At 36.6% G+C, this 52,143-nt stretch overlaps 2 protein-coding genes across 4 annotated transcripts; both read left to right on the plus strand.

The window, feature by feature from the left end:
• Window positions 1-315: 315 nt before the first annotated feature.
• On the plus strand, window positions 316-27,692 carry LOC145669027 (arylalkylamine N-acetyltransferase-like 2). 3 transcript variants are annotated; one of them, XM_081737372.1, is made up of 2 exons: window positions 316-532; window positions 25,609-27,692. In XM_081737372.1, exon 2 carries the CDS (start codon window positions 25,619-25,621, stop codon window positions 26,279-26,281), a length of 663 nt encoding a protein of 220 aa, XP_081593498.1. In that variant the 5' UTR covers window positions 316-532; window positions 25,609-25,618; the 3' UTR covers window positions 26,282-27,692. The 3 variants fall into 3 exon arrangements, with proteins under 3 accessions (XP_081593498.1, XP_081593497.1, XP_081593499.1); XM_081737371.1 differs by lacking the exon at window positions 25,609-27,692 and adding an exon at window positions 17,847-18,614; XM_081737373.1 differs by lacking the exon at window positions 25,609-27,692 and adding an exon at window positions 6,330-9,018.
• A 7,227-nt stretch (window positions 27,693-34,919) lies between these two features.
• LOC145669028 (arylalkylamine N-acetyltransferase-like 2) lies at window positions 34,920-48,623 on the plus strand. The gene is made up of 2 exons (XM_081737374.1): window positions 34,920-35,146; window positions 47,751-48,623. Exon 2 carries the CDS (start codon window positions 47,762-47,764, stop codon window positions 48,446-48,448), a length of 687 nt encoding a protein of 228 aa, XP_081593500.1. The 5' UTR covers window positions 34,920-35,146; window positions 47,751-47,761; the 3' UTR covers window positions 48,449-48,623.
• The last annotated feature ends 3,520 nt before the right edge of the window (window positions 48,624-52,143 follow it).

The following is a 52,143-nucleotide window of genomic DNA, read 5'->3' on the forward strand; positions in this document are numbered from 1 at the left end:
AAACACAGCGGTCAAAGGTAACACTACGCTATGCAAACAAAAGTAACCATACATCCTAGAAATGTTAAAGACTACAAGGCAATACAATAATGTTATAGTTGCAATTGTGAATTTGTTAATAAATAAATAAATAATCAAAAATAGAAGTGAGAAAACGTAATTTGAATTATCCCATATTCCCGTGCGATTGCTAAGAGACGATTGGAGGGTTTGTGAAAAGTGCAGCGAATTTCCCTCAACCAATTACGTAACAGCTGCAACAAGTGGCAACACAGCAAACAGCTTCTCAAATGGTGGCGATCTAATCAATGCAGTACGATGTGAGGAAGCACTGCGTTGTGCGTTCTGTAGTTTCTAGGTCACCAGTGCCACCACAAACCGTTGTAATTCAACGACGTTATCTCAATATTTATGATAGATTTGTTATAACTTAGATAACGGCTTTCTGTTATCATGTTATATGTGTTATGTAATAATTGTGTACTTCTTTTGTGCTTTTTTTAAATAATAGTAGCGTTTTTCTGTGAAAGCGGTAAGTATTGTAATGACTAGTTTTTAAGCTGTTTTGTACAGTAGTAAGTTAAACTAATATATATTACGTTTTAAAGTAATACGTTTTAAATAATGTCTTAAAATACAGTGAAACCTGTCAATGTTGACCACCATCGGTTCCATTGAAAAGTGGCCAACTTACTGAAAATAACTGTGATTAGTGTATTTTTAGAAAAGGATTTCTAATACAGTACCTTTCGAAAAATAGCGAATCAGTTATTAATCACAAATGTATTCATGGTAGTTAATTCTATACGTATTTGTTTTATTCTTTTTGACACATGCACATTCTAATTTTGTAGTTAACTACCTCTTGTTAATGAGCTACAAGTGTTTCCCTCGGAGCGAAAGGTGCTTTAAGAAAATCTTAAGGGAATTCATATCTTAAAACCTCCGCTACATACTTGACAATTGAGATGATTAGCTTTAGTCCCCGGCTATTTGTAGCGCTTGCAAACCGTTTTTATTGCTCATGCGTACGCTTAGAATACGCTGACTACGTATTTAAATGTGGATGGCTAATCACAAACGCGAAAGCAATACAAACGCGGAGAAAACGTCAGCTTGAGCGTATTTGGTGCGTTTCGGAACAATAGACACTCTGCTGTTTAAAAGATGTCAAAAGGAAGGAAAAAAGGAAAGACATGTTGCCAGGCAAGGAGATTTTAGCAAGAAGCAGCTGCTTTGAAGATGCTTTGTGCAGAGTACTGGAACTCTGCATTTATAGACCTGGACGTGGCAAAAAAAAAAGACCTGAAAACCCTGACTGGCTCTCAGTATGATTTATATTTGTAGAAAAGTAAAGTTACCAAATAGCCACCTTGGTCGCGTTCGCTCTAAAGGGTTTCGCTTCGAAAACACATTCCCAAATAGCCACAGACTTAACCTTGAGAATTATCCGGAATTAGTAAAGCTCCCCACTGATGAAAGGAGGCGATATACCTAATGGTTTTACGAAAACAGACAGGGTAAACAAATACGTACAAGAATTTCCTGAATTCCTGTAAGTGTTTTTTTCTTATTCACATATTTCTTCATCACCCTCTTATCAGGTTAGTGTTCTAGCCCTTTCTGACTGTGTGATTCCATTTGGGTTAAGAAAAATAACAAAACGGTATTTTGCGAGGCCAAGATACGCAGGTAAATTTATCATTATCATCATAGGGTAAATATTGTTTCGATGCGACCAACTTACAGAGTACTGAGTAACGAATGTCTTATGGGAAAATGCAAGTTCAAGACGAACCAGGCCAAGATGAGCAGGTGGCTAACTTAGAGAGGTGGCCAAGTTGACAGGTTTTACTGTAATACATTTCTTATATACAGGGTGTTGCAAAAATTTGTCAATATATTTGGGAACAGATTTCTCATATCAAAATAAGAAAAAAAGTTCACATGTACCTGTGCTCAAAAGTGTATAGTTCCGGAGTTACAGGGTGCCGAAAACGTGAAACAAATTAACTAAAAGTTCCTAAGTTCACTACTATGAGACCTACCGTAGTCGGGTCAAGACATCACTGAGGAACTAATATGTGAACTATTTAAATATCCATGTTTAAGAATGCTTCAGTCTTGCACACCAATTTTTAGAGGTAGATGGAGAGTGATCAAGTACTCCCAAACAGATTCTCTTAATATGATTACGCAAGTACCGGAGATTCTGAAAGATGGATATTTGGATAGTTCATATATTAGTTTGTCAGTGATGTCTCGATCCGACTACAATTGCTCATATAGTAGTGGAATTATGTATCTTTAAAGTTCATTTATGACGTTTTCTGCACCGTATAACTCCTAAACTATCCACTTTTGAGCACAGGTTCTTCTGAACTTTTTTCTTAGTTTGATGTGAGCAATCTAACACCATGTATGTTTGAGGGTAACAATGCTATATATATATATAGATAGATATAGATATATAGATAGATAGATAGATATAATAAACAGAAATCGCCGTATTTTAACTTTGACATAAGAAGTATTCTCTGAAAAATATATGATTAGAAGAGTAAAATATATGATTATAGATAGAGAAGAGATACAGATATTCACATCCAATGCAACTCTGAAAATGTTGATTGTAAATCATACATATTTCTATCCTTCCACATTTGTACGAGGAACATTTGATATTTATCATTTTCTGAGAATGCCATTTCTATGAACTGAATGCAAAATGAAACCACAGTTTTTGAATCATCTTTTTATGTTTCCGTCTGGCTTTGCTTTAAAGTAGAAACGAGAAGGTGCTGATCAACTTCTAAACAACATTTTCCAATTTGTGATAATATTGTGAAAATCAAAAAGCATCTAAAAATTTCTCTGCCTAAGTACTTAGAGTACTTAAAAAATTATTTAGTCGATATTTTACGTTTTAGTTTGGATTTTTTCTTACTAACAAGTAACAGTGTGACGTGTACACTGGTTTGTTTTGCATAATATTTTCTCAAGTATTATTGAAACCAGAAGTTGTATTAAATTTGTATCACTTCCGGTTCCAGTAAAGAGTTGATGCAGATTTACTATACGGATCCATAGATTTGTAATAAAAGAAATTTGCAATAATATTTTAATAGAGTATTGTGTAAATAGTAGAAATATGGTGTGCACTTACCTCTGAGATGCGTATTTACCTGGAAATATAGAAATCAAAGTCGAAAGTGGTATCCATGTATTCTTTTATAAGGTAATTACAGATAAATGTGTAATTTGTGAAATATTTATGATAAAGTACAACTACTATTTTATTAAAGTAGTTTTTAAGCAATCGAAGTAGTTTGTAGTTGTACGTTCTACACGAATTGCTACCTAAATAAACTGAAAATGAAATGTAACATTTTACACAAGCATTCACGTTCAGGCAGCCATTATGAACTGATTGAAAGTGAATCAGAGTATACGAAAGTGAAGAATTAAGAAGCGGAACCATTGAAATCTTGCTGATGTAGTGCGTATATAACTGGAAAATTATTAATTGTGTCCATTCGGAATTGTAAGTAATGGCGGTAATGAGTAATATAGGACATAAGTATCAAGTGCAAATTGAGGAGAAAAGTGAAACTGCGTGATATTTGGAGAGATGAAACGTTGTCTTTATTGAGATAAAGGCAGGAAACAACCGAGCCTCGTGGGGTTTCAAAACCCTCTCGCTCGCTCGGATATATTTTCTGAAGGTAAGATTCTTGCTTTTTAGTGGCCATCTTGTTTTGTGTAAATTGTGATAAAGGTAGGAAACAACGAGCCCTGCGGGGCTCTAACCCCCTTACTCGCTGTCGTTCGCTCGGCTATGTTTTGTTAAAATAGCATTCGTGCTTTTTAGTGACCATTTAGCATAGGTAGTTGCTGTTTTTTGCAGAATACCTTTTAAAGTGAATCTGCAGTGGATAATCCAAGTAGATACCTCGAAAGTGATTGGGACAGGAAGGTACAGAAAGTAAATGCAAAGAGAAAGAAGCATTTTTATATGGATCCGTATAGTGAACCTGCACAAAAGTGTTTACAGAGGAGATAGAAAAATACTCTTGGAACGCTTAATTGATTGCAGAAGGCTGTTTCTCAAATTTTGTTACAATTTTTAATGTTTGGTGCTCAATGTTAAAACAGCAAGTGGTTGATTTTTGCCACCTCCGGCGTGACTAGAGGGTTAAGAGAGGAAATGGAACCTATTCTTAGAATAATAAACCGATTTCGGAAAAGCACTGTCGTATCGTTTTTACTCTATGTAGATCAATATTAAAGACCTACAAAGATCAATATCAAATTTTAGCAGATTTCTATCACTTCCGATTTAGTAGAAAGTTAAGGATGGCGAAACCTCTTGTCGCTATCTATTACCGTTTTAGTTATAAAGTGATCAACGTCACAACCGCCAATGGTTGATTTCTCTCAGTTCATGTGAACTAACTCAATTCCTAACTTTTGGGCTATGGGGGCGCGGTGGCTCAGTGGTAGAGCGTTCACCTCCCGTGCTTGGGGTCCCTGGTTCGATCCCAGCTCGCGCCGTGTGGACTTTGTGGTGCACAAACACCGTGCTCGTGGGTTTTCTCGGGGTTCTCTCGTTTCCTCCCAGTTTCTTCATTTCACCATTTCCCTCATCTCTTATCATCACCGTCTCCTTTAGCCTAACCGGCATAACCGTGGGACGTAAAGCTTCAAGATTTCATTTCATTTTTCCTAATTTTGGGCTTTCTACATTCTGATCAAAATTGATGGTTCCATCTGGTGCACACATGAGAATCTACACATACGTACAATTTTCAGTCGCGTAAATATACAGTGTACTCTGAAATGTTAAATCTATAGAAAACTGTGAGATTATTCACTCAAGAATACATAAATGAGTATAATATTTTTTTGATATGTTTCTAGTATTTTCAAGAGTATGAAGAGGAACATGTGTCGCTTTTCACAATTGCGGAAAAAACTGTGTATAATATGGCTCATAGGCTCTTCGATTTCATACTAATACAAACTAATTTCTAACTTTCTCAGACGAAATTTGTCTTTATAAGGTTTGTTACATACCATTTCTGATGAACAATACTCGACTTGCTTTCATGCCCCAACCCTAGTAGTTTGTCCGTCGTACACTAAGTGCTCATTGAATTACGACCACCTCTCCACACAAAAAGTGTGGCAAGCATCCGAGCTGATTAGATGACCACCCCGATAGGTAATATTGCAGAGAAAGAGCATACTCGAGGCTATATGTTGGCAGACAGCAGACTGTTATAATGGAAGATGGGCAGGATTTATCCGCATTCCGATAGTGCATGATTGCAGGTATTAGATCAATAGGTGCGCCAATAGCCCAAATAACAATACTTGTCGGATTCGCACGTTCCTGTGTAGTGAAGGTGCACAAGAAGTGGGAAGAAAATGGGGTAATTGTTTCCAAGAGACGGAACTGCAAGGGTGTACGAAAGTTCAAAACGTGAGATGAGCGTAGCATCAAGCGGCTCGTGACAGCCAAACGAACCATCAATGTCTGAGAATTACGTGACCAATACAATATGCAACTGTATAGCGTACACTGGCACGCATGAAGTTCCATAGCAGACGAGCCACTCATCACCCACTCCTTACAACTCGTAACCGCCGACTTCGTCGCACTTGGGCACAGGAACACGCTAATTAGACCGTAGATAATTGGAAAAGAGTATTTTGGCCCGATAAATCACAGTTTGTGCTACTCCTCTCGGACAAGCATGTGCATGTTTGCGCCAACAACACAAAGCTATAGACCCCTTGTACTTTATGCGTACTGTACAGACAGGTTGCGGCGGATGTATGGTCTGGGTATACTTCTTTTAGTATGAACTGAAACCATTGGTGTGTATTGACCACAGCGAGACATCCATTGTATACCTGCATGTGTTAGAGGTTCACGTACGCTCTACAATGCAACACTCCTACCCACACGAAGACAGCATTTTCCAAGGCGACAACGGACAGTGTCACCAAACCAGGACTGAACTTGCTTGCTTAAGGAACATTCCACGGCCCCCTAACTGGCCGGATCTTAATCCTATATAATATTTATGGGATGTTGTGGAATGGGCTCTTCGCACCATTACTCTTGCGCCGACATGGTGTCAGATCCCCGTTGAAAGATACCAACTACTAGAATCCATGCCATGTCATGTCCAGGCCGTCCTCTGAGCAAAAGGTGTAGCAACAAAGTATTAGATAGATGGTCGTAATTCAGTGAACACTCAGTGTATTACGAAGCAAATCCTTGTCATCAGTTGATATTATCATTGTAACATTAATTTCAGCCTTCGTCTGCAATGTCACTTGAGAAGCGAGTCTGGAGAATCTTGAATGGAGTCAGAATTGAAGACCTGCCTCTTCAAAAGGAGGATGAAGCCCTGCAGTTCGTTAGAGAAAACTTCTATCCAAATGCTGTAGTTGCGAGTTCAGTTGGAATGGACAAAGACCCAGAGTCAATGGCGATGATCGAACCCACGTTATCCAAGTGTATCAGAGAAAATCTTTGTGTAGCAGCTATAGATGAATCCACAAATGAAATTGTGGGGACAGGTTTTCTGTGTTTAGAGAAGAAAGACTCTGCACAAGACAACAGGAAGATGCCGATCCCTTATGAGAAAGCATCAAAGGTTATAGGAGCCGCAAAACAAAAAGTGAACTTGTTTGAAGAATACCAAGTGGATATACTTGTGAATATTACAAGGCTATGCGTGAAGAAGACCCATGCAGGGCGTAAGGTGGGATTGAACCTAGTTGAAGTAGCCATTGAAAAAGCTAAACTGTTGGGAATTCCTTTGGTGCAGGTCGTGTCAGACTGCAACGCTTCAAGAAGGATTGCTGAGCAAGTTGGTATGAAGCAGTGGGCAGAGCTTAAGTTCTCGGATTTCAAATTAAATGGAGAGACTGTGGTTTCGAGTCCTGGTTCCAACACTTCCGTAGTCATTATGGCAATGAGAATATAACATATTCATAGTAAGGGAAGTGAAGTTAAAGCGTATATTTTAACATTTGGCTTTTTGATGCTAATGTTAGCATTCTAAATAGTTTTGAAAAATTATCTCTAGTTACTATGGCTACAACCTTTATTATATTTATCACTAAATAAATTTATTGTGGAAGTTTATCGATTCAGGTCACCATTCCTAAGGAATTGTGAGTAATTGATATTTTTTGTAATGTTATATATCTTCCTAATTATTCTTTTGGTTTTAGAACGGATGAAATAATGCAAGCAGTTTTCACATGTAGTCGATATTTGCGGAAGAACAGCTAATCCTTTGGATCAGATTTCTTTTAAGTACGAAGCCATGCTGAAAAGCAATGTCTCCTATTTTTTAATATGTAAAAAAAGTTGAAGTTATTGGTATTAGAACAAGTAAATGTACATGATTTTTGAACTTTAATCTACAAGACAAAACAATTATTTTTGCACATAATCGCCATGACGATTAACATATTTCTGCCAACGTTTCATCAGTTTCACAACACACGTCATTATAAAATTGTTGGTCTTGATGACGGAAGCATAGCCTCATTTAATAATTCACTGCATCGTTAGCGTGAAAATGAACTCTTCTAAAATGTTCCTTAAATTTTTGAAAAAATATAAAATAAAATTTTGACGGAGGCAATCTGGACTGCATCCAGGATAAGATTTGACAGTGAAACCAAGGCGCTGAATCATCTCAGTTGTCATCGCACGAGTGTGAGCGAAAGCAATGTACTAAATGAAGGGCTTTATTTGTGGAGAAACTCTTCAAATCCATGCTTTAAGTTTTGTGAGAGTGTTACAATATTGATTTAAATTGATGGTAGCGGCCTTAGGCAGCAATTCCATATACACTATACCATGAACGTCAGACAGGAGACTCAGCATGACAACTTTACAAACAACCTTATTTTTGTTGTTGTAGGCGATCCTTTGTAACGATACTCCATGGAGGTGCTCTTATTTGAAGAGTCGAAATGGTCGAGAGTATCCATATTTAATCACCTGTGACAATGTTGTTCAAAAACTCATCACCTTCACATTCATTGCTCTAAAACAACTGGTCCATTCTCTCCTGTTTTATATCAGAAGTCAGCATTTCAGCATAATGTGTAGAAATATTCCATCCTAGATCTGTGATTATCGCCTGCACTCGATCCAGTAATACGTTACAGTTTATACACGCTCTGCCCATGTGCAAGCTCTGCCTCAAATCAGTTCGTAAACACTGTTGCGATGTGGTTCATCCATTATAATGCATTTACTTCCACTTTGTTGTTGTTCAGTTAGGCGAGGCTCGTTCCCGTGTGTTTTTTGGAGAACATAAAACCCAATGTCTTACAGTAGTAATGTCTACTTTACTCAGTGCTTCCCATAAGCAATCGTCATTTTAGGGTGCATATCAATGGGTCACCTGAGAAGTGAGAAATTGGATCACCGCAAGTTGCTCTGCCGGACCAACATAATGTTGTTACATGCCGGCATGTTCTTGCTATAGTTCTTGAGCCCAGTCCTAACCGGTTTCAAACCTGCAACATATCAAAAGAAAACTGTTATTATTGCAATGCAATGAAACTCACAATCAAATATTTATTTATATCCTGGAAAACAAATAGAAGGTATTAGTTTTCAGCGTGGCTCCGTGTACATAATTTTGATGCCAGTAGGTCCGATTTCGGTTCCCCATAAATATTATGTTGATTTTGTGAAAGAAAGTTTTCAATTTTTACTGTAACATTAAATAATTAGTATATATACTACTAAGAAAGTGTGTAGGGATGGAAGTTTGAAAACGTATCTCGGCCGTTTTCTGTGAATAGTCGGTATATGAAATCTCTTATAGCTATGAATGAAAATAAAATGGAAAGTGTTATTGTCGTAGAAGTTATTAAATGTTGTTTTTAGACTAGCTGTTTTCTTTTTGTATTTTTAATAGAAACATATTCAGTAAAAAAGAATATAATCATAATAAACAGCGAAGTGCTATATTTATGTTTTCAGTTTATTTATTTCAATATTTCCCTTAAATTGATTAAAGAGGTAAGCGATAGACACACATATATTTGTTGAATGTCTTTTGCCGCTATTCACTCCCAAGTACTTATAATATCTTCGAACATAGACGTTTTCAGTTTCATGTAATCTTAATATCCTACGAATGGAGTTGGAATTTAAACTAAAAGATATCAAAAGCTTTTTAAGATCAGGTCGCTCTCCTTTCGGGGCAGGCCACGAAGGCCCAAGTGTGCACTGTGATAGGTAAATGGTCCACACCTTCTTGACTTCCGTGCTGATGGAGGTGATTGTAGTCACTGTCACGTTCCGATCTCCTTTACTTCCCCAGTTTCCCCAGGCTAGAGGTCTGCACGAGCTGGCCCGTAAATTTACAATGTTAGACTCGATCCGAGTCCGAAATATGTTTTAGCATTTAGATCCGAACACGGCCCAAACTCGTGTGATAATCAAATAAGCTCGAATTACAGAACGAGAAACTGCATTTTTATTTACAACAATTAGAGATTTAATCTAGCAGTCGTACTTTAAAAGTTCTCCACAAAGAACGGTGCAATATACATCGTTGTACAGTATTAACAAAGTTAGGCCCGAAAACGCCCGAGAAATATTATTGTATATTTAAAAAATTACGGCCCGAGACCGAAGTGATATATACTTTGTAGGCCCGAGCCCGTTAAGACCTCTACCCCAGGCATCCATTCTAAAGATTCTTTGAACTTGAGTCACATCGGAACGGGAATAAAACAAAAAAGATCCCGTCGCCGTTAGGAGTTGAATGTTGATGTCAATACGGTAGGAGATGATATGAAGATAATAGAAAGGCATGCAGGAACATGTTTTTAGAAGTAAATGCAGAAAAAATAAATACATGGAAGCTATTTAATTATTATGATCTAATTACTTAATGCAAAGTAATACTTTTGACAAAGTGGATTCTTTCAACTATCAAGGATCAACATTAATAGGCCCAAACCATATCCACGAAGTAATTAAATATTAACTGAGAGCAGGTAATTCGTTTTATTATTCTGTCCAAACTCTTTTGCCATCACAAATTCTGTCGAGGACTTTGAGCTTAAAATACAAACAATGATAATTATGCATGTTGTGCTATATGGTTGCAAAATATAGTCACTTACTTTGAGAGAACAATAGAGACTGAAAGCATCTCAGAATAGAATCCTGAGGCAAATATTCAGAACCAAATGGGATCGGAATGTAAAATGGCGGAAATTTCATAACATGGAAATGCATAATTTCTACTGTTTACCTAACATCGTTAGTGTCATTAAGTCTAGGAGGCTCAGATGGCCAGGCCATATAGCCACAATGAAAGGAAATAGGACCGCTCAAACTTTTAGTTGGAAACCCAATCGGAAAAGACCATTAGGAAGACCTACGCGTAGATTTAAAAAAAAAAATATTAAGATGGATCTCGCAGAAATAGTAATACAGTATAGGAACTAGATCCAGTTGGCTCAGAACATAAGTTGTTAATAGAGAGGTTTTCTGAATGAGGCAATAAACCTTCAGGTTCCATAGGTCATAAAGTTAGTTTAGTTATTAGGATTCGAATCGAGGACGCCCAGCTGGCAAGCAGATTTCTAAAGAAGGAAATAAATTTATATATATAGCCCCACCCCCCTTTGACGCTTAGGTATACACTGGATAAAATGGGCTTCAATCCTGCTTTACACAGGATAAAACGGCAAAATATGGTTTAGCCCCTCCCTTGATCATATTCTGGATCCGCCATTGTGTATATATATATATAGTTTTCTTAAAGTTAGAAACCTCTTATCACAGACCTAAGTAGGTCGATCTGTTGACCACAGTAACCAGTGGTAGGTTGGACCATGATGGTACGGTTGGATTTGAGTTTACAATCTCTTTCAGCAGCAGGGCTAGGCCTATATGAGACATGAACCTACGTCCGTTAGTGATCGCCAAACTTATGAAGTTTCTGAGCTACCGTGCCGTTTTTAAATCCTACTGTGAGCTACCAGCCAAAACAACTACCAACTTAAAAAACTCTTACATTTGTTTATTGCCTATAAACTTGTATTTCGAGGTTAGCCAACCGGAGCGTTAACGAGATCTACCGCAAATATTCCCGCGAGCTATCAGCAGTGTTTCTATCAGACATGTTTTTTTTCGGTGGAACTGCCCCCCCCCCCCCCCGAAGGTCTGAGAGTGCCCCCTGGACGAGACCAAAATAATACGTCTATAATATAATAATAAATAAAATAGTACCAGCAGTGCCTTCCCCCGGAATACTATGTGCTTCCCGGAACACTTTTTTTTCTGAAAGAACGACTGGCTACTAGTAGCTTGCGATCGACGGTTTGGAAATTACTGACCTACATCTTAACGTGGAATCGAAACCACATGAGCTCCCACTGGGAATCGAACCGGCATCTTGACAGAAGTATAATAATAATAATAATAATAATAATAATAATAATAATAATAATAATAATAATAATAATAATAATAATAATAATACAATTTATAAGTGCTTTCAGATGCAGATTAGTTTAAATTCCTTTTTACGCCACTGCCTTGAAGACTGTTTATTCATATTAAAACATAATAAAAATAATACATATTAGTCTGGCAATGCCATAGATTAAATTCGACGTTTTCCTCTTATTGAAAAGTTAAATAAATCTACCAAAAATGTAATGTTTTAGAAATGTAGACCCTTCAGAAAAATTCGTATTTTTCTCTATAGAGAGATGAAACAGTGAAAGTTTATGAAAGAATCGTCCATAGGATGACTTTTTCCTTTATTCTTTTCCTTGGCTATTGCTTGTCAGTCAAGGTAAAATATGAATGTAAGAAATTAATCTCCTACCTCATTATCTGCACGTAGAAAATTAATTGTTTGCACTTTAGTATTCCCTTACAACTCTATTGTGTAAATGATAAAAGAAAGTTACAATAGTAATAAATCTTTTGTTTTATAACTTAAGAACAACAACGGACAAAAAAGTCAACAAACTAGCAACTAAGCACAATGTAATCACTACAAAATTGTAATATTTAGTGTTACTCTTCTCAAGGACATGGCACTGAGCGACATTGAAGACGTGTCTGGAAGAGTATGCCTGGTATTAGGATCGAAGACCTGGCTCCTGTGAGAACAACAGAAGCCCTACGTTTTGTCAAAGAGTATTTCTTTCCAATCGCTATAATTCCTCGTGCAATGGGAGAAGATAAAGACCCCAAAGCCCTGGCGATAATTGAACCCGGTCTTACCAGGTCCATTAACAACAATCTTGCCTTATCAGCTATTGACGAATCAGCAACAGACAAAATTGTAGGAACAACATTTTTATTGGTGGAAAGGAAAGACAAAATTCAGGGAATTCCTTTACAGGGAAACTCCAACAAAACTCATTCTTGGGTTACGCTCTGTAATTTTTATAAGGCTAGTATGGAATAAAAAGCCCTAACATGATTTGAAGAAGTAATTAAAAGAAATTGAGGATTTGTGTAATGTTGCAAGTAATACTTATATAATTAACCAAGATGTATATTTTCTTTTGTTATGAGAAAAACGAAATAAAGTGAAGTATATGTCTACAAATATCTAGTGTACGAAAAATAGGTCTTTTTATAGCAGCATCATTATTTATGTCAGACATTGTAACAGTTTTTTTTAAAGAATCATACTAATGGTATATTATTCCAGTGGTGCCCACCCCCCCTTATGTCTATGACGCACCCCCCAATTGTCTATCCGTAGGTGTTCTCCCATGAAAAAAATCTTCTTTTCGATTAATTTTACCCCCCCTCCATCAAACATATTTATATAGATTTTTAACCCCCCCCCAAATATTTCAATGACGCAGTTTGCGTCATAGCCCTCCCCCTTGTGGGCACCCCTGATTATTCTTAGATTCTATACTATACTAAATACTAACCTTTCTGCTTCGTTTTCAAAACCATTGTGAGGAATATAGGGCCCGGAAAATTTTCGGAGTAAAGAAATTATGTTAAGCTGATTTAGAAAAAGGAAACAATCAAATAAGTTTTTCCTTCCATTTATTCTTTTATTTATATTTTGATTCACTCCAATTTCCTGCACCCGGAAATCTAGTTTACCATTAGATCAATTTAGTAAAAGGAAACGATTGTTAATTGAATTCAGAAGAAAGAAATGAAGATTTTTTGAAACATTATCCTCAAAATGGCGGACGCGTCATTACTCATTACTTTCGACAGTAGTCTCATCTTTACAAGAACTATATGAATACTTGAATTCTCCGTAATCACTGTCCAAATACGATACTTGTTGATATGGGTCCTAATATAGAAGTCCTAAAATGTGTTGAAAGTAAAATGCATTAGTCCTAATCCTAAACTACTTAAGTCCTAAAAATAAACTAGATGTACATTCCATAATTGCATAAATTCTAAACTGGACAAGTCCTAAAAATCGTCTAGGTGCACAAACCCCAAACCAAGGAAATCCTAAAAATTATTTAGATGTGTTAATCCTAAAGTATATGGTCCTGAAAATCTCCTGTGGAACTTAAATCGCATGTAAAGCAAGTACCCTAAAGCAAGTGGATTGTGGAGGTATCTAGAAATTGAAAGTGCAGGTTGACACTCAAATGAAGTATCGAAATTAAATTAATTTTTTTATGGCAGGTTATGTACAAAACGAAGAATTTATTTTTGTGATACAGAAATGCGTCTTTCTGTATCATAGTCCATTGATAAATAAATTGCACTTATGAAAATCTATCCCCATTGGTGAGGGTTTTACTACTTCTTTACGAAGTCAGTAAAGATACTGACGGAACTTACATTGTAAATAATCTGCAAGTAGAAAAAATATATTAATCATTATGATCATAGATATCCTGCCACTATTGGCAAATCACTTGCTCAGAAGCTTCCATGCTCCACAGTCTTCAGCTAACCTCTTTGTCTTCACGTACGATTTATCTGTTTTGATATCGTCTATTAATTGTAGTCTTATTCGCCCTTTCTCTCTTTTTCCTGCCACCAAATCCTCTAGCACGTATCTTATGATACAGTTCCTACTTAACCAATGTTCCAACCGGTTTCTATTCCCCTTTTCATTTACTTCTAAAATTGTTCTTTTCTCCGTCACCATTTCTTTCACCCTCTGATTCGTTTTCCGCTCGACTCAGCTCATTCTCTCGATTCTTCTCCACAACGTGCATTTCGAAAGCTCCAGTTCTTTCTCATCACATTTGTCTAATGTCAATGTTTCTGTCCTATACAGTACAATTCTCCACACGAAGCATTTCATGAGACTTTTTATTCTCAACTCTTTATTCAAAATCCCACAAAATAGTCTTCTTTTCTTCCTGACGGTTTCTTTCGCCATTCCTATCCTTGCTTTCTTTTTTCACGTTTGCACTTCATACCATCACTAATAATACAATCACCATGGCTTTTGTCTTTCTAACATTTATTTTCATCCCATATTCTTTACATCCCTTCCTCAAGTTTTCTAACATCTATTTGTTTTTCTTTTCAGATTCCGCAACAAGTGCCATACCATCTGCAGATCGTATACAGCTAATTATTCTACCTCTTACTGATATGTCGTTTTCATTATGTAGTCTCTTTTTAACCATTTCTTCTAGATAGGTATTAAATAATGATGGCGAGAAACAACATTCCTGTCGAACTTCCCTTCGAATGACACTCTCCTCTGTCATGAGCCTGTTGTATTCTTCTTTAAATAAATAAAAACTAGATAACATACGTACAGTTACCACCTTTAACACTATCAAAAACGGAAATGGCTGAAATTTAGTAGTACTTCTAGTTTCAATACTAATTTCCATAGAACGAAAACGTTTCTAAGGAATTTCGAAAAGCGGTTTTTTGACACATATTCAGCGCCCTAAGAATGAGTTTTGTCTCGAGTTTTAAGTTTTTGTTCAAACCAGAATTGGTGAAAATTTACGATTTCTGGTTACAACACTGATCGGATAATGGATAAAAGGGTAATAGATAGCGACAAACAGGTTTTTGATATGGATTCTGTACCAAGAATATGTTTCAGCTTTGATTTTATCCTTCTTTTGCAACCGGAAGTGATACACGCTAATTAGATCTTCCGGTTTCAATTTGTATCTCAATAGAGCAAAACAGTATGCAATGTCTTTTTCATGAGGATTCAGCATTAACAAGATCCATCTTTCATCTTTTTTGCCAGTTGCCACCAGTAGTTACAAGCAGATGTTCTACTTCAAGTTAAGGCCGCGGTGGCTCAGTGGTACAGCGTTCACCTCTCGTGCTTGGGGTCCCGCGTTCGATCCCAGCTCCCGCCAAGTGAACTTTGTGCTGGACAAACACCGTGTGTGGGGGTTTCCTCGGTGTTCTCCCACTTTCTTCATTCCACCATTTCATTCATTACTCATCATCACCGTCTCCTTTAGCCTAACCAGCATAACCGTAGGACGTAAAACTCAAAGATTTAATTTTTTTCTACTTCAAGTTTGAGTACTGAATTCACATAGTTTGGGAATCTATCGTAGTTCAACTCTGTGAAACGAAATCCTATTATTATTATTATTATTATTATTATTATTATTATTATTATTATTATTATTATTATTATTAATAATAATAATAATAATAATAATAATATAAATAGCATAATAATAAATATCCATAAATATAATAGCATATTATTAATTCAGATGTAGGCAATAAGCCTGAATTGTTACTCTACTGTCTTGGAGACGGTCTGTTTTATGTTCATTGTTATACTCTTTAATAAATAATATAATACGAGGGGGAGTCCTAAAATAAGTTTCCCCTTTCGTTTTTCCAAGAAAAGCGAACAGCAGTTTGAGAAACAAGACAGCGGTTGCACGCGCAACACACCCAGACACAAGTGGGTGTCGTTCGCTTGCGATCCCGCAGATGGCGCCGTCACAGCGCCTGCACAAAGAGGAGACAAGTCTCTCAGTCTGAGCCTGGTAACTATGAAAACACGGCGCGTTTTGACGTTGTGGTTAAAGGAGGAAGTGCGAGTGGTTGTCCGCTATGAATGGGCACGTGGCGTATTGGGAGCAGAAATCCATAACCGCCTCTTCTAAGTCTATAGGCCTGATGTGGTGTCGAAACTAATGATGCGGAGAGGGTGTCGCCAATTCAGTGAGGGGACCTGTTCATGAGTCATACAGTCCTGATGTCGCACCCAGTGACTGCTATCTGTTTCCGGCTTTGAAGAAGACTCTCGTGGGCATTCGCTTTGGTAGCAATGCTCAAGTCACAGAGGCTATTCAATGCTTGTTCCGTATGCAGAGCGCTGAAATTTTCCTGCAAGGGTTTTTGAAGCTTATGAACTGATATGACAAATGTGTCAATGTAGTGGTACTTATGTGGAAAATAAAAATAAAGGTACGACCGGTCTTTAATGTCACATGCTATTTTTCGTCTTGAATCCCCATTTCTGTTCACAGTCGCCTGGCGAAACTTTTTTTTGGGACTGTCCTTCGTACTCAAGAAAGCAAATAAATAACTATCGTGATCCAAGTAAAAATAATATAATAGCAACAGCCTGGCAATCATAGGTCATCTTATTGGAAAATTACACTTGTCAACGATAATGCTTTAGAAATGCACAGAAAAATTCGTATTTTGCTTTCTAATAGAGAATTATAACAATGAATTTTCATGGAAAGAATGTTCATAACATGACGTTTTACTTTTTTTTAATTATTTCTATAGCTATTGTTCGTCACTTGTGTAAATTTTGTATGTTAACAGTAAACTAAATACTGTATTATCTACACACAGCAAATGTTTTGAACTTTAGCATTCCTTTATAGCTCTATTGTGTAAGCTTAAAAAATAATAACAATGATAAAAAGCCTTCAGTTTTATGATTTAACAACAGAGAAAAAAATGTCAAGCAATATTTGAAAAACTAAGTCAGGGGTGTAGTCACTGAAGCGAGGGAGAGGAGAAATGGAGGCAGGCCCACAAATGGCGTTTATCCGTTATGTGCTTATTAAACTTGTGTAAAATTTACAGCAAATGAATTATGTGTAAATAGAAGATGAAATAGAAATATTAAAAAAAATAAAATAAACTGTGTCAACGTTTTAAAATAATTAAAACAACTGAAATTAACCATTCTCTCTATTACTTTCATTTATCTAACTGGATGTGCACAGTTGCGAATTTATTAATATTGTATAACTATCTGAGTTTCAACTTACTTTCAATTCGAGTTTTTCTTTTCTTTTACCATTTATGTCCATTTAAACGCGACGTCAAACAAATTGATTTCCAGGAGGTATGGTGGCTTAGTAGCAGAGACCTCACCTCTGATGCTAGGGGCCATAGTTCAATTCTAAGTCAAGTGAGGTTGTGGTCGATAACGTGTCCAAGGGTTTCCTCGGAATTCACTCTTTTGCTCTCACATTTTCATTCCAAAAATTACTTCATTATCATTCACCTCATCAATCATCCGTCTCTTTTAGCCTAGAACACATAATTGTGGGACGTAAAAGCAAAAATTTCATTTGAAATGCATTTCGATGAACATAGTATATTTTATTAGTATTATTCATACAATTTCACGTATTATCATGACTGGTGCTTCAATAAAATAGGAAATTAAAATTATTATTTTTAGAAAAAAGGAATTTACTTTCCAATTAGAATGTGGAAAGGTCGCTCACCGAAAGAATTCTGACTCCACCTCCCTACAGCAACTCGCTGACTACACGCCTGAATTAGGCACAATATAATCACTGCAGGAGATGTAATATATTGCGTTACTCTTCTCAAGGACATGGCACAGAGCGACACTCGACGAGTCTGGAAGACTTTGGGTGGTATCAGAATCGAAGACCTGGCTTCAGAAAGAACAACAGAGGCCTTACAATTTATCAGAGAGAACTTCTATCCATTTGCTGTAATTGGTCATGCAGTTGGTGAGGATAAAGACCCTGAAGCCATGGCGATGAATGAACCAAGTCTCATCAAGTCCATTAAAAACAATCTTGCCTTGTCAGCCATTGACGAATCAACAGGCAAAATCGTAGGAACAACAATTTTATTGGTGGAGAAGAAAGAGGAAACTGCTTCACCAAGAACCTCCAAAGTACCTGAATCATTCAAAAAGGCAAGAATGATTTTGGACGCTGTGGAATACAAAGTGGATTTATTCCGTGAATACCAAGTTGATACAATAGTTAATTTCTCCAAAGTCTGTGTTCATAAGGATTTTACTGGTCGAAAATTAGCTCTTAATTTAGTTAAAGTAGCAGCTGAAAAGGCTAAAATGTTAGGTATTCCTGTTGCAAAAATGGTGGCTATTAACAATGCAATCCAGGCTATAGGACGAAATCTTGGTATGAAAACATGGGCCGAAATAAATTACTCTGAGTTCGTTGTAAATGGAAAGTTGCTTGTTCCCGATTCTGGCCCTAATCGTTCTGTAGCTCTTATGGCTGTTCAATTATAAAACAGAATGTTTAAATAATTTTGTACGTAAACGAAGATCAAATTATTTTGTCCTTTATCTGTACAATAAAATGTAAAACTTAATTTCTGATATCTTCGTCTTCTTTGCTATTTATTATCTTTTATGTGTATCGTCTCATTCTCCTTTCTGTGAGACTCCATTTTATTCCTATAATTCCTTAGATTAACTACAAATAACAAGCAAGTATGTCAATTCAATTACCAGAAAGTATATTGAAAGGCTGGGAAAACTAACTCCCCGATACCATTTATAGACAATGTTAGAAAATAGATTTGTGTTATTTAAGGCTACCCGATGTCTGATTTACTCGTAACAGTTCTTTTCTTTTTCTCAGTCTGTGTCCGGACTTTATTTCAACTGAAATTATTTCGCCAAAATATCCTTTTTCTTTTTTTATTCACTCAGCTATTTTATTTTACACAATTATTGTTTCCTCCTTACAAACAGGGGGTAAAAGTGAGGAGGAACGCAGGGGGACGCAGTCCTCCCACCTCGAAAAATATATACGGCGTCCACCCAATTCCTTACAAAAATCAGCGGGTAAAGATAGGCAGAGGGACGGAGAGACGTCGTGTCGCTTCCTAGCGTCCCCCTACTTTTTCAGATCCACTTTTACCCCTGCTTACAAACTGTGTAAAGTTTATTGCAAACACGTCTAATTTAAATAATTGCAAATGTACACAGTAAAAAATGGTTGTATTAATTCAACTCAATTTTAACACAGGGCAGTGGTTCCAGCGTGACTACCACTATGCAATGTTAGTTCAACACACACCCCGCGGTGTTGGCGTTTAACATAGGAGGTGTGTTACATCTTTAACACACAACCGGTGTTGAGCCGTGCCGTAGGCGTTAATGAACCACAACATTACTCCCCCAAAGTATGTTAAATCGCCTATATGCGTAATGTGTTTACATTATGCTGAGTCTAAAAAAGCACTTTAAACAAGTAAAAAAAAATGTACGTCACTGGCGGGGGAGACACGAACCACCAACCTTTCAATTACTAACCGCGTGCTCTTCCGACTTGGCCACGGAGGCGATGAAGAAAACGTCGCTTGTAGAGGGATAAATTGTTGAGATCTTTTGAATTTGGCTAATCAGAGTGCTCCTTTAATTCGCGTATATTCGACGATAACCGTTCGGGATAAGATTCTGCTCGCCATGTAGAACTAATTTTATAACAAAATGACGAGTGTCTATTTACTTTATTTTATAGTTCTTCCATATTCACTTTCAAATGATCGGCGACAGTTGCCATCTAATAAAGTTGATGCATTTGTTGCTTCTAGTACACATTCACTTAGAAAAAGAAGCAATAAACGCATCAAATGTGGGAGATGAATTTAGAACACCTAAATGACACATGCCTAGCACATCTTGTGCTGTTAGGGTTTCTTCAGAAACATTATGTAAAACAATTGAAAACATATCGCGCGGTTTGCATTTTGAAATTTTGCGTATACCTGGATTTATTTAAGTATTTCTTTCTACTATGTTTCTCTGTCGCTTCAATTCATAAGCCTTTATAATTAGATGCCCAACATATTTGGCAATCACGCAGAAAACAACACCGAAGATTCTACACTTGAGTTAATTTAACACACAGGCAATGGGTCATTTCAACTACCGGCATTTGACACACAACTCCAAATGGAGAGTGAGTTGTTCTAACCACTTGTTTGTGTTATATTTTAACACAATCGTGTTAACACATAGGCATGTCATTGAAATAACACAACCATTTTTTACAGTGTACGAGTATATTCTATCAAAAGCATTAACATTTTTAAACAGAAATATTAATGATTTAGGATAGAATATAATCGTATTTTTAAACGGAAATAAAATAACTGCTCTCTGGTGATGGTAAGAGAAGCTAGACTAAGATAAACTAAACTAGAAAATAAGTCTGTTGTTTATTTTTGTGTTACAATAATATTTTTGGGAGTTTAATAAAAAGAAAATGAAAACAACAGTTTAGTTCGCAGTACATGTCGCGATTTTTTAAAAATTTATGTATTTATTTATTTATTTAGTTTCGTGAGTAAGCCTATTGCTGGTGTGGTGATTTGGTGATTGTTGTCAAGCATGGAAGAAAGAGAATTTAAGCATAAAATATTGCCGTAATTCATTCCTCAGTTGTGTTGAGACTTTGTTTTGTAGTCACTGTAGTTTCTGTTCTCTGATGTCTTTTGGTGAAGTTTGTTTTTGTGCCAGCATGCCCACATAAAATAGCTTGTAGTTTCACTGGAGGCGCCACCGCAGTAGCGTAGGGGAGGGGGAGGCCAGAGGGGCCGGGCCCCCTCAAAGAGGTCCGACAATCTAATTTGGTACTTTGATGTATGTAATTTTTTATATCTTTTTATTTTTATATATTTTTTGTTTGTAATTTTTCTATGGGTACCTATAACAGCACTTGCTCCCCCCCCCCCCAAACACACATCCTGGCTACGCTACTGCGCCACCGGAACGTAATAGATATGATTATTCATAATTAAAACATACATACATATTACAAGGTATATGAAATGTAATATATAGTTGAAAATTTCATAAAAATATCCCGATTCCACGCTTCGAAAATACGGTAGCCTTATTGTGTTGCAAGCAATAATGATATTAGTAAGCAAGGTTTTAGTTGCTGTTTTTATTTAAATAACCAAATAAATATCTCCAAATAACATGTGTAGACAAATTGGTTCTCTTATAGTAGTGTCTTGAGTTGTCTGAAATCGTAACCATTTTTTCAGGGTCATACTATATGATTCTGAAATTCTGTACTATGCTATACTAAATACAAACCTTTCTGTTTCGTTTCGTTTTCAAAGACATTTCGAGAAATCTGAAGTGTAGAAAATTTCGAAGTAAAAAAAATTTGTTAAGCTAATTTATAAACAACGATGCAAGCCAAGAAATTCTTCATTCCATTCACTCCTTCATGGTACCTTGATTCAGTCCAATTTTTCGCATCTAGGTATCTGATTTATGAGCGATAGCAATCACCGTATTAATTGAGGATTGAGAAGACTGAAATGAAGATATTTTTAAAAACCTCATCCCAGAAATGGCGGACATATCAGTATTCATTACTTATTGTTCTTTCACACTAGTTCCATGTGTGCGAAAACTATATTAAAAACTTGAATTCCAGGAACGATTCTCATTAATTGAGGTTGACACTCTTCTTGATTTTGGAGAAAATGACTCGTGTACCGACGTGGCTCTGCCTGAATTTTAAGATGTCCCAACTTTTTACATTTATTGACGAAGTTGATTAAAAAATAAAAAGTAAAATAGTAACTATTATTATTATTATTATTATTATTATTATTATTATTATTATTATTATTATTATTATTATTATTATTATTGGAACTTAGTTTTGACTATTATTTAGAGCCTTCAAAATAGTGTTTCTTCCAGATACGTTTTTGGGGGTGCACTGCTCCCCCCGAGCTCTGAGAGTGTCCCCCGGACGAGACCAAAATAATACGTCTATAATATAATAATAAATAAAATAGTACCAGCAGTGCACCCCCGGAATACTACGTGTGCCCCCCCGGAACATTTTTACTGAAAGAATGAGTGCTTGACAACAGAAAGTCTACGCTTATTTTGCAAGCAGTTGCGGAGGATTAACTTCTCGAGGGAGCAGCAAGTAACCAGAAATATACATTTAAATGGGAGTAGGAGCACCAGTAGACCTTGGAGTGTCAGCAGGTGAAGCAATAACAAAAACAAACGGTACTGTTTCTACAACAAAAATTATATTAAAGTGTTAGGATAGTTATCTATTTCTATTTTTTTACTTTGTATGTGTTTAGGCACGTAACATATAGGCCTACCTATACATAGGCTACATTCTATTCAAATTGGTCATATTTTAATTATAGGTCTAGAAGATATTTTTAGCATTTAAATTTATATGATTTCATTTAAAAAGTATTTCAGCAAGATTTACTGCTAATATTTTCTATGACAGAGCGGAGAGTTTCTTTTTCTAATAAAGACGCGAGAATTTGTGAATATACAGTCTATTGAAAAATAAATTCGCTTTATGAAATCGACGAGGCTTTGACTACCTCTTTACGAAGTCACTGAAGATAATGATGGAAATTATACTGGACTAACAAGTATCGCATATGTCAAGATCACATTGTAATCATTTTCCATACTCATTGAGGAATCCACCACCCGAAATTGGTTCCTCTCATATAATTAAAACTATATTACCTCCAGATATCCATTTCTTGACGGAAATCTTACAAGCACAATAGACTTATGTGACCGAGATACTTAATTATGCCCTAAATGGTCAGAAATGAATGATCTCATACCAAACTTTGCCAAAATATAGTTACAATAGTAGAAAGGTAAATGTGAGTACTATATCTTCTAATAACCAGTACGATGGTTGAACGCTGAGGGAAACCCAATTGGGTTGAGAAGACAACATTCACCAAGACTCATGTGAGAACAAATGGAGAGGTACCTGAAAGAAAGACGTAGAAGGCTTTAATCAAGAGGACCACCAACAACGGCGATGGTTATAGTTAATCACTAGAGACCGGAAGTTTAGGCACTAACAACCTGGAAAATAGGCAGGCAAATAGGCACTTAAAATGTAAAAAATAGGCAGTAAAAAGGCACAAAAAGTAACAGGAAATAACTGAAATAAATAGTCAGTACGATTAAAAAATAGATTAAAGTCACAGATAATGTTCAAAGAATATAGAAACATATCTGTTTGTTAATGTCTTCTTTTACTTTACGGTATATATATTCTAACGTACCACGTGTTTGTGTTTACAAACACCTTATATATATATATATATATATATATATATATATATATATATATATATATATATATATGTGTGTGTGTGTGTGTGTGTGTGTGTGTGTGTTATTGATATCGTATAAGTTATATATCTTCCTAATGAAGGCTTATTTTGAAGAAAATGTATAGAATATGCAACATTAGACACTAAAACAATTTTTTAGGCAGTAACGGGTGAAATAGGCAAAATAGGCAAAATAAAATTGGCTTAAATCATAACTATAACCCCCTCATATAAACTTTAAAATGTTATTTTTGATCATATCTTTAATATCAAGGAATAGGCAGTTTGCCTAACATCCGGTCTCTACTAATCACACATCGCCAATTGTCGGCGTAAGTCGTTTGTGCGATGGGAGTTTAGCTTATTCATAACATGAAGACAAATCATCAAAACGCTGGTAATTTCACTGAAAAAGTTATATTGAAGCTGAACTAATAAAGGTGTTTTGCGTCGCAGATATGAACTATTCAAGTAATGATCATTCGATAATACTTTCTAGTTATGTATAGGGTGGCTCAAAACTAGGTATACAGTACCATATTGATCAGCTCGTTAATTTTTATATCATTTCTTATTGTTATCCATCAGGTAGACTTAGTTCCTTTATTATTTGTTCTTAATGTGTTTTTACTTATATCTTAAGTTCGGAAGAGCCGAAGCAAATAAATCCATAAACTAGAATGTTATACTTGATCAATGCAGGGGTGTATACCTACTTTTGGGCCACCTTGTATAGACACTGATCAAACAATTAGGGGATCAGATGAAATATCACACAAGACGCTTGTATAACGTTTGGTTAACTTTGTATTTGACTCAGATACAACATACAGGAGAAATGATGTAAGATACGGTAAAAAAAAAATCGTTTACACATTTGTGTTGGAGCTCCAAAATAATTCTTCACATGAGTCGGGAAACCAAAGGGTAATGTGTGTACCTCTCAAACTGCTCACAAACAGCCGGCCAATAACAATAATTGTTCCCTAGTATGGTGTATGATCACCTCGAACAGCCAACACTGCCTGGCATGGATTCGAAGAGATTGTCGATGAGTTCTTGCGGGTATTATACAGTAGCTTCGATTTCAAAGAATAAATTCTCGTTTTGGAATTATTTACCCTTGCGATAAATCGTACCTTATCCCTCCTTTCTCCGTGATACCCTATCATTTGCTTTTCAGAATCAAAAACGTATAGTTTGTGTCATTAGTTCATCACCCATCCAGGCTCATTACCTTATTTTCCAACTACTTATCCTGAACAAATTATACAGTAAATATCCTCTGTTATTTTTATCATATTACTTTTCTTTTATATGTCTTTCTCAAGACATAATAATGGGGGAATAACTATGGTAGTTTTCTTTGCTTGCTACATCTAAGTTAAGCCACTCTCGCCGTACCTGAGACCGCAGTTACTATTTCATTCGGTGCCAGTACTACATGAAACGATTTCTTTACCGAACTTCATTTTCCACCATATAATCATCTCCTATGCCTTTGAGATACACATAATTTCATGGTTCGCGTTTAGGCATTGACAGCATTCTTAACCCTTGTAGTCAATGTTGTGCTACAGTCAAATACTGTCACCTCGCCAAATTTCCCTTCTTACCAGATGCCCCTTCGATCGATTTGGATCGGCTATGACTTTCAGATAGTAGTATCATGAAATGAATATTCGCGTATTGGAGTAAACAAAATTCGTTTGTGGTCAATGTTTACTTTTTTTCGGTATCAAACCATCAAATTTTCCTTTCTACCGTATGCCCATTTTCCAGTTTTTATATATATATAAGCCAAGACCTTCAGATACGTATTAGCTTGACGGCTACAGCGAACCTTGGAGTTTGGGCGTAGACAAAGTTATCTACCTTTGGGTTAGTGTTATGATACTCGGTGTCAGAATATCTGAAGCGATTTTTCCACTAAATTCCCTTTCCTATTTAATGTCCCTTTTTTAACTTTTCTTGATCACCTCAGAACCCATGTCGTACCTTCTTACTCGTACCTTCGTACGTACTTAAATATATTTATTGATGTACTCAGCAGGTAACTACGTCTGTTATTTTTTGTATTGTAAGACCAGTTTACACTTGTCACCAAACGAAATAAAAAAGTGTTTTAAAATATTATTATAATTTTAAGACATTTCCCTTATTTCGTACTTTGGTTATTTTATGATGTTATACAACATTTTCGTTTACTCTTTTAGTGTATCCGAGATGGCAGGCGACAGGAGAACTTGGAGGGTTTTGGATGGCATCAGGATTGAAGACCTGCCTTTACAAAAAGAGAAAGAAGCCCTGGCCTTTATTCGGGAAAACTTCTACAAGAGCGTAGTCATCGGAAGCTCTGTCGGAGTTGACAAAGACCCAGCCTCGATGGCAGTTATTGAGCCAGCTCTTTCCAAATGCATAGCTGAAAACCTTTGCGTGTCTGCGATGGCTGAATCTACAAATGAAATCGTAGGAATAGTTTTTCTGTTGCTCGAGTCGAAGCATGATATCCCGGATACAACAGAAGTGCCACCTGCTTACGCCCGAGCCTTGACAATTCTTGATACTGTAGAAAAAAGCGTTGACTTATTCAAAGAATACGGCGTTGATTCTATAGTCACTATTTCAAGACTTTGTGTTAAGCGTTCTTACAGGGGGCGTAAACTGGGTTTGAACCTCGTTCAGGTAGCTTTAGAGAAGGCTAAACTTTTGGGCATCCCAGCGGCCAAGATTGTGTCTGACTGTAACGCTTCTAGTATTATTGCTCAAAAAGTTGGTATGAAACTTTGGGCAGAAGTGAAATATTCCGATTTCACAGTGAATGGTAAGCTTCTTATTCCCAATCCTGGACCCAATACGTCAGTAGCTCTTCGTGCAATGAAATTATGAAAAATAATTTTTAAAATAAAACTTTTCCGGAATTAAAAGGTGGTTTTATCGTGAACGTACCCAACCGATCTTACAAGCATTCGTTAAATAGTGTAACGAATCTTAAACCAACAATTCTACAAAACTGATTAACTCTAATTAAGCTTAAGAGCTGTACCTTTTATGATCTGTAACAACATAGTTAGGAAAATGATGCGCTATCTTAACAAAACATTAAATAATATTTAACGGGATACCATTTTTAACGATCGTCAGTTGATGAACTCAGGAGTCAACATTATTTTCGTCCTTTCCGAAGAAGTAAGAGACTTTCCTCGGACACATATCACAACTCTACACAATCAAATCTTTATTTTTTCGTCTAAGCTTTCGTAAATCCGAAATTTCGAATAGAAATCGACGTATGCTGTGTTTGGGATGACTCAAATACGTGATAAACCTATTAAGATTTTAACAGTGTATTACAATATCGTGAAAGAGAAAGAAGCCCTGGCCTTTATTCGGGAAAACTTCTACAAGAGTGTAGTCATCGGAAGCTGTGTGGGAGTTGACAAAGACCCAGTCTCGATAGCAGTTATTGAGCCAGCTCTTTCCAAGCATGTTTGTAATGTTAAATACGTATATTTTTATAATGTTATGTGAAACGTTAAAAGATTTGCTATTTTGTTCAGAGTTTCCTAAAAATAATAAAGCATATTTTTGTCAAATGACTAATCTTACTGTTCTGAAAATTCATCTGGAATTTATAGTTTGTATACCATAGGATAGTTTGTGAAGCTCGCAATACAAGATATGGAAGTGCTAATTTAGACACTGTCAGTTTTTAAATTCTATTACTCAGGCTGCTAGTAATACTTACCCTTTCTTATTCATTGTGAAGGCTTGTCAATTATTGGTTCATTACTTTATACATAAATGAGACCAATAAGGAACAGATGGATATTGAAATAGAAAAGTGCAGAATCCAGAATGACGGAGAAAAAGGAAATATTATAGCGAAGTAAGTATGCGACTAAGAATGTTGAAGTAATAATAATATGAGTTCCAAGGAATTGTGTTGCTATAAAGAAAGTTATGATTGTGAGTATTTTATTATTCCGTTATCCATTCTGATTCTGAATTCCATAGTGTAGAAAGTATTAAGTCTCGTCCATGGATGGAATGTATAGAACTATTCAAAATGATTGTCGGAATTTCAATGGTCTGTCATGAGCAATATACTTAGGATTTTGAGTAGAAACCAAAGTATGTTGTGTTTGGAATGACCTAAATACGTGGTAAGTCTTTTAAGATTTTAACAGTGTATTATAGTATCTTATTTTATGTTCATGTTTGTAATGTTATGTGAAGCGTTAGATGATTTGTTATTTTATTAAGATTTTCTTAAAAATAAAAGTTTTTAAATCTATTATCCAGGCTGCTAGATCTATTATCCAGAACACTCACCTTCTTTCATTCATTGTGAAGACCTGGCAAGCATTTGTTCATTACTTTATCTATACAGAAATAATAGATAGATAGATGAATAGAGCAAAACTCCAAGTTTTTGTTACGCGTCTTACAATTGATTTACATTTGAACTCTTTTTAATTCTATTCTACAAACATCGACAATATGTGATCTCAAAGGCAGTTATAATTTGTACCTACAGTTCCAGGATATTTGGAGGAGAACATAAGCCTGATTATTAGAGCAACCCAAAAGCATAAAAAGCATAACAGCAATTTACACATATGGTTGGTACCTTAAACATGGTTGTGGTTGTTTAAGGGTCCAGAAGAAACTAATTTTAAAAGCAAATAAAGCATAATTTTAGAAAATAAAGCATAAATTAAAATATATAGCACAATTCTTTTTTAAAAAATCTCTTTAACTACAAGTTTAACATACTGTATTAATAGTTTTAAAAAAACAATATTTACAATACAAAAGCATTGAGAACAACAATGCAACAATGAAAAGCTTATTTTTATTTCTGTAAACTTTCCGGTGTAATCCTTTGATGTGGAGAAAAGAAAAAAGGAGAAGAAAAAACTTCCGCCAACAATGAATAATACACAAGAACTCCACACTATATTGTTGTGTGCACCTCTTGAACTTGAGCACTTTCTGTACTTTTTGGTGACACCTTTTACTGTCCCTTTCTGTATATATATACCTCTAAGGCGCACACACTACTGATAAAAAGAACTGACTCGAGTAAAGCATCTCTTTACAGTACATTAAGTAAAAAGTTCATTAAATATAAAAGAAACTGGTTGCATTAAATATTAATAAAGAGATCAAAATATTTAGAATATTTAATGTATAGTAAATATTACACATTATATACGATTAATATAAAACAATGATTGAAATTAATAATAAAGCATAATTTGGAAAAAATAAAGCATAATTAAACAAAAAAATAAAGCATAATGTGGATTGCTCTACTGATTATTTACGTATCCATATAGAAAGAAATCGTATGAGGCTCCATTTCAGGCAGAAGGTTGCCTGAATAGTTGTATCTGATCATCGGTCTCACGCCCGATCTTTGCTGCAAGAAATTATGATTTAAAATGGGGAGGGGCTTTATCCATTTGTAGTATGATGTACAGAAAGAAATAGAATGATAACATTATCCATGGATTTGGATTGGATATTCTAAGAAAATAAATACTGACCAAAGCTTAAACATACACTGCATTTTAAACTATAATTACTATATTTTAAACTATTATAACTAACATAAACATACAACGGCGCCGACTTTCCAAAATTTTTGTGGGTGCATATCAATGGTGGGACGTGTTAGCCTATATGTTTTCAAGGAAGTCTTGATATTTGATTGATTTATTTTTATTTAAAATATTTTATGAACACTCTCATGAAGGGGTGTGTTGTGATAAAGTAAAATATACCGGTACTATAAGGATAAGTTGGGCTGCCTTAGCTCAGTCGGTAACAGGACTGACTTAACCGCAAGAGAAACGCGTTCAAACCTGGGTCCAAACTAAATTTGTTGTGGGTGCGCCGCACTCACACGATTATTTGTGTCGGCGCGCATGCAAACACATTATAGTTTAAAATACAGTGTATGTTTAAGGTTTGGTCAGTATTTTTCTTACAAAATATAATCATGCCGTTTATTTAAAACGGATAACGAAAAAGCTAACAAATTAAAAGAAAATAATAAAGTGTGGCAAACGATTAACGAAGCATGGTTTTCAGATCATATTCTGAGTTCTAAATCAAACACTTCTGATTCCGGACTATTCATTCGGCATCATTTCGCCATACCACATTTCATTTTTTCTTGATTCACATACAAGTAGATGTCAGTAAAGGTGAGTTTGTGCTTTCACAATTTTTGTAGCAAAGTAGGTAATCATGATCATACCTCACTATTCCATGTCTCAATAAGGAGTTCTCGAAATCTACAAAAATGACGATATTGCTACTGTTAAATTCAATTGTCACAAATGGCGCCCCAACGTTTAGACTGCACTGAATTGAATAGCGACGTGATATTCAAGTTTTACTGTAATAAAAATTAGACAAGTGAAACTTATCATTGATTATGTATACGAGTTGGAGACAGCTATTCACCACTTAAATGTTTCGTAAGTGAACTGTTCAGATATAGTTTTGTGTGTGCAGATGACCATCGATATTAAAAATAGAATTATTAATCTAAAGCAATAGAATGTGCAAAAATATACTTATTTGTGAGAATCAATGCATATCATCGGAGAAAAGTTACGTTGATTTTCATCTGCTTGCCTCAGCTAAAGATACACTAAGGATGCGAAAGTTCAGGGACGACGCGGACTTCCAGGTTCATCATAATTATGCTCTTTATTACTTTATTTAGATTGTATTAAAGCATGTACCGGTCACCAGTACACAAATGTGTCGAAGTGGAAGTAGATTTTATTGAGAAACTTCATGTAAACACTCGTCATTGTCAGGTCGTAATTCAGAATCTGGAAAGAAAGAGTTAGCACCCGAGTGCTTGGCTATTTATCCTCTGCCTGGTTAAGTCCTCATAAGCATGACATAACGGTGGTTCCTAACAGGTAAGGCGTTCTTAGAAACGTGCATACCTTTTCACCCCCGTAATCAGACCCCGAAACAAAAATCGAAAAGAAGGTTTCACAGACGATTGGATCTGGTAAAGATATATCTGTGTAACTTTGTATTCTTTTTAAAGATAATGTGGTAATATAAATACTATTCTTAAATAGTTCTGAGTTACAAATTCACCCTATTTGTTGTACTCGTACAATATAGAGATTGCGTATAATGTTTATAGTTATTTCAATTAAGAGAAAAATGTTCTAAATGGATACCAAATGAGATTATTAATGTGATAAACTTGTATGAGATCATAACTATTAAAGAAATAATTAAAATAAACTTTACCTAACTAATAAATCTCAACTCAGTCTCTTATCTTTGGCTGTCAGCACCTAAAGAATCCAAGAAACCCGGGTACAGAAAAAAATTAATTAACAATCGGACTCGATCATCGGTACGGACGCTATTATACTTGTGGAAAATTGGTTGTCTAAGAAGGGCTGACACTATATAATTCCTTCTCACAAGCAACGCTTCCCAACTGTTAAACTCAATTAGGAAAGGTAAAAAAATTGATTTAGTACTTGCCTAGAGGACGTGACGTATTTCAGAGATGTAGTTGCTAATGAGAATAAATAATTAAGATATGATGCAAGTTTGTGGTGTGAAAAGACATAAATTCATGTCTTCAAATACTCGTAAGCAATCAATCAAAATCTTTGATAATACACTACATAGATATCACAAAACATTCCAAGACAGTATAGCTGTGCCCCGGAAGGAAATTCTCCTCTGGAAGCAAAGATATTTCCCCCGGGTCATGTCTCCGATCATTCTCAATAGGGATAAGCTGTCTTGTTGCAATACTACTTTCCACTTCCTTTGCACTGAAATTCCCTCCGGAAGAAATCTTTTGAATCCTTCATTGTTCTCATCAAACTCATTAGTAGCGGAATGTTGATAACTTGGTAAAAACTTATTTGTGTTAAAGTGACGTTGTATCATATAATTACATATTCAGAATGCGCATACATATATCGCTGTATTTATTTGTGTGTCTGTGTGTCTAATACCATGCAACTTTGAAAAAGCACAAGCAGCATTGATCCGCAGCTTGCAAGATACAGTACATAAAATTTAAGAGACATTTGATCATAATATACTAAAGAGGACCACACTGATTGATTTAGCGTAACAAAATTCTCCAGGGACATTTATGTAGAAATTTGTTAGAGGACAGAACTAGGTTATAAAACGAGAATAAAGTAAGTCACTAAATAACATTAGCGACCTCATTCCATATCAATTATTAAAACATTTGCGGATCGCAATGCAACGGATATAATACAACAAGCAATCATATAATACAACAAGCCAATAAACTAAAATACAAACCGCTCAGGGATGAAGTCCTAATTCGTTTGGCAGTATGTAACGTTGAATCTTATTTTGTACCAAATTTCACAAAAATTACGGAGCGTAACCCAACGCGAAATATGAAATATATATATATATATATATATATATATATATATATATATATATATTATTGCTATGGCTACTATTGAAAAACTAAAATGTAGTCTCTGTCTTGTTTTGACACAAACTGTTACAGATTAAAGAACGTTGTTATGCGGTTACTGTACAGGACTTCCATCCCATAATCTACGGTCCGAATAACACAGGATGCGATTATATTTTACGTTTGATTTAAATATTGGAAAGCAGTATAAAATATCATCCCCCTGTAAGATAATTTCAACTGCAAATAGAAAGCAACTAATAGCTTCGAATTAAAGTAATCGTAATTCTGTCTTAATACGCGAGGAAGAGTTTTAACACACAAAATGTAGAAAAATGTACAAAAGTAATTACAGATACTTATCATCTTAATGGAAACGTCTGAAAACGCGCAAGTTATCAGAATTGTATGGCGTTGGACACTCTTCGGTCTCAGAAGAGCTCTGATGCGAGGTGCAATTGAGTTAAAGAAGTCATGAATAATAGCAAGAGGAAAATTACACCATTTCATGTTCAGTGCATCACTCTGTTTCGTGAGAGCGAATAGATACGGGAATCTTCACTCAGTTACTGTCTGAGAATCGGAACATAGATGTTCAGATCTGGGCATTGAGCTGGCTTGGGGTGGCGTTCAATTTCATTGTTCCTCGGACCACGTCGCAACAATTCCAACTGTATAAATGGATTCATTATGATCCTAGATGGCGTCATTGCCCCGGAAACAACATCTAGGCCATACGACCCATAAGATATTCAAAAATCTGTTCCTCTTCGCCGACCACTGTTTCTCTTCGCCAATATGGTGTTGCCGAATTATGGGCAGTATTGCTTCCGACGCAAACGACACATTTGACTCTCTAGTAACACTCGCACCACATAGACGAGCTCAAACAATGCCCTCTTTGGAAATCAGAGAGTTTGCACATTTTACACTATCGCTATCTGACTTGTACACTGCACACTGCCGTTCTAGTTCTGACTTTGCCCTAACACACTATTGCCATCAACTCAGAGCTGAGGTCCCCGCCTGACCATTGCCAAACCAGACATGTTTCCAACTCCAGGTGTGCCCATTAAATTGATACGTACATGGGGTAGACAAATAAATCTAAAAACACTTCATACAAGACACGTAAGTTTGGCCCTCCACTGTACAACACGTGTTGCGGTTGCCGATCTTTTTTGTTTTCAGTGTGTCATGTGGACCTTCCTTTTCCGTCAGCAGTAACCAGTTCACTTGTGAGTATTCTGGTGTGAAAGTAGTGCGGCAAAATGGGCGACCTGACAGACTTCCAAAGAGGCATGATCGTTAGTGCCCGTCTGGTTGGAGCTTCAGTGGCAACAGTGGCGAACATTGTGAGTGTATCGAAAGGCGCTGTGTCCAATGTCTCGAGAGCATACTGAATTCATGGGCAAACGACGTCTGCAAAGCACAACAGTGGTTGAAAGACAATCCTGTCAGATAGGGACCGGAGGGCATTAAAACGGATTGTAGCAGCTAAAAAGAAGACCACTGCAATTAAAATTACGTCTTTACTCAATTCCGATCTACAGAAACCTGTTTCATCGAAAACAGTGCAACGGGGACTTCATAAAATGAAAATTCATGGCAGGACCGCTATCGCCAAACCCCTGGTCACAGCAGTAAATGCGAACGGGCGTACCCAGTGGTGCAAGGACCACAAGGCGTGGACTCATGAGCAGTGGAAACACGTAATGTGGTCCAATGAATCGACCTTCACCTTGTTTCCAACAACCGGCCGTGTTTACGTATGGAGAACACCGTCGCAGGCGTATGATACAGACTGTCTGCTCCCAACTGTAAAGCATAGGGGTGGTTCTGTTACAATATGGGCAGTGATATCGTGGTTTTCTGCAGGTCTCATCATAGTCCTGCATGAAATTATGAATGCTAAGGCGTATGAGGCCATTTTGGGGGACCAGGTTCTACCCTCGGCCCATATATTGTGCTCTGATGGTGATGGCATCTACCAAGATGATTTGACACCCTGTCAAGCTGTAAAAACGGTGAAATCATGGCTTGAGGAGCATGACCAGGAGCTATCACACCTCCCCTGGGTCCCACAATCACCAGATCTGAACATCATTGAGCCACTGTGGTCTGAGTTAGAAAGGCATGTTCAGTCTCATTACCCTCCACCAGCATCCCTTAAGGAACTGGAGCATGTTTTAGAGGAACAATGATACAAAATTTCACACACCACGATTCAGGAGCTATATACGTCCATTTCACGTCGAATCTAAACTGTTTTGGACGCAAAAGAAGGTCCCACACCATACTAGGTACGATTTTCACACTTTTGCAAAAGTTTTAGATTTTTTGTCCAACCCCTGTATCTGTGCTACACTAAGAATAACTTATCAATGCACCTAAATGACATAACGAAGGATGTCAAGAAACGTTAGAAAACACGTCTTGTATATGTGTGGAGAGAAAATACAGCCCTTACTTTGATGTTAGAGTTACCAACCACGGTCATCCAATTTTACACCATTATGAAAACTGCCATTATAGATGCACCGAAAAAGCTTTGACACGTGTGAAGTGGCAACGCCGCTACGACCTGTCAGAGACCTTTTCTTGTTGACTCCCCTATAATAACGCCAGGGGCAAACATATTCTACGAGAGGGAATTGTATCATCTTTCATCATCTCAATGTAAATGAATCGGTCGCTCATAGGATAGATAAGAGTTCCTGTCGCTGATAGGACTGTCGCTTCTAGGACTAATTCACTTAAAGCTACAAGGGCAGTTCAGGGTCAAAGATCAACCCTAATACTTGAGGTTATGATTGTCTTAGTCGAGAAAATATCCTGTACTGTTAACGTGACATATATATATTATGAGTAGAAGTTGTTAATTTTTTGTTACTGTACCTCCATATCTAAATATATAATTATTATGAGGACACATGTTCACATGATAGTGTATTTTCTGGCATCTGTGGAAACTTTATCTTCCCGCAGTCAGACACTGATGAATGTAACAAGTGTGAAACAGAAGTTGATAATCTTCGTATCTGGAAAGTATGAATGATCTAATGACCCAGACATTGGCTCCCTCTTTCCCCACTCCCTTTTCATAGCAACAGCCAGTCACAGTGTTCTGGTTGACTCCAGAAAATAATAGTATCAATAATTAAGTGAACTGTGAAGAGGATTTGACTTTTGGCCAGCAGCCGAACGGACTACTTACTCCTCGGTGACTTCCAGATCACGAGTCGTCGTTTAGTCCTCATTCAAGGAATAAAACAAATAAGGTAAGTTTTATTTACACTTCATAAATTTTATATTAGTGCTAATTGTCAAGTTTTGTTAGTATAAAATACATGCTAGTGTTAAAATAATTTATACAGTGACTTGTGAATCTTAAAAGAACAAATGCCGAAGAACGTTTATTGTATTGTGGTATTTTTTTAAAAAAAGAAGAGAAATGAAAGAAAAAAACAGAATTAATAGAAGAAGGTAAAACGAGAAACAACTTCCAAATCGTTCCATACAAAATGACTGAAGAATGGACTTTATCGAGTTTTATTGCGTCCAGTAGCAGATTATAGCACCAGTAGATTATAACACAAAAGCGTGATGGACAGGGGCGGATCCAGGGGGGCGATCGGGGCAATCGCCCCCCTCCAGAAGAGGAAATTTTCTTATTTTATATATATAAATAAAACCCATCCCAAAGTTTGGGGCCCCTAAAAGTAGCAGTATGACAACCCACCGCCCCCCCCAAAAGTCGGCCCTGGATCCGCCCCTGGTAATGGAAATACTAAACTTACAATAAAATGTACTTATCTTTATCAGCATTTTCAACTGTCTTTTTCAATTAAAGAAAATACTTGTTCATAAACCGTTTGATAAACGTAGACTATAGGAATTTTTTAATAATTCACTGATATATTGAAGAAAATGATTAATATAGTCTGTACACTAATTTCACCGTCCATGTTTTCTAAGTTTAGAAAATTTTGTTGTTAGTATAGCGTGATAAATTCAAGAGCAAAATGGGAACTTCTGTCTCTCGAGATGGGATTTTATAACGTTTGAGGCTGGCATCACTGCTAGCAGTATAACTTGGACAGAAGGGAAAGAGGGGATTGTTTTGAGGGGAAATAGATAACACACGGAACCATTAACTGATTCAATTTACTCATATACAAGCCAAAGCAATAAAATAAAAATAAGATAGATATCGTTATTACATCAGCATATACTACACTATACATGATAACAGCTAAATATTTAGATTTTCACTATATTTATGTATTGTATGTCTCTTCTTTCTTATAGTTTTATGCAGGGTAGCCCAAAAGTAAGTATACACCCCTGCATTGATCAGGTATAACATTCTAGCTTATAAGTTTATTTGCTTCGGCTGTTCGGGACTTAAGTTACAAGTAAAAAGACATTAAGAACAAATAATAAAGATGGATAACTAAGTCTACCTGATGGATAACAACAAGAAATGGTATAAAAAGCAATGAATTGATCAGTATGGGACTGTATACCTACTTTTGGAGCACCTGTATAATGTTGACGGAACTGTTTTAGCTTTAGATGCCTGAAAAGAAATGCACATTGATCGATATACTGAAATGGATAATATCTGAATAAAGAAATTTGCTCGTGGAAATATGTTAGCTTAGGCGTAGGATACTCGGGTTCAATTCTTAATGGGAGCTGGTGTGGCTAAGCTGTAGGTCTATGACTCAGATAGCCTTGGAACTGAAGAAAAGAAGCTAGACCTGAAACCAACCAACCAATCTCCATTACGATTTATGAAATATGATACAAGCTATAAGAATTCGTAGCATACATTGTAATCCTATGCTTCCATAACAATATTACAACGTGAGCATTTCTTCTTAGCAACTTGACGGATTAAAAATATTTTGCCAGAATGACTCTCGCTGATTTCTTTTTTCTTTCGAACTGTTAGGTTTTTGTCGTCTACACCAATTATATTTTTAATTTTGAGTTTTTAGGTGTATAGCTTTTATTTTGCCACCTTATGAAGCACCGATGTTAAGAAGAACTGATCTTGCTATTAAGATGAGCTCCTATGTACCACCGGGACTTTTATCAAGTGTAGTTTGTGGATACATAAATCATTATGGAAGATCAACTCTCACTCTCTGATGTGGTTAAGCTAACTGGATTACAGGACCCATAACGATATAAGAATCGCTAACAGTTTTTCGAATTTTCTTCCAACTCCAAAAAATAAGGATGCTTTATTGAGAGATGAAAATTGAAAAAACAAAATTTCCTCGGAAGTAGCTGTAACGGTTTTGTTCATATTTCATACACAAATATTTCATTAATAACGTCTTAATATGGAATAATTAATTTTTTTCTTGAACAAATCCAAAGGGAATGCTTTCAAACAGTTTAGCGTCATTTGCAGCCACGGAGTGTACATTACCAACATTTTATGAGGATAACTCGCGTAATTACAGAGAACTTTTTCAAAATGACACTCTCTTAGGAACAGTGGCACACCGCACACGCAAGGGAGTTTGAGCTTTAACACCCCTGAGCAAGATATAGAAAATTAAACATTTACTATAACATTAAGATATTTTTAAAAAATCACGTTTTTCCTGAAAAGATGTCAGATTAAGTCATGGTTGCCAACTTTTCTTAAGAAAAATATCGGGACGGAACAATCGGTGTTGGAGCTCCTTTCCCCCCGGAGACGACTACACGTACGGCGAGTCGTTCAAAACGATGTAAATAATCAGCTGAATAACACGAACCTGAATGAATGTGACACCTTATTATCTATTTTCATGCATGGAATATACTACCATAGTAATCGATTGGATTATCAACTGAAAACAATTAGGGAATAACAATAAAAATGACGAGCTGATAACTATTTTGTCGTGAGCCAAGTTAAAACACAATTTGTTATATTGATTCTATACATAAAAGTGTGCGTGTAAAAGAATAAGTTATTCCTTTGGCCCAGTAAAATATTAATTAACTTTGAAAATCGATAAATCGGGACAATATGCGTCCCGTCGAGTGTCCGGTCGGGACGTGGGACAAAGAAGTCAGAAATTGGTACAGTCCAAATAGAATCGGGACGGTTAGCAATCCTGGATTAAGTGTTTGTCCACCAAACAATCCACTTCGCGCGACTTCAGATCGAACCATGCACCTCAAGCACCAGATGTCAGCGCTCTAACAAGAGTCACCGTGCTCCCCCGAAGAATTTAAAATATCAAAGAATGCATAATTGTGTAAACCTGAAGATTCCTATTGATATATGCAAACCTACATATTTCTAAGCAGTAGCGTATTCAGAAAGTCATCAAGGGGCGTTCCAGTAGTCAATCACTATCTTTTCAATAATATAATACTGTATTCTTCTATAATATCTTGTTCAAGGGGGGATTTAAACCAAAAACCCCCTCGAGTAAACCACTGTTCTGTATTGTCATATTTTCAACAAGTTTTCTGCAATTACGCTGGTTATCCTGATAAGATATTGTTAACTTACGCTTGGAAAATAGGCCTAAATTTCATTTTACAGTTGTGAAACTACGGTAACTTCAAGACTGTGGAAATGAAATCTTTCAGTTTAACGTCCCACGATTATGTCTTTAGGCTAAAGGAGACGATGATTAATGCAAGTGAATAATAATAATAATAATAATAATAATAATAATAACAATGGAAGAATCGGTGGAATGAAAGTGTGGGAGGAAACGTATTTGGGGAGCGGAGAGACATAGAAATTGTTGGGGGCATCTTTTTTGTATACGGAAAAGAGTAGTGTTGTTTCTTAGTCTACAATAGAGTAGAATAGACCATATGTCTGGGGGCAAATGTAGTAACAGGGGTTGAGGGAGCTTGCTCACCTTACCTACCTCGGCGTTGTGATCAAATTCCATTCCATTGTTTGTGAATTAGAAGACAGTACGTTTCTACTCAATGGATTCTCTGCAAGGGAGAGAGACGGTAGCTCAGTAGCAGAGCTTTTACATCGGGTGCATGGGGTCTGTGGTTTGATTCCCAGCGAAGTAGGTGCAGTGGACAACTTCGTGTCCGTGGGTTTTCCAGGAATACTAACGTTTTCTCCCTCTTCCTCATTCCACCAATTCTTTCATTCTTATCATTCACTTGTCTAAATCTTTCTTCTCTTTTAGCCTAATCATGGGACGTTAAACTGAAAGATTCTTAGCGACAAACAACATAAATTAAATACACAGAAATGTAAAGTTTAAAGGAAAAGAAACATAAAAATATATTTAATGCTTTCAGTTTAGTATCCTTTAACATACTGATGTAATATTCAATCTTACTAAACAACCGTGATTGTTCTTTCCATATTTTTACGTTTCAAGTGGGAATACCAAAAGACGAATAATCTAAGAAATATGAACAAATGACCTTACAGAACGACACTCTGGGCCTTATACAGAAACGTTTTGATGTATAATTAGCATCAGACTAAAGGCCTGACACTTTGCAGTTAATATATGTTAGTCGAGCTCTTTAGTATGATACTAATAACGCGTCAGAATGACTCTGCATAAGGCCGCCCCTTGTTTTTACTATTCTCCAATTCGGTTCTAGCAACGCAAAATATCCTTCGCACTTGACACAAACGTCTAAAATTGTTGCTTACTCTGTGGTTGGAAAATTAGGCCTCAATCAGGAGAAAAACTGTTACGTAATTAATTCGAAGAAATGGAAAGAAAAATTATAGGGCGTAACTGTTAGGAAAAACAACTTGCTCTTACACGAACAGTAGTTAACAACTGGAATTTGTATAAACGAAATTAGCTTTCACTACATGTATCTAACTATGGCTTAACGAGCCTGATGTTTTATCATCGTAGTAACAAAAATCTGGCTTCATATTTTAAAATGTGTGTCAAACTAATCCACTTTGAACTGGTATTACTCAACTCCCCAAGACGGTGCTGTAACGAGAGTAATAAAGTTAGAAAAGGAAATTAAAACCTTTAAGTTTTACGTCCCACGATTATGCTCTGCAGGATAAAAGAGATGAATCATTGATGAAAGAGAGATTTATCATAGGAGTTGGTGCAATGAGAATCTGGTATATTACCAGCGCCGTAACTTAGATCTTTTTTTTCTGGGGGGTGAGCATTAATACGAGTATTTGGGTCCCCTAGAAAAAGTTGTTTTCTAATTCTTGGGCCCCCCTTTCCATCTTTCCTTCACTCTTTATTGACCCCTGGAGCCTGTGGGCCCTCCCGCACGGTAAGGTCTGTGGGGCCGTAAGTTACGCACCTGAGCCCGTTCCGTACATGACAAATCAATTAAGGGGACAATATTGACAAATCTCAGAACCATAAGAATAAATATTATTTCTAGGGCCCCTAATAATAGAAATTTTTTACTGAAATGGGCCTATGACTCATTTTTGCTTTATTTACGTCTACGTCTCGTATGCAGTTTTGTTTATGTAATGTAGTGAATCTGTCTGATACTTCATTTATAATTTCATGTTCGTATCGTATATGGAGTAAGAAAATTTTGGCTTAAAATGGGCTCCCTCGAACGGCAGGAAGCTTCCCTGCAAAGGGCAGTTGCCCTCTTGCCCCACACAAGTTACGGCTCTGTATTTTACCGAGTAGTTCGGTTTTGATCTCCTTGTCCAGTGCCCGGGGCGACCTCAAAACGTTAAATATCCGATAATTTTTCCTCTTACTAGTCTATTCTCTGTTCCATTTAGATTATTTTGGAGTTACAAAAGGAATCGTTTGTCGATGAATGTGGTTAAAGTAGAGCTTATAATTTGCTTTGATATCGACCTGTCTTGTACTTAATTTGCTCAAGAATTGAAGGCAGGAAAATTTACTGAACTTATCAAAACTGCTACAGGTCAACAAAAATACATACACTGCTTCATCCTCAGCTACATCGTCCAATTAAATAATGCATCCAGATGCAGTAAAAATATGTAACCAGTATGAGATGTTTTCGATACCTGGGTAGTATTCTTAGTAATGACATGAAATGCGAGCATAGGAATGGAAATAAAAGCAAGGATAGGAATGGCGAAAGAAGCCTTTAAAAGAAAGAAAAGTCTGTTTTGTGGAACCTTGAATAAAGAGTTGAAAAAAAGACTCATAAAATGCTTCGTGTGGAGTGTTGTACAGTATGGGGCGGAAACGTGGACATTACGTAAAGGTGATGAAAATCGACTGGAAACCTTCGAAATGTGGGTGTGGAGAAGAATGGAAAGAATTATTTGGGTCGAGCGGATAACGAATGAGAGAGTGTTAAAAATGGTGGGTGAGAAAAGAACACTTTTAGATATTATTAGGAAGAGGAAGGGAAACTGGTTGGGACATTGCCTAAGAAGAGATTGTATCATGAGGGACATCCTAGAGGGTATGGTGGCGGGAAAGAGAGGGAGGGGGCGAAGGAGACTACAATTAATGGATGATATTAAAACAGAAAAATCATACGCGAAGACGAAAAGGTTAGCGGAGGACCGTGGAGCATGGAAACTTCTCAGCTTATGCAAGTGACCTACCAATAAAGGCAGAATACCTATGATGATGATGATGTATGAGATGTTACCAGCCCCAGCGAAGCTGTTAAGTCTTTTTTTTTTTTCAAGTATATTTTGTGCCTGTCGTAATTATATTGCCAATTATATATGTTTTTCTGATATAAATACAATGTATTATTGATGGTAGATTACAAAAGTTACAAGTGACGAATCAACGAAAACTTTGAGAAGTAAGTTTAATAAATGCTTCAAAAGTAACTACAGTTATTAAATTCGAACTCCGAATCGCTCAATTTTCTGTGAGGTAACCACTTTCAGTTTGTTCACATTTTTGACAAGCGATGATATCACAATCTTAAGAGTAGTCTATACGTACTCCAGGACCGGTATTCACATTTTCAAAAGTTGATAACCTATGGAAGGAAAGGGAAAACTCCGAGAAAATCCACGCACACTAGTTCAACTCATATGGTCTGAGGTGAAACCAAAGGTGAGCCTCTCCCTTTTTTATTCTTTCTTTTCAAATTCAACCCAACTGTCATACTACTCTCCATGGTCCACTAACTAATAATATTCAATATTACTTAATCCAACAGAACAAAGACAAAAACACAAACATTTTGAGATCAGATAAAACTATTCATACTGTTCAGAAGGTCTAGAATCGCCGAAGGGTTTCGCCCTCGATTAATGCTGTGAACAAAATGACTCGTCTCAAGAATAAGATGAGAAGTACAGGGTGTTTCAAAACAACACCGACAACGTTTAGGAGGTGATTCCTGACGCCAAGATAAGACAAAAAGTATAGACCAACCTGGGTGCACAAACGCTTCCTTTCTGAGTTATAGACTGCCAAAAATGTGAAAAATGTAACTGTAAATATCCATAGCTCCAAAACTGTGGGAACTACCGTAGTTGGGTCAAGACTTTACTTAGGAACTAATATGTGCGCTATCCAAAAATACATATTTCAGAATCCTAAGGTTTCACGAAACAATTCTTTATACAAGGAGTTTGGCTACGGGCATATAATTTGAAGTACTCAGCAACTATCTCTATAAAAATTGTAGTGGAAGTACCGCATGATTCTGAGACATGCATATTTGCATAGGGCACATACTAGTTCCTAAGTGAAGTCTTGACCCGAGTAAAGTAGATCCCATAGTATTGGAGCTATGCACCTTTAAAGTTCATTTTTCATGTTTTCGGCAGACTATAAATCCGAAAAGAAGCATTTGTGCACCCAAGTTGGTCTATACTTTTTGTCTTATCTTGGCGTCAAATGCTGGTGTTGTTTTGAAACATCCTGTATATTCTTAAATTCGAGACAAGACGAGAAACATGACAATTCTCCTTTCGTTTTCGAGACGAGATAGGACGAGAAAGAATTCCTCGAGAATGGAGACGAGATTAAATTTCTACAAAATTCACGAAAGTAGAGGAGTCGACAAATAATGTATTCTTGTCTCTTCTCGTGAACATCACTACTCACAGGTCCAGCCTAACCCCTCAGACCATCTTGAACTCCGATAGTAAAGTAGAAGAAGAGAACAGGTTCATAACACATAATGAAGTAAGCTTGGGTATTAAAAATAGATTGTAATGACTGCATGCATGAAGTGTTCTATCAAATCCTCTTATTTGTTAGAGCTTAAATCAAATGCTTTCAGGATTAACTTTCATCCTGACTACTTAAAACTGCTATCCTTCACTATTCTTATTATTGGCCCAAAAGGATCCAATATATTTCAGTCAAAAGTTTTCTTGTACACCTTATATCTGGAGAACTACATATAGTGTAGCCAAACCCAAACTATCACTTCCGTGTGCGTGGGTTTTCTCGGGGTTCTCCCGTTTCCTCCCACTTTCTTCATTCCACCATTTCATTCATTACTCATCATCACCGTCTCCTTTAGCCTAACCGGAATAACCGTGGGACGTAAAACTCAAAGATTTCATTTTTCATTTCCAAACTATCACTTAACTCAGTACAGTGGCTTAGCACACTTTCGCCCCCCCCCCCCCCGCAAAGTATAGAGAAGGGGCCCTAGTTGTAAAGTCGACAGAAGTAAGGTTGAAGTTCTACTTCTTTAAATCTTTATTCATCGCAAGACTTCGGGGCCCCCTATACCTCGGCCCCCCCGCACTGCGGGGGTTGCGGGGGCAGCTGCTACGCCACTGACTCAGTATGAAGTGCTTATTCCGTAGAAAATACGAAAACTCGATTTAGGGGCGGTTCAAAAATTTTGAGGCCCCTGATCCAAAAACCAATTATTGGCCAAGATCGCAATCTTTTGATCCTTTTTTTTTTAAAAATAAAAAAAATCTTGTTTTATTAATTATTTCTTTTCACTGGCCACTTTCTCCCAAATTCCTACACATATTGTAAAATAACAACAAACTAACTTTCTTTAAACATTAAAATCAATTTACATTACTTTCTTCATGCAATCTCGCCTTAACTAGAAACAACAAAAGAATATCGAAAAGTTCCTTTTTTATTAACGTTTTTTTCCTTTATTTTGGCTACCATTTTTCAATTATTTTCTACATAATTATCGGCATTAGTATCGAAGAAGTTAACATTCAACATGTATTATTATTATTATTATTATTATTATTATTATTATTATTATTATTAATAATAATAATAATAATAATAATAATAATAATAATAATAATAATAATAATAATAATAATAATAATAATAATAAAGTATTCTGCCTTTTGGCAGATCTGGGATTAATTACTATTTATTATCATTGTGATTATTATTATTTTAGTTTTGAACCTGGAAATGTTTGTTCCACGTTTCTTAATCTTCATCTTTCTTCTTTAATTCCCAATATTTTCTTCTATTCTTTAAATCATCGGTCAGTTATCTTCTTCTTCCTATTGCTCTTTTCTCCCATTTTTCCTTCTATGGCGGTATGAAGAAAACTTTATTTGCAAGATGTGTCCGATTCAATTGGCCTTCCTACGATAGATGTTGGCTAAAAACATCCTCTTCCCTCCTATTTGTTTTAAAATATATTCGTTTATTACTCTCTCTGTCCATTTTATCTTCTCCATCATTCTCCAACACTATTTTAAAGCTCTCTAAATATTTCTACTCTAACTTCCGCAATGTGCAAGTCTCTCTGAACCATACAGTCCAATGCTCCATATATAGCACTTAACCAACTTCTTCTTAAGTCCAATATTAAGCCTGCTAGTTAAGAGTGATCTTTTCTTATTGAATGCCTTTTTGGCTATGGCAATTCTTGAACTGATCTCTTAGGTGCAGTAACCATCTGTCGTAAAAATACTTCCCAGATATTTGAAATGTTCGACCTCTTCAAGTGTTCTTTGTTCTACTCTGACTCATAAGGAAGCGTTTGCATGCGATATTTCTACGACTCGATTCCCATGACTTTCGAATTTTGGATGTTGATTTTCATTCCGTATAGTTTCCCACTGTCAACCATTTTGTCTATCATCTTCTGTAATCCTTATTCGGTTCTAGCTATGATAACCGCATTATCCGCATACCTGATCTTCTTAGTGATCTGCTCTCAGAACCATAACATTGCTCACAGTGCTGTAAGGATGCCAAAGTTAGCGTAATACAACGAACTTAACAATCTACGGCTGCAGGAAGCAGTGGCGTGGTCCTGATAGTCCAATCTTCATGGATGCTAGATTTTGTGGTGGGGAAATTCACATGTTGTGAGAGTGGAGTCTGTATGATGGTCTGTGCACAGGCCAACTACACTGGCTTCAAGACTCGGTGTGGTTTGGAGCTCACCCCACGTTAATACTACTTCATGTTCATAACGTGTATGCTGCGGAAGGCCATGAAACACGAAAGCTCAGAACTTAAAAAAAAAAAACTATGGATATTTGAGTTGAGTTGAGTTGATTTTGAGTTTACCGTCCCTTTTCAGCAGCGAGGCTATATGAGACGTGGACCTACTGATTAACGTGGAATCCGAACCACATGAGCTCCCGCCGGGAATCGAACCCGGGTCTCCCGCGTCTATGGATATTTGAATCTCGAAGAAAGTATTAGAACCCAAATAAGATAAAGATATATTGATGAAGAAAATTACATACAATACAACTTCCCAAAACATATGTGCCGCTGGATATCGCACAGATTGTTACTTCAAGGGATCAAACGTAGGTGATTCTTGTTCTTGTCAAAGAGTTCTAGTTCTAAAGCGTTTGGATAAGAGATTTGTGGATACGCTTAGGAGAAGGTAAGAAGGTAATACGCGTATAACCATGGAGAGTTAAGATGTCGCAGTCGCACTAGTTCCTAAATGTCTCTCAATAACCTCCCTTCCAAAGAAACCATTGTCACATGTTGCATACCGCTGGTAAGGCCATTCCATTAGCTTTCAAATCCGGTATGTCTCACCTCTGTACAATAAATACAGGGTGAGTAGTAAGAAATATGTAATCAAAAATGGTTCACAACCTGTTGCTCCCAAACCGTTGAGATTAGGACCCATGTTCTTATGAACTTTTTTGTTTAGAGTCAACCATATTACCATTTTCCGAAGTATTGCCTTTTCCTTCTGGGACACCCTGTATATTCAATTTCTCCCGTATATTGGCTATTTTGTTTCCGTTCATTTGCTTTGTTCTAAACCCAGTCATAGTCTCAAAAATATTTATTTCAAAAATTACCAACTATTCCATACTAAAGCGGATCGTGTCTACTATCGAAATTGCCAAGTTATTTTAATAGTTGAGGGGTTGAGGCCGAAGAAATAGGCAATATACAATTGTCATTCCGTAGGTAGCGCTTCTCAAACTTGTTTTAAACTAAGCACCACTTTTATTAGTCAGAATGTCGTACGGAATACAATATTTTTGTCCCTTTTCAAAGTAAATTTGCCTTCTGAGCACATATAAATACCAGTATATAGGCTGTTCCATAAACAACGCAACTTTTAAAATTCCCGCCATTTCTGTTGTAGAAAGTTGGCAGCACTGAACGTTACGCGATTTTCATCTGTTGTCTTCGTAGTTGGTAGTTACAAAGCGCAGAATAATGATCGTCATCTGTTTTCTGTACGGGTAGGAGTGGAGCGATTCACAATGGAACAGCGTGTTGTCATAATGTTGTGCAGAGATTGCAAACTCCGTGGAATGTTTGTTTTGCGTAATGCACCGAATAACTGATAAAACTAATTGAAGAGGTCAATTCCAAAAGAACCTGTCAAAAAAAGTCAGTTTTTCAGAAGACGAGTTTTGTGTGTGTGTTTCCATCATTCTATTTCTGTGAAAGAAAAGTAATCTACATAAAAGAAAATTGTAATTTTCTACGTTTCGTAAGATAACGGTGAAATTATCATCTATAGCAGGAGTTATATAAGCGTTTTTAGGCATGAGTCAGAAAATAACTTCAGAGAATACAGTTGACTAAGGACATTTTGGAAAACAACACTGTTTTCTTTTGCCTAGAGTTAATTTGATTTATGGAGTTTTGGCATGAAACCCTGTTCAATATACGCAGATGCTGAAATGGAACTTAATAGAATCAAATATCTAAAAATTGACAAAAATTGACTTAGGCTCTTTTGGAATCCACCACTTCAATTGCTAAATTTGAGAAAACCGGTTTGATTCTGGGTATTAAACTCTCGAGGTGCCTTCGTGATAGTTATGCAGAAAACATCGTCATCGCGAGTGATAATATTACTTTAAGTCCGGTGAAGCGCTCCATTTGTACTCGTACAAGAAACATACGACGATCATGCGCTATTCGGTGCTCCGTGACTACTATATAGCCACAAATATAACAGATGAAAATCATGTGAGTTCAATGCTGCCAACTTACTAGAACAGGAATGGCGGGAATTTCACAAGGTGCGTTCTTATGGGACACTTGTTACTTACGTTTTTAAAGTAGTGTTAAATAAAATTTCCTTAATTGTATACTTGTTTCAATAGAATAGATCTTAATTGTTTTTATAACTGAAAGCTGACAATATTGTATAGACAAGAGTAATACATTTCGTACAATGTCAGTTCTGAAAAGTGAGAGGCGCTTGCTTTGCAATTTTCAAACTCTGTTTGACATTCTGAACTATTGTGGCACAAACAATTCACTTGAATCTTATTTTTTCTTTTATCTCTTTTTGAATTAATGTTTAATCAAAGACAACCGGAAGGCCAAATATCTAGCATCATTACTGGTCCGCGAACCACAGTTTGACAGGTACTTCCGTAGAACATTCATGAGGCCATAATTTAATTGTAGCTCAGCGATCAACGTCCTCTTTATATCTTCGGCTTTGTTCTGAACATATTGATGTGTAAAAAAGAATTTATTTTCAATTTATTATATTTTTTTCTGTTTCTACTTACAGAATCATCCATCATGCTTACCAAAGAGGTCTGGGCGAAACAGGATGGAATCACAATCCGTGTTCTGAGGAAAGACAGATACCAAGACGCTTTAGACCTTGTGAACCGCTCATTTTATCCCGACGAAAGCGGTTGTAAAGCCTGCCGAGTGGCTGAGAGCGAGCAGGCAAGAAAGGAGTTGGATCTCTTGTGTCTTCAGGTGTTTGAAGATGGAGTCACTTTGATTGCTGTGGACGACGCAAGTGGAAGACTCGCAGGAGCAGCTTTCAACAAAGTCCAGCCAAAGAGCAATCCAGGAGAGACTTTCTTTGAAGTCTTCACTAAGAACGAATGCAGTCATAAATCTTCCACAACATTTATGGAATTCATGATCCAGGTGGATGCACGTGCTGACATCTATGGAAAGTACGGCATCGACAAAACTTTGGAACTGATGTTCCTGATGGTGGATCGTGACTTCCGAGCCAGGGGAGTTGGTAAATTGCTTGCTCGCACAACGTTACAGGTGGCACAAGAAGTAGGTATCTCTGTTGTGAATGCTATGTTTACCTCCCTCACCTCTCAGAGAGTTGGTCGTTCCCTCCAATTTGATGAACTGGCTGAAGCAAGCCATGATGACTTTGAATTTGATGGTGAACCGTTCACCTCAAGAACTCTACCCACCAAGAGCACAATTCTTGTAGCCAAGAAAGTGCTCTAGTGATCACTCTAATAGTAAAAAGAACTTACCCGAAATTTTGAATCTCAAATCCTAAACATAGACATATAAAATTGAAGAATCATGCACTAGACTGGATCGTATCGATGTATGACCAAAATTTAAATGTTTTGTTGTAATGCATATCCACAAAACATATTAAAATCTCTTGAAATTACTTATCCAGCACTGAATCATTTTTCTACGAACATTTTGCAGACATACTGTATATCAAAAAGTAGTACGTATACTCGCTTTTATTTCTGTCTCTGGCATCAGCTCTTTAAATATGAATCAAGTTCAAAAATTCACTGAAGGTGGTGCAAAGTCAGAACAAATGAAAATCTTTCAGTATTACGGCTCAAGATTATACCGTCTAAGCTAAAGATTATACCGTCTAAGCTAAATATTATACCGTCTAAGCTAAAGAAGATCGCGATGATGACAATGAATGTAATGATGAAATGAAGAAAGTGGGGGAAAACTACACGGAGAATTCCAAGAAAACCAATGTACATGTGTTTGCCCATCAAAAGCCCACGTCTGAAGATGATCAAGGGATCCAGTGTAATTTTGGAGCTCAAAGAGGAATATATAGCCCCTTGTATGCACCTTTATATATATTACAGAACATGAAATGAACACTTGACCAACTTCCAACCAAAAGAAATCCATTAGACGTACTTGTGCACTCGTTCATATTTTCGTAATTTATACAAGCTTTTCTTTACCTTACAATGGTTCAAGTGAGTCCTGGTTTCACAGTGTTATCAAAGGTTGCAGGCTTAATTTGATTATCTTGATCTTGATCTTAACTCTTTTCAATAACGGAAATTTTGCATAGCAACGTCAAATCAGTCTGTATACATATTTCTGTCTTTAGTTTATTAAATTATTACGAGGGTGATTCAAATGAAAATCTAAAAAATGCTATAAATATTATAACAATTAAGAAAAATCATACATATCATTTTTCACTGTAGTCTCTCTAACGTTGAATGCAAATATTTCAACGCTACGGAAGTGTATACCTAGGTAGATACCACGTTTTAAAAAAAGTCTTGGTTGTGATTGTAGCCACTCGTGCACCGCGGTTTTCACCTCTTTATCACTTCTGAAATGCTTGCCTCCCAACGCTTCTTTCAGCTGTCCAAACACATGAAAATCACTAGAGGCGAGGTCTGGTGAATAAGGTGAGTATGGGAGACATTTAAATTTCAAATTCTGGATAGTCTCAACTCTAAACGGTCAGTATGCAGTCGATCGTTGTCATGCTGTAACAATGTATTTGAAGTCCTCGTCATTTACTCCGAATTGTCTTGCGAAGTTGATTTGTGAGTTGATATGAATAAGAAATATTTTCTGCTGTTGCCCCCTCTCCATGTAATGTTCCGCAATTACTCCCTTTGCATCCCAGAAGAGTGAGTATGACTTTTCCCGCTGATGGTTGAGTGCGGATTTTTTTGTGTTTCGTGATGAGCCATGGCGCCATTCTTTGCTTGATCGTTTTCATCCTGGTTGGTGGTAGCATAGTTGTAGTCGAGGGTACACGGCGGTACATGGTGTATACCCTCTCCTTAATCGTAGTCATTCGAGTGTACCTTCTGCTTCAAAACGTATAGTACTTTCTACTTTTGTTTCGTTTATTTATTTAATTGGGCCATGACTCCAATGATAACCCGGCGTCGGGGTGCGGCGCCTCCATCGCCCACTTCTCCAGAACTGTAGTTAGCCTGCTCCTCCAGGTTGGGGATTGTGCCGAGCCGATCAACTGGCATTTAAAATTTCCGATGGAGCAATGTAGAAATATAAGCCTCGGATGCGAACTGCTCTTTTTGGATGCTAATCGTACTATGGCCTGTTTATGATAAATGGATTTGTGGTTTTAAGACGCATGGACCCGGAGCCATGGGAGGGACGAGTGAAGCGCATGGAATGGATCGAATCGTGCCGTAAATGGTTGGTGGGAGTCTTTGGAAGTGGTGATTTAAGTAAGAAGTGTCATCAAGAAGATGGCATGAAATGCTTTTAGACTATAAAACAGTAATGTATCCTTTATATTTTAATTGAATTAATACATGCGTTTCGATTTTAAAAAATGCCTTCTATGTCTTTTATGACAATCATACATGATCACAAAGCAGCGTATACCCTCTGAAAATTTTAGGACTACAGCACTGGCTGGTAGTGAACCCAAGTCTCGTCACCTATAACGATTCTCCCCAGAAATGAAACACCTTCGACGTGGAGGACGATTCAGGCAACAGTTCATTACAGGCATCGACGCAAAGGTATTTCTTTTCAGCTGTCAAATGACGTAGCCTTGTAGCCTTGAAGCCACTTTCATCTTGTAGCCACTTTATTGAACTAAAGCCCGTTATGGACAATATTGTGCACTGACCCAACATTAATGTTCAAAATGGTGGCTATTTCATTTTTGCCCGTTTCATATAACTTAACTTATTCCCATTACAAACTAGACCGGGGCCTATTTCTCATGTGGGCCCCCATGTATTTTTATGAATATGAATTTTTATATGCATTTTTATTGTTAAATGTATTTTTTATGAATGCCTTCCAAAAGTTACAGAGAAATCGGCTCCAGCTGTCCTGTCAATGAAACAGTTACACACATAACAGCTGGTCTTTTTTACCATATAAAAATTCACACCATTACCAGTAATTTGGAATACATAACAGAATTTCGAAAAAACAAAAACAAATAGTGCTTGATTTAGTCTGCCTTCCTATCCAATTCTGAGTGAAAGGTACAAAAAAGATTCTAAAAAATGTCTTCGTTAAAAAAAAGTTATTAACAAATAAAACAAAGTATTAAAAAGTGAAAAATAAAGTAAATCGTACAAAAAGTAAAAAAAAAAGAAGAAAATTACTTTTAAGAAAATTACAATTTATGCATGTTTAAAAAGAAAATGAAGTGAAATCTTTAACCCCTTCAGTGCGTAATTTTCAGCTGCGAACCGCTGTAAAAAGTGTAGTTTTTTTTAGAACTTTGGAATTTGTTACCTTTTAATAACTTTTGAACCTCTCAAGAAATCACAATGAAATTTTCGGCATTATGATCTTTGTTGCTTCTAATTAGCTGCTATAACTTGTCATTGTCGTATTTATGGTTATCATCATCATCATCATCATCATATGGTTAGGTTACACAATATTTGGGAATGCCTCAACAGATCAAGCCCAATTTTTCTGTGTGGTCTCTTGGGGTTCCTACGTGAGCGCAAACTCGCTAAATATTGTCGGAAATAACATATCTCATACTATGGGCAAGTATATTCGCCATACGCAATACAAAATAGCCAAAGCAAAATGAAAGCGTATATATACGCCATCCGCACAGCAAGAGCGTTTTGAAGACACGAGTTAACTCGCTACCCACACTGAAGGGGTTTAGTTTAACATCTCACGTTTATGTCTGTTAGGCTAAGAGAGTCGTTTGATTAAGGGAAGTGAATGATAATGGAATAACTGGTGGAAGGAAAAAGTGGGAGGGAACGCAAGTACACGAGGAAATACACGCACATGATGATACGAAAACCCCGCACAAACTTACTTAGTCTGTGATCGAACCAGGGACCCCACGAATTAGAGAAAAGCTATCTACCACTGAACCACTGTGTCCTCAGGATTCATAAGAAAAGCATAAGGAGTCCTCTCATATACAATCAAATTCATTA

This window comes from Thermobia domestica, chromosome 13, assembly GCF_964235325.1.
Source record: "Thermobia domestica chromosome 13, izTheDome1.hap1.1, whole genome shotgun sequence".
Taxonomy (NCBI): domain Eukaryota; kingdom Metazoa; phylum Arthropoda; class Insecta; order Zygentoma; family Lepismatidae; genus Thermobia; species Thermobia domestica.

Bases quoted from the DNA above. Each gene is read 5' to 3' on its own strand.
- LOC145669027 (XM_081737371.1), top strand. From the start codon at position 17,850: ATGGCACAGAGCGACACTCGACGAGTCTGGAAGACTTTGGGTGGTATC.
- LOC145669028 (XM_081737374.1), top strand. From the start codon at position 47,762: ATGCTTACCAAAGAGGTCTGGGCGAAACAGGATGGAATCACAATCCGT.